General features: G+C 43.8%; 2 protein-coding genes and 2 long non-coding RNA genes across 4 annotated transcripts; all 4 read left to right on the forward strand.

The window, feature by feature from the left end:
* The first annotated feature begins 19,230 nt into the window (after positions 1-19,230).
* On the forward strand, positions 19,231-20,022 carry LOC124670517. The gene is made up of 3 exons (XR_006992544.1): positions 19,231-19,287; positions 19,383-19,478; positions 19,974-20,022. It is a non-coding gene; the product is annotated as an uncharacterized LOC124670517 (long non-coding RNA).
* A 5,899-nt stretch (positions 20,023-25,921) lies between these two features.
* LOC124673080 lies at positions 25,922-30,791 on the forward strand. The gene is made up of 11 exons (XM_047209209.1): positions 25,922-25,929; positions 26,411-26,485; positions 26,590-26,764; positions 27,221-27,289; positions 27,518-27,590; positions 27,681-27,738; positions 28,677-28,794; positions 29,225-29,491; positions 30,080-30,181; positions 30,299-30,644; positions 30,733-30,791. Exons 1-10 carry the CDS (start codon positions 25,922-25,924, stop codon positions 30,341-30,343), a joined length of 990 nt encoding a protein of 329 aa, XP_047065165.1. The 3' UTR covers positions 30,344-30,644; positions 30,733-30,791.
* Positions 30,792-31,351: 560 nt separating this feature from the next.
* Positions 31,352-37,551, forward strand: LOC124673081. The gene is made up of 3 exons (XM_047209211.1): positions 31,352-31,610; positions 31,708-31,901; positions 37,344-37,551. Exons 1-3 carry the CDS (start codon positions 31,362-31,364, stop codon positions 37,549-37,551), a joined length of 651 nt encoding a protein of 216 aa, XP_047065167.1. The 5' UTR covers positions 31,352-31,361.
* Positions 37,552-44,091: 6,540 nt separating this feature from the next.
* LOC124669131 lies at positions 44,092-45,191 on the forward strand. The gene is made up of 3 exons (XR_006992014.1): positions 44,092-44,446; positions 44,930-45,018; positions 45,129-45,191. It is a non-coding gene; the product is annotated as an uncharacterized LOC124669131 (long non-coding RNA).
* The last annotated feature ends 26,898 nt before the right edge of the window (positions 45,192-72,089 follow it).

A 72,089-nucleotide genomic window follows, 5' to 3' on the forward strand; every position in this document is an offset into this window, starting at 1 on the left:
CATTCTTAACACTTCTGGACATTGCCCAAAGCTACTGGAAGTTAATGGAACAAAGAAATCCATCCCACATAGCAAAAGAGGCAATGCGAAATAAAAGGCAGAATCTGTCAAAACAGAACAGTCCGTAAAGATGAATTTTAAAAGGGCACCAGACTTGCTCAAATGAAAATGCCCAAATTGAATGAAAGTTGTAAACATATCTGAGGATCACTCATGTAAATTAGCATAATTTTCTGTGTTACCTACAGAGAATTTTGTCCAGATTCGTGACGAACAAAGAAATGCGTTTTACTGCGAGTAATCCAAATCTAGTATGAACCTTACTATCAACGACTTTACTTGGCACAACAAAACACAAAACTAAGATAAGGAGAGGTTGCTACAGTAGTAAACAACTTCCAAGACTCAAATATAAAACAAAGTACTGTAGCAAAATAACACATGGGTTATCTCCCAAGAAGTTCTTTCTTTATAGCCATTAAGATGGGCTCGGCGGTTTTAATGATGCACTCGCAAGAAATAGTAGTTGAAGCAAAAGAGAGCATCAAGAAGCAAATTCAAAACAAATTTAAGTCTAACATGCTTCCTATGAAAAGGAATCTTGTAAATAAACAAGTTCATGAAGAGCAAAGTAACAAGCATAGGAAGATAGAACAAGTGTAGCTTCAAAAATTTCAGCACATAGAGAGGTGTTTTAGTAACATGAAAATTTCTACAACCATATTTTCCTCTCTCATAATAACTTTCAGTAGCAACATGAGCAAACTCAACAATATAACTATCACATAAAGCATTCTTATCATGAGTCTCATGCATAAAATTATTACTCTCCACATAGGCATAATCAATTTTATTAGTTGTAGTGGGAGCAAATTCAACAAAGTAGCTATCATTATTATTCTCATCATCAAATATAGGAGGCATATTGTAATCAAAATCAAATTTATCCTCCATAACAAGCGGTACTAAAAGACCAATATCATTATAATCATCATAAATAGGAGGCAAAGTATCATCAAAGAAAATTTTCTCCTCAATGCTTGGGGGACTAAAAATATCATGCTCATCAAAACCAGCTTCCCCAAGCTTAGAATTTTCTATATTATTATCAACAATGGTGTTCAAAGCGCTCATACTAGTATTACTACCAGCATGCAAATAAGGTTCCGTAGGTTTTTTAATTTTCGCATCAAACCATCCATGTCTTAAATCAGGAAATAGAATAAGAATCTCATTTTTGTCCATTATGCCAAACTAGTGTAAACAAGAAACAAAAAGATGCAATTGCAGGATCTAAAGGAAATAGCTTCGAGTACTTACAACGGCGAAAATAGCTTAGTAGCCGAGATCCGGAGTGTGAGTACCTTTTACCTTTCCTCCCCGGCAACGGCGCCGGAAAATAGCTTGATGTCTACGCCCCCTCCTTTTCCTCGTAGACGATGTGTTGGGCCTCCAAGAGCGAGAGGTTTGTAGAACGGCGGCAAGTTTTCCCTTAAGTGGATCACCCAAGGTTTATCGAACTCGGGGAGGAAGAGGTCAAAGATATCCCTCTCATGCAACCCTGCAACCACAAAGCAAGAAGTCTCTTGTGTCCCCAACACACCAAATAGGTGCACTAGTTCGGCGAAGAGATAGTGAAATACAGGTGGTATTGATGTCTACGCCCCTTCCTTTTCCTGTAGACAGTGTTGGGCCTCCAAGAGCAGAGGTTTGTAGAACAGCAGCAAGTTTTCCCTTAAGTGGATCACCCAAGGTTTATCGAACTCAGGGAGGAAGAGGTCAAAGATATCCCTCTCATGCAACCCCGCAACCACAAAGCAAGAAGTCTCTTGTGTCCCCAACACACCTAATAGGTGCACTAGTTCGGCAAAGAGATAGTGAAATACAGTGTGGTATGAATATATAGGAGCAAGTAGCAACGGTGCCGTAAAATAGCTTGCTCGGCGTGTAGTTGATGGTGGTAGTATTGCAGCGAGTAGTAACGCAAAGAAACGATAGAACAAGCAGCGATAGCGATATTTAGGAACAAGGCCTAGGGATTACACTTTCACTAGTGGACACTCTCAACATTGATCACATAACATAATAGATAAATGCATACTCTACACTCTTGTTGAATGATGAACACATTGCGTAGGATTACACGAACCCTCAATGCCGGAGTTAACAAGCTCCACAATTCAATGTTCATATTTAAATAACCTTAGAGTGCATGAAATATCAATTCGACTAAACCAAGTACTAACATAGTATGCACACTGTCACCTTCACACTATGTAGGAGGAATAGATCACATCAATACCATCATAGCATAAACCAAGTACTAACACGGATGCACACACTGTCACCATTACACCGTGCAGGAGGAATAAAACTACTTTAATAACATTGCTAGAGTAGCACATAGATAAATTGTGATACAAAACACATTGCAATCATAAAGAGATATAAATAAGCACTTCACTATGCTCTTCATAACAAGTGAATAAGTATTCTGTGAAATATAGCCTAAGAGACCCACACGGTGCACACACTTGTCACCTTTACACACGTGGGACAAGGAGTCTCCGGAGATCACATAAGTAAAACTCACTTGACTAGCATAATGACATCTAGATTACAAGCATCATCATATGAATCTCAATCATGTAAGGCAGCTCATGAGATTATTGTATTGAAGTACATGGGAGAGAGATGAACCACATAGCTACCGGTACAGCCCCGAGCCTTGATGGAGAACTACTCCCTCCTCATGGGAGCAAGCAGCGGTGATGAAGATGGCGGTGGAGATGGCAGCGGTGTCGATGGAGAAGCCTTCCGGGGGCACTTCCCCGTTCCGGCGGCGTGCCGGAACAGAGACTCCTGTCCCCCAGATCTTGGCTTCGCGATGGTGGCGGCTCTGGAAGGTTTCTGTGGGTTTCGTCGAACGTCATAGGGTTTTCGCGACGGAGGCTTTAAATAGGCGGAAGGGCAACCTCGGAAGGGGCCTGGGGCCACCACACCATAGGGCGGCGCGGCCCCCCCTCTGGCCGCGCCAGGGTGTAGTGTGGGGCCCTCAGGGCTTCCCTCTGGCGGCTCTCGGGTGTTCTGGATGCTTCCGGGCAAAATAGGAACCCGGGCGTTGATTTCGTCCGATTCCGAGAATATTTCGTTACTAGGATTTCCGAAACCAAAAACAGCAGAAAACGAGGAACCGGCACTTCGGCATCTTGTTAATAGGTTAGTTCCGGAAAATGGACGAATATGACATAAAGTGTGCATAAAACATGTAGATAACATCAATAATGTGGCATGGAACATAAGAAATTATCGATACGTCGGAGACGTATCGGCATCCCCAAGCTTAGTTCTGCTCGTCCCGAGTAGGTAAAACGATAACAAAGATAATTTCCGGAGTGACATGCCATCATAACCTTGATCATACTATTTGTAAAGCATATGTAGTGAATGCAGCGATCAAAACAATGTATATGACATGAGTAAACAAGTGAATCATATAGCAAAGACTTTTCATGAATAGTACTTCAAGACATGCATAAATAAGTCTTGCATAAGAGTTAACTCATAAAGCAATAATTCATAGTAAAGGTATTGAAGCAACACAAAGGAAGATTAAGTTTCAGCGGTTGCTTTCAACTTATAACATGTATATCTCATGGATATTGTCAATATAGAGTAATATAATAAGTGCAATATGCAAATATGTAGGAATCAATGCACAGTTCACACAGGTGTTTGCTTCTTGAGGTGGAGAGAAATAGGTGAACTGACTCAACAATGAAAGTAAAAGAATGGTCCTCCATAGAGGAAAAGCATCGATTGCTATATTTGTGCTAGAGCTTTGATTTTGAAAACATGAAACAATTTTGTCAATGGTAGTAATAAAGCATATGTATCATGTAAATTATATCTTACAAGTTGCAAGCCTCATGCATAGTATACTAATAGTGCTCGCACCTTGTCCTAATTAGCTTGGACTACCGGATCATCACAATGCACATGTTTTAACCAAGTGTCACAAAGGGGTACCTCTATGCCGCCTGTACAAAGGTCTAAGGAGAAAGCTCGCATTGGATTTCTCGCTATTGATTATTCTCAACTTAGACATCCATACCGGGACAACATAGACAACAGATAATGGACTCCTCTTTTATGCATAAGCATGTAACAACAATTAATAATTTTCTCATATGAGATTGAGGATATATGTCCAAAACTGAAACTTCCACCATGGATCATGGCTTTAGTTAGCGGCCCAATGTTCTTCTCTAACAATATGCATGCTTAACCATAAGGTGGTAGATCGCTCTTACTTCGAGACAAGACGAACATGCATAGCAACTCACATGAAATTCAACAAAGAGTAGTTGATGGCGTCCCCGGTGAACATGGTTATCGCACAACAAGCAACTTAATAAGAGATAAAGTGCATAAGTACATATTCAATACCACAATAGTTTTTAAGCTATTTGTCCCATGAGCTATATATTGCAAAGGTGAATGATGGAATTTTAAAGGTAGCACTCAAGCAATTTACTTTGGAATGGCGGAGAAATACCATGTAGTAGGTAGCTATGGTGGACACAAATGGCATAGTGGTTGGCTCAAGGATTTTGGATGCATGAGAAGTATTCCCTCTCGATACAAGGTTTAGGCTAGCAAGGTTATTTGAAACAAACACAAGGATGAAGCGGTGCAGCAAAACTCACATAAAAGACATATTGAAAACATTATAAGACTCTACACCGTCTTCCTTGTTGTTCAAACTCAATACTAGAAATTATCTAGACTTTAGAGAGACCAAATATGCAAACCAAATTTTAGCATGCTCTATGTATTTCTTCATTAATGGGTGCAAAGCATATGATGCAAGAGCTTAAACATGAGCACAACAATTGCCAAGTATCACATTACCCAAGACATTATAGCAATTTACTACATGTATCATTTTCCAATTCCAACCATATAACAATTTAACGAAGAAGAAACTTCGCCATGAATACTATGAGTAAAGCCTAAGGACATACTTGTCCATATGCTACAGGGGAGCGTGTCTCTCTCCCATAAAATGAATGCTAGGATCCATTTTATTCAAACAAAACAAAAACAAAAACAAACCGACGCTCCAAGAAAAGCACATAAGATGTGATGGAATAAAAATATAGTTTCGGGGAGGAACTCCGATAATGTTGTCGATGAAGAAGGGGATGCCTTGGGCATCCCCAAGCTTAGACGCTTGAGTCTTCTTAGAATATGCAGGGGTGAACCACCGGGCATCCCCAAGCTTAGAGCTTTCACTCTCCTTGATCATATTGCATCATACTCCTCTCTTGATCCTTGAAAACTTCCTCCACACCAAACTCGAAACAAACTCATTAGAGGGTTAGTGCATAATCAAAAACTCACATGTTCAGAGGTGACACAATCATTCTTAACACTTCTGGACATTGCCCAAAGCTACTGGAAGGTAATGGAACAAAGAAATCCATCCAACACAGCAAAAGAGGCAATGCAAAATAGAAGGCAGAATCTGTCAAAACAGAACAGTCCGTAAAGACGAATTTTAAGATGGCACCAGACTTGCTCAGATGAAAATGCTCAAATTGAATGAAAGTTGCGTACATATCTGAGGATCACTCACGTAAATTGGCATAATTTTCTGAGTTACCTGCAGAGAATTTTGCCCAGATTCGTGACAGCAAAGAAATCTGTTTCTGCGTAGTAATCCAAATCTAGTATGAACCTTACTATCAACGACTTTACTTGGCACAACAAAACACAAAACTAAGATAAGGAGAGGTTGCTACAGTAGTAAACAACTTCCACGACACAAATATAAAAAAAAAGTACTGTAGCAAAATAACACATGGGTTATCTCCCAAGAAGTTCTTTCTTTATAGCCATTAAGATGGGCTCAGCAGTTTTAATGGTGCACTTGCAAGAGATAGTATTTGAAGCAAAAGAGAGCTTCAAGAGGCAAATTCAAAACACATTTAAGTCTAACATGCTTCCTATGAAGAGGAATCTTGTACACAAACAAGTTCATGAAGAGCAAAGTAACAAGCATAGGAAGATAAAACAAGTGTAGCTTCAAAAATTTCAGCACATAGAGAGGTATATTAGTAACATGAAAATTTCTACAACCATATTTTCCTCTCTCATAATAACTTTCAGTAGTGTCATGAGCAAACTCAACAATATAACTATCACATAAAGCATTCTTATCATGAGTCTCATGCATAAAATTATTACTCTCCACATAAGCATAATCAATTTTATTAGTTGTAGTGGGAGCAAATTCAACAAAGTAGCTATCATTATTATTCTCATCATCAAATATAGGAGGCATATTGTAATCATAATCAAATTCATCCTCCATAACAGGTGGTAACAAAAGACTACTATCATTATAATCCTCATAAATAGGAGGCAAAGTATCATCAAAGTAAATTTTCTCCTCAATTCTTGGGGGACTAAAAAGATCAAGCTCATCAAAACCAGCTTCCCCAAGCTTAGAATTTTCCATAGCATTAGCAACAATAGTGTTCAAAGCATTCATATTAATAACATTCCCATTAGTATGCATATAAAGTTCCATGGGTTTTTTAATTCTCTCTTCAAACACATCATGTCCTAATTCAAGATAAAGTTCATAAAGATCTCTCATATTTTTGTTGTTTTCCATTATGCCTAACTAGTGTAAACAAGAAACAAAAAGTTGCAATTGCAGGATCTAAAGGAAATAGCTTCGAGTACTTACGGCGCCGGAAAATAGCTTAGTAGCCGAGATCCGGAGTGTGAGTACCTTTTACCTTTCCTCCCGGCAACGAGCGCCGAGAAAATAGCTTGATGTCTACGCCCCTCCTTTTCCTGTAGACAGTGTTGGGCCTCCAAGAGCAGAGGTTTGTAGAACAGCAGCAAGTTTTCCCTTAAGTGGATCACCCAAGGTTTATCGAACTCGGGGAGGAAGAGGTCAAAGATATCCCTCTCATGCAACCCTGCAACCACAAAGCAAGAAGTCTCTTGTGTCCCCAACACACCTAATAGGTGCACTAGTTCGGCAAAGAGATAGTGAAATACAGGTGGTATGAATATATAGGAGCAGTAGCAACGGTGCCAGAAAATAGCTTGCTGGCGTGTAGTTGATGGTGGTAGTATTGCAGCAGTAGTAACGCAGTAAAACAAGTAAACAAGCAAGCGATAGCGATATTTAGGAACAAGGCCTAGGGATTACACTTTCACTAGTGGACACTCTCAACATTGATCACATAACATAATAGATAAATGCATACTCTACACTCTTGTTGGATGATGAACACATTGCGTAGGATTACACGAACCCTCAATGCCGGAGTTAACAAGCTCCACAATTCAATGTTCATATTTAAATAACCTTAGAGTGCATGAAAGATCAATTCGACTAAACCAAGTATTAACATAGTATGCACACTCGTCACCTTCACACTATGTAGGAGGAATAGATCACATCAATACCATCATAGCAATAGTTAACTTCATAATCTACAAGAGATCATAATCATAGCATAAACCAAGTACTAACACGGATGCACACACTGTCACCATTACACCGTGCGGGAGGAATAAAACTACTTTAATAACATTGCTAGAGTAGCACATAGATAAATTGTGATACAAAACACATTGCAATCATAAAGAGATATAAATAAGCACTTCACTATGCTCTTCATAACAAGTGAATAAGTATTACGTGAAATATAGCCTAAGAGACCCACACGGTGCACACACTGTCACCTTTACACACGTGGGACAAGGAGTCTCCGGAGATCACATAAGTAAAACTCACTTAACTAGCATAATGACATCTAGATTACAAGCATCATCAAATGAATCTCAATCATGTAAGGCGATGAAGGAGATATGCCCTAGAGGCAATAATAAAGTGGTTATTATTTATATCTTTATGTTTATGATAAATGTTTATATATCATGCTATAATTGTATTAACCGAAACATTAGTACATGTGTGATATGTAGACAAACAAGAAGTCTCTAGTATGCCTCTTAAACTAGCTTGTTGATTAATGGATGATTAGTTTCATAATCATGAACATTGGATGTTATTAATAACAAGGTTATGTCATTGTATGAATGATGTAATGGACACACCCAATTAAGCGTAGCATAAGATCTCGTCATTAAGTTATTTGCTATAAGCTTTCGATACATAGTTACCTAGTCCTTATGACCATGAGATCATGTAAATCACTTATACCGGAAAGGTACTTTGATTACACCAAACACCACTCGCGTAAATGGGTGGTTATAAAGGTGGGATTAAGTATCCGGAAAGTATGAGTTGAGGCATATGGATCAACAGTGGGATTTGTCCATCCCGATGACGGATAGATATACTCGGGGCCCTCTCGGTGGAATGTCGTCTAAATGTCTTGCAAGCATATGAATGAGTTCATAAGAGACCACATACCACGGTACGAGTAAAGAGTACTTGTCAGGAGACGAGGTTGAACAAGGTATAGAGTGATACCGAAGATCAAACCTCGGACAAGTAAAATATCGTGAGACAAAGGGAATTGGTATTGTATGTGAATGGTTCATTCGATCACTAAAGTCATCGTTGAATATGTGGGAGCCATTATGGATCTCCGGATCCCGCTATTGGTTATTGGTCGGAGTGAGTACTCAACCATGTCCGCATAGTTCACGAACCGTAGGGTGACACACTTAAAGTTGGATGTTGAAATGGTAGTACTTGAATATGGAATGGAGTTCGAATATTTGTTCGGAGTCCCGGATGAGATCCCGGACATCACGAGGAGTTCCGGAATAGTCCGGAGAATAAGATTCATATATAGGATGTCATTTTATGTGAATTAAAATGTCGCGGAAGGTTCTATGGAAGGTTCTAGAAGGTTCTAGAAAAGTCCGGAAGAAACCACCAAGGAAGGTGGAGTCCACATGGGACTCCACCTCCATGGCCGAGCCAACCCTAGTGGGGGAGGAGTCCCAAGTGGACTCCCCCTTAGGGGCCGGCCACCCTCCATATGGGAGGTGGAACTCCCACCTTTGGTGGGAGTCCTAGCTTGGCTAGGTTTCCCCCTCTTATGGAAGGTTTTTGGTTCGGGTCTTATTTGAAGACTTGGACACCAACACTTGGGGATCCACCTATATAATGAGGGGCCAAGGGAGGGGGCCGGCCACCCCAAGACCACAAGCTGGCCGCCCCCCTTGAAGTGGCCGGCCACCCCCTCCCAAACCCTAGCCACGCCCTCTCCTCCATATCTCCCGCGTAGCTTAGCGAAGCTCCGCCGGACTTCTACACCGCCACCGACACCACGCCGTCATGCTGTCGGATTCAAGAGGAGCTACTACTTCCGCTGCCCGCTGGAACGGGAGGTGGACGTCGTCTTCATCAACAACCGAACGTGTGACCGAGTACGGAGGTGCTGCCCGTTCGTGGCGCCGAAACCGACACCAGAAAAGTGCTTTGCCCAGGACAGTAAACAAGCAGTAGTAACGCAGCAGTAGTAACACAGTAAACAGTAAACAAACAGCGATAGCAGTATTTAGGAACAAGGCCTAGGGATCGGACTTTCACTAGTGGACACTCTCAACATTGATCACATAACGGAATAGATAAATGCATACTCTACACTCTTGTTGGATGATGAACACCATTGCGTAGGATTACACGAACCCTCAATGCCGGAGTTAACAAGCTCCACAATTCAATGTTCATATTTAAATAACCTTAGAGTGCATGAAAGATCAATTCGACTAAACCAAGTACTAACATAGTATGCACATCTGTCACCTTCACACTATGTAGGAGGAATAGATCACATCAATACCATCATAGCAATAGTTAACTTCATAATCTACAAGAGATCATAATCATAGCATACGCCAAGTACTAACACGGATGCACACACACTGTCACCATTACACCGTGCAGGAGGAATAAAACTACTTTAATAACATTGCTAGAGTGGCACATAGATAAATTGTGATACAAAACACATTGCAATCATAAAGAGATATAAATAAGCACTTCACTATGCTCTTCATAACAGTGAATAAGTATTATGTGACATATAGCCTAAGAGACCCACACGGTGCACACACTATCACCTTTACACACGTGGGACAAGGAGTCTCCGGAGATCACATAAGTAAAATTCACTTGACTAGCATAATGACATCTAGATTACAAGCATCATCATATGAATCTCAATCATGTAAGGCAGCTCATGAGATTATTGTATTGAAGTACATAGGAGAGAGATGAACCACATAGCTACCAGGTACGACCCAGAGCCTCGATGGAGAACTACTCCTCCCCATGGGAGCAGCGGCGGTGATGAAGATGGCGGTGGAGATGGCAGCGGTGTCGATGGAGAAGCCTTCCGGGGGCACTTCCCCGTCCGGCGGCGTGCCGGAACAGAGACTCCTGTCCCCCAGATCTTGGCTTCGCGATGGCGGCGGCTCTGGAAGGTTTTCTCTGGTTTCGTCGAACGTCTCAGGGTTTTCGCGACGGAGGCTTTAAATAGGCGGAAGGGCAAGGTCGGTGGACTTCTGGGGGGCCCACACTATAGGGGGGCGCGGGCCCCCCCTTGGCCGCGCCGGCCTAGGGTTTGGTGGCCCTGTGCCCCCTCTCTGGCGGTTCTCGGGTGTTCCGGATGCTTCCGGGCAAAATAGGAACCTGGGCGTTGATTTCGTCCAATTCCGAGAATATTTCTTTACTAGGATTTCTGAAACCAAAAATAGCAGAAAACAGGAACTGGCACTTCGGCATCTTGTCAATAGGCTAGTTCCGGAAAACGCATAATAATGACATAAAGTGTGAACAAAACATGTCGGTATTGTCATAAAACAAGCATGGAACATCAGAAATTATAGATACGTTGGAGACGTATCATGCGTCGGGGCACATTCATAGGGTGGTGCCCCATATAGTCCCGGGCGGAGTCTCCCACCTTCAATATGCCAACGATACCCTGATCTTGGTAGAAAATTCGGATGAAGATTTAGATAACCTGAAGGTTCTGCTTGTGTGCTTTGAGGAGATGTTGGGCTTGTAGATTAATTATCACAAAAGTGAGGTCGTTGTTCACTAACAAATTCAACAACAAACTCGGTGCCTTCCCTTTCCTGTACCTCGGCCTCCCTATCTCGAATAGGAAATTGATGCTTGAACAATGGTTATGTCTAGTTCGCAAGCTTGCTGGCAAAATTGAGCCTTGGTTAAGTAGATTGTTGCTCACCTCGGGGGGGTCGGTTTATCCTCTCCAACGCTTTCCTGGACAATATTCCAATCTTCGCGATTGTAACACCCCAAGTTTGGCAACCTTATTTAGTTGTCCAAAGTGCAAAAATCAGGGGGAACAAAAACTTTTTTTTAAAATGGTTTAGTAAGATAAATTGCCTTGATCTGCTTATAGATGTATTTCCTTGATCTGCTGGCTAAGATGAATTGCCTTGTACCTTAGGCATCAACTTGGAACAACTCCAAATTTGACTAAGTCCTAAAACAGCTATCCGATTGAATTTTGGAGACTCTAGCTATATCTATCCTTTGCCATATGAGACAATGCACCTAGCCCTAGTCATACCCTATCTTGTGCACTTCCTAACCCTACCAATGCCCTTGACCAGATCACTCATCTACACACTTATCCTTGATGGTTTTGAAGCCAAGTCGATAACCTGTTTTTGGCACTGTTAGAATCTTCAAATTTTGGAAGTTGATCTCTAAGCATCCACCACTGTTATAGGTGAAATCAAGGCATGGATCTCATCTATGCACCACCCTTTTACAACTTTCGCGTCTTGCATGTCCCATGCAAGTCTTGCAACCACTCTCTCCAACTTGATCTTATACCCTATCCAATGTTTCAACTTAAGATCACTTCCTTCACTTTTACCTCTTGTTTTTCTTTAATCCAAGTTTAATATCCACCAAACCAAGTGTGTAAATGATTGTTACATTATGTAGTAATCATATACCCTTGAGATCTTATGTCCCAAATTTATTCTTACTCTCTTGTAATAAAATTTCCAAAACCCTATTTATTTTTCCTCTCTAGTTTTAACTACAAAACTACTTCTAGTTTTATTAAACCTTTTCAAATTATTTCTTCAAATAAAACATGGGAATGAGATTGGTATGTTCATCATCCCATCTCCACTAAAGAATGGTATGTTCAAATAAAACCGCAGCTACCGCTGCCTTCTAGAATCCCTCCCGCGCCGAGTCTCCCTGCATCCTCATCACTCCCGAGCGTGATTGAATCAGTGGGGCGGAGGTTGGACCCGCCGGCCGGCGGTTGGAGGAGATATTGCCGAGATTTGATTTGGGTTTGGGTTGGACCTATGTGAAGAGCTGCATGGGTGGCGCAGGCGTCGTCTTCCTCAAACTGCCGACTCGTGGTCGCGTGAATTCCACACCCTCTCGACCCGAGCCCAACAACTGCAGACATGACGACTAGCCTCTACGAGCCCAATATGTTAGATGTCTCCGTGCTTGCTGAGCGTCACCACGCAGCGGGTGGCGGGGAGCGCACATGCTGACACACGCCCTAATATTGGAGGAGGATGGCGGCGTCGTTGTGGCTGCCGAAGGCTCGCTGGGTGGGAGCTTCTCGTGGTCATCATGACCGTTGTTGGTGTTTTCTCGTGCCCGTTCAAGATCCAGCAGGGGATGTAGGGGGGAAATGCTCATGTGGGAATAATTGGCTGCTACTTCCATCTAGATTCTCACATGGGAAGTTGATGTTCGTCGTTGAAAGTTGTCTACAAATACTAATAAATTGCATATTATTACTGTAAAGTTGTTTGCTGAGACTGATAAATTGTCTAGCCTTGGCAATGTCGCTATAGTTCCACTACAGTGAAGATGCTTACACTTGTACAAACTTACCTCACTGCACTGCACTGAAGTGACCTCATGTTTTCGTGCCCGACGAATCAACATGGGTACCCAAAAAGGTAAGATTTATGCCCAACCAGGCAATTTTAGTGCGTGACAACTAAACTTTTACGATAGGATAACTTTGGTGTCAGAAAGAGTAACCTAGGTTCCCACCATAACAAAATTGTTTATTACGATGCAACTTCAGTGTTGGATGGCACAACTTTGATGCCTGTCGGCGCAAAATTGTTTGCTTCACTATACAACATTGGTGCCTAATAATTTTGGTGTCCGACTGAACAACTTTGATGTCTGTTAGAGCAACTTTAGAAAAAATGAAATTTGGTGCCCGATGGCGCAACTTTGATATCTACCGACGGCAGAAATTGGCGCCCAAAGACGCAACTTTAGTGCCCCAAAGAGCAAATTTCGTGTCTAACGACGCAACATTGGTGTCTAACGACATAAGTTTGGTCCGAAAGCATAACTTTGTTGCCCAACAGAGCAAATTTGATGCTATCATAGTAACTTTTGTGCCCGGTGCTACAAAGTTATTTATTGATGTTATAGAGTTGCTTACCCGGTCGATAAATTGGCTAACGATGTCACTCATAGTTAGTGAGGCAACAGATTGAGTTAATCGAGCAATTACTATGTGTTGAGATAATCAATGGTCTGAAATTTGCTTCATTGTAACCAAAGTTGCTTCGTCACCCATCAAAGATGCTTCCTTATTACCAAATTTGCTTCATCGGGACTAAGTTGCTTCGTTGGACACCAAAGTTGTTGTCGTAAGGTCCTAAGTTACTTTTAATTATTATAAAGTTGTCTACCATTATTCTAAAATTGCCTATAGGTGTTGTGAAGTTGCTTCCGTTGCTGTGAATCTAGTTTATTCGCCGCGCACCAAAGTTGCTTCGTCGTATATCAAAGTTGTTTCGTCGAACACCACAATTGTTTCATTGAGCACCAAGGTTGCTTGATTTCAAAATAAAAATGGATTGACACTCGGTTTAAAATAAAAGTTATTGCTTTTCTGAAGAAAAAACGAAATACATTTAATGCAGTACGAATTAGATAGATCCTCTTTTGCGCCCAACCCAGCAAACGAGCGCCTGTGCGCTCGCTATCCACGTCAAATCAAGTTTCAAAGGAGCCTTCTGTAACGGCCCAGGGTAGTACCCCTAATAGATATGTTTGTTCTTTTTCTTTTGTGCATCATCATGGCATCATGCATCATGTCATCCATGATTTTAATAAATAAAATTATTTTTATAAATCCTAGCTATTTTGTTTTCCTCTCGTATGGGTTAATAAAAATCCTCCTCTTCTCTATTCATTTAACAAAACCCCTCCTCTGGGCCTCTCTCTCTCTCCCCTGGCTTTCTCTCTTTTCTCCCTGGTATCCTTCCTTTCTCCCACCGCAGGCCCGAGCCCATCTTGCTTCCTTCCTTTCCTGGCCCGATAACTTTTCGAGCGAGGAGACGCTCCTCACGTTTCCTTTTCCTGTCGCTTTCTTCTTCACGTTCGGTGCGTGGCCACCACCACACGCCCCCACCTCCATCTCCACCTGCTCCCTCCTTTCCCCCTCCCTTAAAGCTACGCCCCAACGCCTAGAAACCCTAGTGCCTCCCCTTCATCCTCCCTCCTGCCGCCGCCACTCCTCCTTTCCTCACCCTTCCTTTTCTCTCTGTGAGCAACGAAGGAGAAAACGACCACCACAGTACCTCCTCCACCTCGCCATGGCGCCGTCGCTACAGGCCACCCCGCGTCTATCCGTGAGTACCAGAAGATGCGCCTCATCGTCCTCATCATCCCCAACCAAGGAATTGACCCGGGACTCTCTAAATCGTCGGCAAATTCGTGGATTCCGTGCTCCGGCGACCACCTTCCGGCCACGATTGCGGCCGCCTCCGACCTTGTCTGTCCTCCTCGTCGTGTCTACCAGCTTCCCGGTGAGCAAGCGCACCTCTCAGTCGTTTGCATCGTCATCCTCTCCCTCCCGTTTGTGCTGCCGACGTTGATGTCTTTTGTCCGCCGCAGGACCTCACCGGCGGCGTCTCTCCGGCAACCCCCTCGACTCCAAACCACCGCCATCAGACTCCTGGCATTCAGCCGCACCTCCGAAGCCATCCACCTCGTCCTGGTTCGCACTTCCCCGCTAGATCGATGCTACACAGTGATGTTTCCCGTCCGCCATGGTCACATCTTGCAAGTCCGGCCTGTGCTACCTCATGTTGTTGTGCGCCTAGTACTGTTCATCAATCATGTACTAGGCTGACTGGTTCGTTCCTTTGCTACAGATCATGAGGTCCTTGGTTCGATTCCCAACAGAGGGAATTATCCTCACTCCTTTTTCTCTCCATTTTTTTTAATCAGATCCGGGCGATGATGGGCCTCGGCCCAGATCCATCTAGCACAGCCCAGCAAGCCAGGCCATCAGCGTAGGCGAGGTTCCGGCCCAGATCCGCGCAGGTCTGGTCCAGTTCGACCTCTGCCAATCCTTTCCCTTTTGTTTTTGCGAGAAAATATGTATATCTTGCAAAAATCATATCTTCCAAACCGTGTATCGAAATGCAAAGTGTTATATATGAAAATTGATCATAAAAATACAAGGAACATGAATATGCCATCCATTCATCTGTTTGCATCTCGCATCATGTCGCGTCGTGATAGTTTATGCATTTCACCTCACATATATGCGGAGTATTTCAGATATCCAACTAGGATTTCCCCGCTCTGTTTAATATTGAAGTAGCGCACCCCTGCCATGTTATGCAATGCTAATCAACACTTAAACTTGTCGGTAGAAAATGCAACTCTAACCTAATTTGTTTGTCGGGATTCGATTCCGCTTAAATTGGATAAGTGCATCGCATCATCCTTGCCATGTCATGCATGCATATCATATCTGGAGCATGCCGATTCTTCTCCGTAGTTGTAAGAATTGCATCCGTTGTGTGTTCCAGCATTTGCTTCTTCCCGGATAGGATCACGAAGTGGTGTGGTGAGATACGACAAGTTCTCCGGATGTTCCTCGGCAAGCTTTAACGAGCAAGCATTTTCCCTATACTTACGCCCCTGCGAAGTCGCTCACCTATTTTATTTTGCCTTCTCCCTTATGCTATCCTTGAGTTGCGTTCTTGTCACGTGTCCCTTCCACTTGTTACCTCAAGCAGCCTATATTGCCTCCACCAACCACCTACAGCTATTATTTGGTTATCGGGTCTGCCTTGCGAGTTGTAGTGCATGCTAGTGCTGTTTATATCTCGTTACCGTTACCGCTATCTTATCGGGTTATCAGTTGGGAATCATGACATATGGTTTATGGATATATCTGTTGAGGGTATCATGGTTACTTGTTAATAGTTGTTAAGCGGAGGCATCGGTGGGTCGGTGATCGTTTTGTGACGGCTCACTTGTGTTTCCTAAATATCTTAGGACCCCGAGTTCTTGTTATCCGTTCGAGACCGAGCACTCTAACCACACGTGGGTATGTTTACGGGTCTCCCTCGACCACCTGCAGAATCTACAACTTTGTCCGAGTGGCCACAACTAGTTTCGTACTTGTTTTACCATTTGTTGTTTGCGTGCATGCCGACTGTTACTTATTTACTTTGGGAAGCCCCCGGGTGCCTTGTATCCCTTGTTTACGGTATGCACGTATAGGTTTGCGGCTCGAGCGTTTATCGCATCGTCGAAGCGGGTCATTCGCCCCTGTGTGTGTTTTGACCCTCGGAAGCCGTGCACGCAATAGCTAGGTCCGCTCGGAGATTCGCTGGGACTTCGATACGGGTTCAACTTAGTTAGGTGGCTTCCTGGACATTGTTGTCGTGAAGGAGAGTGCGAGTCGTGAAATCCACCTGTCGCAAGTGGGTTGATCGTGCGTGTGGGCACATTTGGGCACCCTCGCAGTGGTTACATCTTATCGATAAGCCGCGTACGCGGTTATGGACGACTTGGAGCCGTATGACTCGACCATAGACAACTTGCACTCGTTGTTTCATTACTAATAACTTGTGTAGTAAGATAGAACAACTTAAATAATAACTCGGTTAAAACTTGACAACCATGTGAGTGCCCTTGTAAGTACTTCCTTGCGAGGGGGAACGCATCGGGCTGTGTTATGTTTGCGAGTATAGAACTGCTAGCTTGTGCGCTCTCTCATCTTCTCTGATTAGACGACTGTTGTAGAGTGTCTCTATAGGTTTTTAGTGCTTGCGCGCTGCCGCTTAACCCCACCATATTGCCTATGACGTTCCTCTTGCGTCCTCTAAGTCCCCTGCGTGCCTCAAGTACAAAGGACGGTCGGTTGACGAATGCTTATACGTCTTGAAGTCTTGTTAAGTATGAACCCGTACTTATTGCTTGCTTCTACGGGATATAACCGGGCAGGTATGAAGATATGTTCGATGAAGACGACGCTAGCAAGGTTACCCTTCCGGCTTGGCACAGGCGGGGTTATGGACGCCATCGGTTATCTTCGGGACTCTTAGTCCAAATTTGTATCTTGTCCGTATTCGGATGTATTTGATCTTCTGTATGATTTGGATCTTTGTATGTATCTATTTGTATCTTGACTCGTTGGAGTCGTTGTTGTAATATATCTGTTTCTTGTGGGCTCTATTGTAATCCTGTTGTGATGTTACCGCTCGTGATTGATTCCACCCGCATCGCGTGCATGCTTCGGCGTGTACGAGGCGCTTGGTGGTGCGTCTCCTAAAATCGATATCGTGCGGATTTCGGCGGATTCGCTGGGATCCTCATGGTACCGGTTTCGGGGCGTCACAAGTTGGTATCAGAGCATCAGGTTGACGGTACCCCACTAGTCCAGCCTTTAGGATAACCTTGCCAACGGTCGTTGAGTTTATAGAGTCCAAACTATTTTCTAAAATTCGTTGGACAGGTTACGAGTAGCTCGAATTTTCTCCTTACCTATATTCTTTCTCCTCTTATCTTCACGAGTTTTGAGTCTTCTCCTTATCCGAGTTCTCTGAGTCTTAGGTTCCGACGTGGGTTGGACGATCTTTGCCCCTCACCTATTAGGTCCGATCTTCGGAGGTCCCGACGAAAGCGCATCATCGACAACGGAGCAACAACCCTTGTTAGTGGTGTCGCCGATCAACATGGAACAAGAACTCTTGTTAGTGGTGTCGAGGAGAGCGACACGTCACTCGAAGACCCGATAGTTCACCTCTTCCCCGTACCTAGACGTGGAATCTCGGGCGAGATTCCTTGTTAGTGGTGTCGATTGTAACGGCCCGAGGTAGTACCCCTAATAGATATGTTTGTTCTTTTTCTTTTGTGCATCATCATGGCATCATGCATCATGTCATCCATGATTTTAATAAATAAAATTATTTTTTATAAATCCTAGCTATTTTGTTTTCCTCTCGTATGGGTTAATAAAAATCCTCCTCTTCTCTATTCATTTAACAAAACCCCTCCTCTGGGCCTCTCTCTCTCTCCCCTGGCTTTCTCTCTTTTCTCCCTGGTATCCTTCCTTTCTCCCACCGCAGGCCCGAGCCCATCTTGCTTCCTTCCTTTCCTGGCCCGATAACTTTTCGAGCGAGGAGACGCTCCTCACGTTTCCTTTTCCTGTCGCTTTCTTCTTCACGTTCGGTGCGTGACCACCACCGCACGCCCCCACCTCCATCTCCACCTGCTCCCTCCTTTCCCCTCCCTTAAAGCTACGCCCCAACGCCTAGAAACCCTAGTGCCTCCCCTTCATCCTCCCTCCTCGCCGCCGCCACTCCTCCTTTCCTCACCCTTCCTTTTCTCTCTGTGAGCAACGAAGGAGAAAACGACCACCACAGTACCTCCTCCACCTCGCCATGGCGCCGCCGCTACGAGGCCACCCCGCGTCTATCCGTGAGTACCGGAAGATGCGCCTCATCGTCCTCATCATCCCCAACCAAGGAATTGACCCGGGACTCTCTAAATCGTCGGCAAATTCGTGGATTCCGTGCTCCGGCGACCACCTTCCGGCCACGATTGCGGCCGCCTCCGACCTTGTCTGTCCTCCTCGTCGTGTCTACCAGCTTCCCGGTGAGCAAGCGCACCTCTCAGTCGTTTGCATCTTCATCCTCTCCCTCCCGTTTGTGCTGCCGACGTTGATGTCTTTTGTCCGCCGCAGGACCTCACCGGTGGCGTCTCTCCGGCAACCCCCTCGACTCCAAACCACCGCCATCAGACTCCTGGCATTCAGCCGCACCTCCGAAGCCATCCACCTCGTCCTGGTTCGCACTTCCCCGCTAGATCGATGCTACACAGTGATGTTTCCCGTCCGCCATGGTCACATCTTGCAAGTCCGGCCTGTGCTACCTCATGTTGTTGTGCGCCTAGTACTGTTCATCAATCATGTACTAGGCTGACTGGTTCGTTCCTTTGCTACAGATCATGAGGTCCTTGGTTCGATTCCCAACAGAGGGAATTATCCTCACTCCTTTTTCTCTCCATTTTTTTTAATCAGATCCGGGCGATGATGGGCCTCGGCCCAGATCCATCTAGCACAGCCCAGCAAGCCAGGCCATCAGCATAGGCGAGGTTCCGGCCCAGATCCGCGCAGGTCTGGTCCAGTTCGACCTCTGCCAATCCTTTCCCTTTTGTTTTTGCAGAAAATATGTATATCTTGCAAAAATCATATCTTCCAAACCGTGTATCGAAATGCAAAGTGTTATATATGAAAATTGATCATAAAAATACAAGGAACATGAATATGCCATCCATTCATCTGTTTGCATCTCGCATCATGTCGCATCGTGATAGTTTATGCATTTCACCTCACATATATGCGGAGTATTTCAGATATCCAACTAGGATTTCCCCGCTCTGTTTAATATTGAAGTAGCGCACCCCTGCCATGTTATGCATTGCTAATCAACACTTAAACTTGTCGGTAGAAAATGCAACTCTAACCTAATTTGTTTGTCCGGGATTCCGATTCCGCTTAAATTGGATAAGTGCATCGCATCATCCTTGCCATGTCATGCATGCATATCATATATGGAGCATGCCGATTCTTCTCCGTAGTTGTAAGAATTGCATTCGTTGTGTGTTCCAGCATTTGCTTCTTCCCGGATAGGATCACGAAGTGGTGTGGTGAGATACGACAAGTTCTCCGGATGTTCCTCGGCAAGCTTTAACAGGCAAGCATTTTCCCCTATACTTCTGCCCCTGCAGAAGTCGCTCACCTATTTTATTTTGCCTTCTCCCTTATGCTATCCTTGAGTTGCGTTCTTGTCACGTGTCCCTTCCACTTGTTACCTCAAGCAGCCTATATTGCCTCCACCAACCACCTACAGCTATTATTTGGTTATCGGGTTTGCCTTGCGAGTTGTAGTGCATGCTAGTGCTGTTTATATCTCGTTACCGATTACCGCTATCTTATCGGGTTATCGGTTGGGAATCATGACATATGGTTTATGGATATATCTCGTTGAGGGTATCATGGTTACTTGTTAATAGTTGTTAAGCGGAGGCATCGGTGGGTCGGTCGATCGTTTTGTGACGGCTCACTTGTGTTTCCTAAATATCTTAGGACCCCGAGTTCTTGTTATCCGTTCCGAGACCGAGCGCTCTAACCACACGTGGGTATGTTTCGGGTCTCCCCTCGACCACCGCTCGGAATCTACAACTTTGTCCGGTGGCCACAACTAGTTTCGCATCTTGTTTTACCATTTGTTGTTTGCGTGCATGCCGACTGTTACTTATTTACTTTGGGAAGCCCCCGGGTGCCTTGTATCCCTTGTTTACGGTATGCACGTATAGGTTTGCGGCCTGAGCGTTTATCGCATGCTTGAAGCGGGTCATTCGCCCTCGTGTGTGTTTTGACCCTCGGAAGCCGTGCACGCAATAGCTAGGTCCGCTTCGAGATTCGTGCCGGACTTCGATACGGGTTCAACTTAGTCGGTGGCTTCCTGGACATTGTTGTCGTGAAGGAGAGTGCGAGTCGTGAAATCCACCTGTCGCAAGTGGGTTGATCGTGCGTGTGGGCACATTTGGGCATCCCTGCAGGGTTAAATCTTATCGATAAGCCGCGTCCGCGGTTATGGACGACTTGGAGCTGTATGACTCGACCATAGACAACTTGCACCTGTTGTTTCATTACTAATAACTTGTGTAGTAAGATAGAACAACTTAAATAATAACTGGTTAAAACTTGACAACCATGTGAGTGCCCTTGTAAGTACTTCCTTGCGAGGGGGGAACGCATCGGCTGTGTTATGTTTGCGAGTATAGAACTCGCTAGCTTGTGCGCTCTCTCATCTTCTCGATTAGATGACTCGTTGTAGAGTGTCTCTATAGGTTTTTAGTGCTTGCGCGCTGCCGCTTAACCCCACCATATTGCCTATGACGTTCCTCTTGCGTCCTCTAAGTCCCTGCGTGCCTCAAGTACAAAGGACGATCAGGTTGACGAATGCTTATACGTCTTGAAGTCTTGTTAAGTACGAACCCGTACTTATTGTCGCTTCTACGGGATATAACCGGGCAGGTATGAAGATATGTTCGATGAAGACGACGCTAGCAAGGTTACCCTTCCGGCTTGGCCTGGGCAGGGTTATGGACGCCACTGGTTATCTTTAGGACTCTTAGTCCAAATTTGTATCTTGTCCGTATTCGGATATATTTGATCTTCTGTATGATTTGGATCTTTGTATGTATCTATTTGTATCTTGACTCGTTGGAGTCGTTGTTGTAATATATCTGTTTCTTGTGGGCTCTATTGTAATCCTGTTGTGATGTTACCGCTCGTGATTGATTCCACCCGCATCGCGTGCATGCTTCGGCGTGTACGAGGCGCTTGGTGGTGCGTCTCCTAAAATCGATATCGTGCGGATTTCGGCGGATTCGCCGGGATCCTCATGGTACCGGTTTCGGGGCGTCACAAGTTGGTATCAGAGCATCAGGTTGACGGTACCCCACTAGTCCAGCCTTTAGGATAACCTTGCCAACGGTCGTTGAGTTTATAGAGTCCAAACTATTTTCTAAAATTCGTTGGACAGTTCTGAGTAGCTCTGAATTTTCTCCTTACCTATATTCTTTCTCCTCTTATCTTCACGAGTTTTGAGTCTTCTCCCTTATCTGAGTTTTCTGAGTCTTAGGTTCCGACGTGGGTTGGACGATCTTTGCCTCTCACCTATTAGGTCCGATCTTCGGAGGTCCCGACGAAAGCGCATCATCGACAACGGAGCAACAACCCTTGTTAGTGGTGTCGCCCGATCAACCTGGAGCAACAACTCTTGTTAGTGGTGTCGAGGAGAGCGACACGTCACCTGAAGACCCGATAGTTCACCTCTTCCCCCGTACCTAGACGTGGAATCTCGGGGCGAGATTCCTTGTTAGTGGTGTCGATTGTAACGGCCCAGGGTAGTACCCCTAATAGATATGTTTGTTCTTTTTCTTTTGTGCATCATCATGGCATCATGCATCATGTCATCCATGATTTTAATAAATAAAATTATTTTTTATAAATCCTAGCTATTTTGTTTTCCTCTCGTATGGGTTAATAAAAATCCTCCTCTTCTCTATTCATTTAACAAAACCCCTCCTCTCGGGCCTCTCTCTCTCTCCCTGGCTTTCTCTCTTTCTCCCTGGTATCCTTCCTTTCTCCCACCGCAGGCCCGAGCCCATCTTGCTTCCTTCCTTTCCTGGCCCGATAACTTTTCGAGCGAGGAGACGCTCCTCACGTTTCCTTTTCCTGTCGCTTTCTTCTTCACGTTCGGTGCGTGACCACCACCGCACGCCCCCACCTCCATCTCCACCTGCTCCCTCCTTTCCCCCTCCCTTAAAGCTACGCCCCAACGCCTAGAAACCCTAGTGCCTCCCCTTCATCCTCCCTCCTGCCGCCGCCACTCCTCCTTTCCTCACCCTTCCTTTTCTCTCTGTGAGCAACGAAGGAGAAAATGACCACCACAGTACCTCCTCCACCTCGCCATGGCGCCGCCACTACAGGCCACCCCGCGTCTATCCGTGAGTACCAGAAGATGCGCCTCATCGTCCTCATCATCCCCAACCAAGGAATTGACCCGGGACTCTATAAATCGTCGGCAAATTCGTGGATTCCGTGCTCGGCGACCACCTTCCGGCCACGATTGCGGCCGCCTCCGACCTTGTCTGTCCTCCTCGTCGTGTCTACCAGCTTCCCGGTGAGCAAGCGCACCTCTCGGTCGTTTGCATCGTCATCCTCTCCCTCCCGTTTGTGCTGCCGACGTTGATGTCTTTTGTCCGCCGCAGGACCTCACCGGCGGCGTCTCTCCCAAGCAACCCCTCGACTCCAAACCACCGCCATCAGACTCCTGGCATTCAGCCGCACCTCCGAAGCCATCCACCTCGTCCTGGTTCGCACTTCCCCGCTAGATCGATGCTACACAGTGATGTTTCCCGTCCGCCATGGTCACATCTTGCAAGTCCGGCCTGTGCTACCTCATGTTGTTGTGCACCTAGTACTGTTCATCAATCATGTACTAGGCTGACTGGTTCGTTCCTTTGCTACAGATCATGAGGTCCTTGGTTCGATTCCCAACAGAGGGAATTATCCTCACTCCTTTTTCTCTCCATTTTTTTTAATCAGATCCGGGCGATGATGGGCCTCGGCCCAGATCCATCTAGCACAGCCCAGCAAGCCAGGCCATCAGCGTAGGCGAGGTTCCGGCCCAGATCCGCGCAGGTCTGGTCCAGTTCGACCTCTGCCAATCCTTTCCCTTTTGTTTTTGCAGAAAATATGTATATCTTGCAAAAATCATATCTTCCAAACCGTGTATCGAAATGCAAGTGTTATATATGAAAATTGATCATAAAAATACAAGGAACATGAATATGCCATCCATTCATCTGTTTGCATCTCGCATCATGTTGCGTCGTGATAGTTTATGCATTTCACCTCACATATATGCGGAGTATTTCAGATATCCAACTAGGATTTCCCCGCTCTGTTTAATATTGAAGTAGCGCACCCCTGCCATGTTATGCAATGCTAATCAACACTTAAACTTGTCGGTAGAAAATGCAACTCTAACCTAATTTGTTTGTCCGGGATTCCGATTCCGCTTAAATTGGATAAGTGCATCGCATCATCCTTGCCATGTCATGCATGCATATCATATCTGGAGCATGCCGATTCTTCTCCGTAGTTGTAAGAATTGCATCCGTTGTGTGTTCCAGCATTTGCTTCTTCCCGGATAGGATCACGAAGTGGTGTGGTGAGATACGACAAGTTCTCCGGATGTTTCTCGGCAAGCTTTAACAGGCAAGCATTTTCCCCTATACTTCTGCCCCTGCGAAGTCGCTCACCTATTTTATTTTGCCTTCTCCCTTATTCTATCCTTGAGTTGCGTTCTTGTCACGTGTCCCTTCCACTTGTTACCTCAAGCGACCTATATTGCCTCCACCAACCACCTACAGCTATTATTTGGTTATCGAGTCCGCCTTGCGAGTTGTAGTGCATGCTAGTGCTGTTTATATCTCGTTACCGTTACCGCTATCTTATCGGGTTATCAGTTGGGAATCATGACATATGGTTTATGGATATATCTGTTGAGGGTATCATGGTTACTTGTTAATAGTTGTTAAGCGGAGGCATCGGTGGGTCAGCTGATCGTTTTGTGACGGCTCACTTGTGTTTCCTAAATATCTTAGGACCCCGAGTTCTTGTTATCTGTTCCGAGACTGAGCACTCTAACCACACGTGGGTATGTTTCTGGTCTCCCTCGACCACCGCCGGAATCTACAACTTTGTCCAAGTGGCCACAACTAGTTTCGTACTTGTTTTACCATTTGTTGTTTGCGTGCATGCCAGCTCGTTACTTATTTACTTTGGGAAGCCCCTGGGTGCCTTGTATCCCTTGTTTACGGTATGCACGTATAGGTTTGCGGCCTGAGCGTTTATCGCATGCTGAAACGGGTCATTCGCCCCTGTGTGTGTTTTGACCCTCGGAAGCCGTGCACGCAATAGCTAGGTCCGCTTCGGAGATTCGGCCGGACTTCGATACGGGTTCAACTTAGTCAGGTGGCTTCCTGGACATTGTTGTCGTGAAGGAGAGTGCGAGTCGTGAAATCCACCTGTCGCAAGTGGGTTGATCGTGCGTGTGGGCACATTTGGGCACCCCTGCAGGGTTACATCTTATCGATAAGCCGCGTCCGCGGTTATGGACGACTTGGAGCTGTATGACTCGACCATAGACAACTTGCACCTGTTGTTTCATTACTAATAACTTGTGTAGTAAGATAGAACAACTTAAATAATAACTGGTTAAAACTTGACAACCATGTGAGTGCCCTTGTAAGTACTTCCTTGCGAGGGGGGAACGCATCGGCTGTGTTATGTTTGCAGAGTATAGAACTGCTAGCTTGTGCGCTCTCTCATCTTCTCTGATTAGACGACTGTTGTAGAGTGTCTCTATAGGTTTTTAGTGCTTGCGCGCTGCCGCTTAACCCCACCATATTGCCTATGACGTTCCTCTTGCGTCCTCTAAGCCCCCTGCGTGCCTCAAGTACAAAGGACGATCGGTTGACGAATGCTTATACGTCTTGAAGTCTTGTTAAGTACGAACCCGTACTTATTGCCGCTTCTACGGGATATAACCAGGCAGGTATGAAGATATGTTCGATGAAGACGACGCTAGCAAGGTTACCCTTCCGGCTTGGCTCGGGCGGGGTTATGGACGCCATCGGTTATCTTCGGGACTCTTAGTCCAAATTTGTATCTTGTCCGTATTCGGATATATTTGATCTTCTGTATGATTTGGATCTTTGTATGTATCTATTTGTATCTTGACTCGTTGGAGTCGTTGTTGTAATATATCTGTTTCTTGTGGGCTCTATTGTAATCCTGTTGTGATGTTACCGCTCGTGATTGATTCCACCCGCATCGCGTGCATGCTTCGGCGTGTACGAGGCGCTTGGTGGTGCGTCTCCTAAAATCGATATCGTGCGGATTTCGGCGGATTCGCTGGGATCCTCATGGTACCGGTTTCGGGGCGTCACACCTTCTATCTAAAAAATAGAAGAAAAATGGCTCGGTAAGCGATCTAGAAACATGTTGAATACCTCGAAGATTTTCTCATTTCTCTTATACTTTATCCTTATTTTGTGCTAGATATAGCTAAATTATTTGCTAATATAAATATATGGTGGTTTTTGTTTGTAATTAGCGAGACAGAGGCAAATATAAATATATGGACACTTGCTCTGAGTCTCTGACAAGCATAGACTGGAACACCGAGTGAGAGATCCACGTGACGCCTGTCTGGCTGTCTCGGTCCCTCTCGTTCCCGTCAGTGGCGACCGAGTTCGTCAGGCGAATTGGTGACGCCGCGCTCCTCCCACCACCTAGCCGCCGCCGCCATCTCGGCGGCGGGTGTCAGGATCGCCTCCTGACCGCCAGGTGACGGACAGCCAATTCTCCAGTTATCTAACGGTCGTGGTTGCCAGGCGAAAGATCCAACGGCTGAGAGTGTAACTTTTTGAACCGTGTTAATTCCCGCGCTAATCGTGCTTTAGCTTTGTAATAGCTGAACTTGTCACTAAGCGTGGTCCTGCTCTAAGTTATAAAGGGCAGGAGTGGGAGGATGAGAGGCAAGCTATGAATACACCCTACCCGTGTGTCTATCGTCTTCCTCGTGGCAGCGCCGCCGGAGCGCTTGCTTGCTTCCTTCTTCCTCCAAAACTCTGGTCGATAGTTCGGATCCTGACAGCGGGTGTCTCCTACCCGCCGCCGTTACCCCCACGCCGCACGCCTCCGCCTTGGCCACCCACGACGCGGGCGCCGGCGGCGCCGCCAGGCAGATCGTCGACTCCCTCCTCGCCCGCTTCATCCCGCTCGCCCGCCGCCGCATCGAGACCGTCCAGGCCCAGGTGATTTCCCCCATTTCCGTGCGCGGTAAACCAGAGTCGCGGCGTTTCTGCTCTAGTATCCCCACCCAGGGCTCGCTTAATCCTGCCGCCTAGGATTCGCCTTAATAGCGTCGATTGGATTGCAACTCGTGTTTGTGTATGTTGATGTTGGTATTGGAAAACATTGATCATTCACATTCGGTTGTGTCCGCTGGCATGCCGCGGTTCCTTTTAATACCGTTCTCTTGTAACCTCATCACTAGAGTCTGTGGCCTGTCACATTTGGTTTACTCGTGCAGCCACATGCACTGAGTCGAGTGGCTGGAAAATGTTGGGTTTTTACTCCTGCTTGCACGCGCTGCTTAGTTAGTACTACTACCTGGTAGTCTTAGATTTCGGTCTGTTTTACGTTGAGCTTTCAGACCTGTTGCTTACTGTAACGTTAGAAACTCTGCTGTCTTGTACTTCTCACTGAAGTTTTGTACACCACTATTGCCCAGCGAATCACCAAAAGGTGCCCATGATGCCTCGACATACCAAAAGAAGGTCTGTTATCAAGTGACCATGCATTTTTCTTACAAAAAAACCACATTCTCTTCCACTGTATGCTCAATAAAGATCACCAGATATGCATTCCATAGGTTATATTATAGTTACAAATAGTCTGTAGCAAGCATTTTCATCCCTGATTTTTCAAACTTGTTCTTTCCCCAACTTTTCATCATGCATTTGTCCTGTCTAATATGTTAATGGATTTTCCTTTCCCATACCCAGCTTGCTGTTGAGTGCATATTCAGTTCAGCCTGCATTCGATTTGCTGAGTATTGCCCACAAGAGGGAATAACAGGTTATTTCTGTTGCTTGTTTTTTTCTGCGAGGACTTCACAGTTCATTACTTTTAAAAACAGTTGGCTAACTTATGCATTACTTTGTCCAGAGAAACTTTGGAATGGCTTGGAAAGCTTCGTATTTGATTGGCTAATTAATGCAGAAAGGTGAGAACTTACTGCCTTCTTAAATGCGGTTTGTTGTATGTTAATGACACAGTATACCAGGTTGTGCAATCTTGCCGCTACACATTGAACATCCAATTCTTAGCAAATGAGCAAATACTTGCCATATTAAACAACTTAACAAAAGTATTAGGTTCAGGGTTTACATGGTTATGTGAGATTCATTTGAATACTCAACCGTAGAGGGAAGGTGGGACTGTGGGAGGCGCGCGGCGCTGGCACTGGTACCCATGCTGCCGGGGCTGCGATCTGAGGAGGGTGGTATTGCGGTGGCGCAAGGAGTTAGGTTGCTTGAGATGGTGGGGTAGGCATCGGCTGCGGCACCAATGGTTTTTTGGCGCAGCAGCCACGGTGGCGGTAGGACATCTGTTAGTACGCAATGGATGGGCACATAGCTGGGGAATCGCTGGAGAACAGAAATAAAGAAGTATCTGGTAAAAGAAGAGATAATAATACACTGATTACAAATGGGGTTTGTTCAGCTTTTTTTAATGGATGGACTCTTGCTCGACATTTCGGCAGAACGACACATAAATAATTTGCATACAATGATGATATGCTGCCTTATTTTGTTTACATGTGCCAATTTCCTTGAAACGGAACCATGGCTTAAATTTGCTTCTCAGTTGCCATAAGAAGCTAAATTATGTACATGTGAAACTTAGTCCCTCCTCACTTCATTTGCCTTTTCCAGGGTTGTCAGCCAAGTAGATTACCCTTCGCTGGTTGATTTGCGAGGTCTCCTCTTAGATCTTGTTGCTCAGCTTTTAGGAGCTTTATCACATATCAGGTCTGTTTCTTAATTTATCCTACTTCCATGGATCAGCGGGCGGCGTTTGCAACTTCAGAGGCATTGCAAAAGCTGTTTCATATCCTGTGGTCTCTTTGTTTAAGTTACTGAAGACTGATGACTTGTGCAGGTTTAGTTCTGTGACTGAGAGGTTTTTTATGGAGCTTAATAATCGCCGAGTTGATACTCCTGTTGCTAGAAGTGAGACGCTCAACATTATTAATGGGATGCGCTACCTCAAATTAGGGGTTTGATTCTACAATGACTACATCATTAATATTTGTACCAATTATAAGGATTCTAAATGCATTCATTTGCCCATCTGATTTGTTCTGGCATAACGTATAGAAGCTTTATTCTATAAAAATTTCATTTGTTGACAAAAATGTAGGAACTTCATAAGATTTTTTTTTTTTGCTAGTATGCTACTGTGCTCCAACTCCTAGGATTCACTTACCAAATTGTAACATGATCAATCTGACACTGAATTTTATGAAGTCTCTTGGACTTGCACAATTTTGTTTCCAAATAAAATATATTCACTTACACAAGAAAGGTCTATACTCAGTTCAGTTCATCATCCATGAACTTGTTTGTTGCATAACAACTTAACAGCAATGCTCTTTCTGGCTATATAGTGCATGATGGCTTATATACCCCCATAATTCATTTGCCCAGGTGAAGACAGAGGGTGGGCTGAATGCTTCAGTCTCCTTCATTGCGAAAGCAAATCCTCTGAATCGACCTCCAAACAAAAGAAAGAGTGAAATGCAACATGCTTTGTGCAACATGCTCTTAAGTATACTGGCCCCACTTGCCGAGGGAGGTAGAAATTATTGGCCTCCACTGGGTGTGGAATCTGCATTGTCACTTTGGTATGATGCTGTTTCTCGAATAAGAGTCCAGCTCATGTATTGGATGGATAAGCAGAGCAAGCATATTGCTGTAAGTTGATGACGTGGGATTCATTTTATACTTACACAGTTCAACATTTGTATTTGCTCAAAAATTGTATGCCTTGAATTTTGTTTCTTAATCTTCTTGCTATTCATCACTTTGGGAGCTTGCAATCCTGCCTTCAAATTGTTTTTAATGCTTGACAACTTCTTTATTTTGAACATCATGGAGCTGTCTGTTCACCTTTTACTTTAAAAAACTTTCTTTTTTGCTTTTTGTCATCGATATTAGTCACTGTCTTATTAATATTTTTAATTCTACAAATGGTCAGTTTCCCAAAGATTTATCTTTCTTACCCTTTGTAAATCATGGTCAACACCTGCACTCCTTATAAATCAAATCACTCAGTTTTCGAACATGTTTATTCGCTAGCAAGTACGATGATTTAATGACACAGGACTGTTGTGGGTTTTAATTGTTGTGGGTGAATTAAGGTGTTTTAATGGTGGCCGTGGGTGAACAGAAACAATAGAATTCGTTCTCTCATTATTTTGGTGTCACTTCTAGTTTCTGACTTGCTGTTGCTCCACATATTTTCTATTTTATATAATATTTAATGCCAAATCTTCTTTGCAGGTTGGATTTCCACTGGTCACTCTTCTACTTTGTCTTGGTGATTCCCATACGTTCAACAAGAACTTTTCTCAGCATTTGGAGATCCTGTATAAGTATCTTAAGGTGATTTATGTCACATTTGATTTAATCACAAGGACAAGATTATCATGTCATAATATCTTACTACTTATTCTTTCTTTGTGCTGTATGAAGCATAATTCTGATTGATTGTATATGCAGGACAAGAGTCATCGATCAATGGCATTGTCTTCATCGGCTAGTTAAATTTTATGTAAATGTATATGCAGAGTATCAGCCCAGAAATCATGTGTGGGACTATTTGGATAGTGTTACATCTCAATTGCTGACTGTTTTGAAGAAAGGATTGCTGACTCAAGATGTCCAGCATGATAAACTTGTTGAGTTTTGTGTGACCTGAGCCGAGAGCAACTTGGATTTTGCAATGAATCATATGATACTGGAACTGTTGAAACAAGATAGTTTAAGCGAAGCAAAGGTTATTGGTCTTAGGGCTTGATTGTTGTCTCTCCATCAAATTGACAAATTGGCCTGGATGTTTTCCAAGGTAACATCGCTTTGGGAACAGTATCAGTTTTGAAACTTAATTATTTTGTGACAACATGGTAAACAGTATGTTTACCCCGTAATTTCAGTGTTTGGTATTGGCCACTACATTCCAAAAGTCAAGGCAGCTATCGAGTCAATATTAAGGTCTTGTAGCCCTTCTCACATCATCGAAGGCTACAATTGGTACGTTACTACATCATCATATGCAGCAAATGATCAAAGTACTATTGTTTCTATGGATTAATTTTGGACCATCTTTTGGGCACTAATGAAACTGAAATTGTGAAAGCAGCAAATGTTTTTAATCCACTCTTCCATTTTCTAATTACACATAATTTCTAATATTCTGTTTTCAGAGAATGTAACGAAGGACATACAGGGATCACTCTTTAGATCCGTTCTTAAATGTATACCATACTTGATAGAAGAGGTGGGCCGTAATGATAGAATGACTGAGATTATACCTCAACATGTGACAAGTATTGACCCTGTTGTCCGTGAAGAAGCAGTGCTAGTGTTGAACAGGATTGTACGATACATGCCTAATCGTCGGTTTGCTGTGTTGAAAGGAATGGCTAATTTTATCCTGAAACTCCCCGATGAGTTCCCTATTTTAATTCTCAATTCACTGGGACGTTTAGTAGAGCTTATGCGCTTGTGGAGAGGTTGCCTCTCTGAGGAACTTCTTAAACGTTCGAGCCTAGGAGACGATACAATGCAGAGATCTCCTCTTCCTAGGTCCCGAGATATATCTGAATTCCGTGCCTCAGAAATGGATGCAGTTGGGCTTGTCTTTCTCAGCTCCGCTGATGTTCAAATACGGCTTACAGCTCTGGAGTTATTGCGATGTGTTAGAGCTCTAAAAAACGATCTAAGAGATTGCTCGACAAATGAATGGGGTGACAGTAAATTAAAACTTGAACCAGAACCCATATTTATCATTGACATCATAGAAGAAAATGGGGTCAGTTTCTTATATCTTTAACAACCCAGAGTGGCTTGTAGTTTGTATTGAACCTTAATATGCTTGATCGTGTGATTAAATCATAATAAATTTGCAGGAAGACATTGTTCAGAGTTGTTATTGGGATCCAGGGCGACCTTATGATCTGAGACGTGAGATGGATCCCATCCCTTTGGATGTGACATTTCAATCCATCGTGGAGAGTGCTGATAAAAGCAGATGGGCCCGCTACCTTAGCGAAATTGTGAAATACGCAGCTGAACTTTGCCCGACCTCTGTGCATGATGCAAGGCAAGAACTCTGGTCTTTTCCTAGATTTTTGTTGTACCTATTTCTTGAGGGAAAGTTAGATTATATCAACAATTGTTAGAGTTATTATACAATCCTTCATTGCAAAGACAACTGATACAATTTGACACCAGATTCCACACCACACGGTTGCTGTCATGCCTAGCAATTTGAACTATCTCATGAGTGGCGGCCTTATACTCTTAATCTTGTGCCCTTGCACCTTACAAATGTTGTACATATGATTTAGTTTGCTAATATGTTAGGTGACTCCTGCCACCTAGTATGATCTTTTGTTTTGTATGTTGGATTAGTTGGTCTTTTTTTTAATGCCATGTTAGCAAGAAATTTTGAGAAGAAGTTGTAGATGAATACAATTTGGTTCTGTGGTGGATGTTAAAGACCTCCTTAGATGGAGAGTCGACTAGTTCAGAACCTGAGACACTGACACATGCTCTTTTTTCAATCTAGAATACACACTGGAAGGTGTATCATATAATATAGAAGAAGTGCCAAGAGGCAGAGTTTACAATGCCATCTTGCAATAAGAGTTGCTCTCCACTAAGCCTACTCTCTTACCAGCAACCAATGCGGTGTCGGTGGTTGAACCCCGAACACCTCTCCACGAAGAGACCCACTGTCTTCCACGACTCGTACTCTGTCCTACCCATCGCCGTCATCCATGACTCGTACTCCGTCCTAGCCATCTGGATGATCGTCTCGGCCGCTGGCCTCATTGCATTGAAGACGATGTTGTTGCGGTGCTTCCAAATGCACTAGAAGACGAGAGTGATCGCCGTCCAAAGGTCTCGTCTCTCTTCTCTTCCGGCTCTCTTGTCTTCCCACCACTCCATCAATGGTGATTCAACCTCTGGGACCCAATCAGGTTTGTCCCATAATATCACGGTGCGAGCCCAAACCTCGCGCGGCACCTCATGCAACCTAACAAGAGGTGTTGCAAGGTCTCCAGAAGCTGGCCGTGGCCTGCTGGGGGAGCCCTCGCCTCTGGAGTCTATCTGCCATCCAGCATCTATTCCGTGCCACAAGCCAAGCAAAGAAGCGACATCGCTGTGGCGCGTGTGATCTCCATACCGGATCCACGGCTGTCACCTCACCAAAGATAGGTGAAGGCCTCCATCACGTTGGCCTTGATGATTGGCCAACTGAGGTGTAGAAGCGGCCCGTAAAACCATCTAGCCCCAGAGCCTTATCCTGCTCCTGGCTTTTGATCACCTGCCAAACTTCCCCTTCTGTGAACTTAGCCTCCAGGAAGTAGAGGTCAATGAATTGTCCACGCTTGGGAGCTGAGCCTAGCGGATGATCAAAGAAGCAATCCACGACATGAGCCTTATCTGCTTGCTCTGAGAGGAGCACATCATCCACCTTGAGATGCGTCACGAAGTTCTTCCTCTGCCTACCAATCGCATAGATGTGGAAGAACCTTGTGCACGCATCCCCCTCCTTTAACCACAAGACCCGCGATCTCTGCTGCAATTGTTCTCTCCAGGGATGCCAGTCCAAGCCACTTGGGCTTGAGTAGGCGCCTCAGGCTCTTCTCACCCTCGGAGAGAGCCTAGTCTCCATAGCTACGTCAAGGCGCAAGATGACGTCCGTGCCAATTAAGATTTACAACTTGTTGTTACCAATGTTGACACATGCTATTGACCTTGATTTATTCACTGAATTAGTTTATTCAGAACTAAAATAGGAGCAGGATCCATTTGTTGTGTGGAAAATTTGATATATTCTTCAGCAATCATAATTCATAAATAAACAGTATGGCGTGAGAATCCAACATTTTTTTTAAATTGGATTTGATGGTCCAGTTAGAAATGAATACGAAAAATGACTTTGGTAAATATCAAAACTAGTGTTTGTATGTAATCACTAACACTTATAGCTTGAATTGTTTGGAATATCATCATGTTTTATTCATTTTTCCACTAAGATGGACGAGTGTTGCAGTATGTTATGTTATGGTGTGGGCATGCGGAAGAAGAATTCATGAAATGTCAGGGTTTTCTCCTTCATATACCAGTGTCAGTTTTCTGTGTCAGTTCATGTCCTAACCAAACATTAAGGATTTAGGTCTAAAGACAGTAATTATCAGTGGTCTTGTTTCTTTCCTTTTTGTCAGAGGTCTGGGAACCATTGGTTGCCATCCAATAATGGTTGATATTGGTTTCAGGATGGTGTACGAAGATTTGTAATATCTAAAAATACTAGTTGAGTGCCCGTGCGGTGCTACGGCTTCACGTCAAATTTCTTTTCTCCCCCACCCCACAAAGTTTTAAGATTTTGTTCATCCTTACGTATGATCTTCCACCTTTGTTTAGCTTACTTCACCTAATATCAAAACCATTCTCCCTGTTTTAAATTAGAATCCTCAACTGCATTTAATTTATTCACACCGAAATGTTCATAAGTAGCCAGTCATTTTTTGAGCCCAATACAATCGCAGGGAACCTCGTACTGGCCCCTTCACGCGGGGCGTCGAACGGAAGTCCCGACGCCTCACGCCACGTAGGATTAGACGTGTGGTCCCGTTCTAGCAGCGAGAGTAGACACGTCCCACGGATTAACTGCTCATGTGAAGAAGGCTGGTCGTCGTCTTCAATGGGTGCGATGGTTCCTGAGGCCACGATGCGACTGTCAATGGCCTCATGAATGCGCCCCAGCGCCATCTATAAACCGCCTGTACCTCCCCGTCTCTGTCCATTCCACCATCCCCCTCCTCCTTCAAACCCTAGCCGCCGCTGCATCAGCCTCCACAACCATGGCACACAATCATGACGTCGGCGGCACCAGCGCCAGTGAAGACAAGCCGCACAACCTCAACCTCAACAAGGCAGAGGTGTTTCATCGAGCCCACCTGCTCGCGCCTCCGGAGTACCGTGTCCCGCATGAGTGTCATTTGTCGAACGCCGGCTATGAGGTCCCGCCATTGCCGGTGGGGGCAGAGCTCCGTGCGATCATCAACGAGCCCCGGGCACGTATGACGCCGCCGCAACACGCATAGCCGAGGTGGTCGCCAACAATCCGTGACTGTGTGGACGTGTTCCAGTGGTTGCACGAGGCGGGGATCGCTAGATTTGCTAGCCCCAACATCGGCCAGTTCAACCGCGTCGGCCGATGAGCATAGTGGCACGGGCAAGGCGTCGATGCCACGCTCATCGCTTATGGCTACAGCCCGTCGTAGCTTGAGCATCCTCCTCGCCGGTCGGTCTGCTACCGGGTAGCTCTGTCCACCCCTCCCGCATCGCTTTTGGGTTCATCGCGCTCTGGCTCCAGCTTCGGTGGCCGGCAGCGATCGGTCCCCTACCATACGCCGAGACAGAGCGGAGCGATTGTTAGCCGAGACGGAGAAATGTCGTCTTCGTCGGCACCAGCACCCCTACACCCGAAGGATACGACGGTGAAGAAGGAGCAATTGTTGATCCTCGGGCGCTGCAGGGTGCCGATCCTCCCGTCGGTCCTCCCATGTCCCAACCGCCGTCGTTGCAGAAGAAGTGGTGGGAGGTGGAACTGGGGATGCAGGCGGCTTCCTGCGGAGCCGGCGATCCAAAGGATGCGTCGGGGCAACATCTGCTATTGCGGGGGGTCGTTGTACGAGGACGTTCCAGCGGCAAGCGGTAGGCAGGTGGAGTGGTGGTCGGCGATCGACAATAACACCGTCGTCGACCTCGATGCCCTTGGTACTGCTCCGAAACCAGCAGTGGCACCGGCGGTGAAGAAGGAGGATTTTTCGTCGGACTTCGACTCGGACGACACCGACATCACCCTCGATTTCAGCGCCTTCGAGCATCGCTAGATTTAGTCTACTTTTCGGGCTTGCCGATGCGTGCACCCTCTCCTCAAATTGGGGAGCAGGTGCCGGCGATCCCAATAGGACGTTGCCGGCGCCTATTTGGAACGTGCTGGTGGAGATGTTCTAAAATATCCATGTCAAGAAAACACTAATAGTTACGTGAGTGCAGAAGATGTCTAAATGGCATTGACAATTCAAGGGAAACAACATTTTACAATGAGCGGACATTTTTTACGATCCATTTACAGTTTAAGCAAAACGTACGTACAAGTTAAGTACAATATATGAATAAAAAAAAATCATACAACGCAGAGGAGACATAGATGACTTAACATACCGTGCTGGAGGGCGGCAACCCTGATGAAGTTAGAGGAAGCGCCCCGCGCGGCCAAGAAATCTGAAACAAATATGTGAAGCTCATTAATACATAACTCTTGATGTTTTGCATCTGAGACAGAGTGATGTTTTGCATCAGTGCAAGCAGAGGGGCACCGCCGGGATGATGAACATGCATGGACGCCAATCGATAATCTTGGGTTGCACGTCTCTTTCTTGTGTTTCCCAAGCCTGCTGGTACATGCAGTTGTTGACAAAGATAAGAGTACTGCTTGCACATACAAATAATTAGGATGTCCTAACTTTCTAATTAGTTCGAAACAAGTTCCTGAGAGAAAAGAAGTCCAAATAATAAGACTTACTTTCTAATTAGGATGTCCTAACTTTCTAATAAGCCTAATTGACCCGCGGAATGAATCAAAGAGGAGGCAGTTTCGTCAGACTCTGGACAATCAAGTAAGAATAGGATACATCGTCTTGGTCAATCAACGACCCCAGCTTGACGAACTGCACTGCACATACAGAACTTCGTGACAGAAGATCTCTCCCCGTGTTGGTCGCCCCAATCCCCTACAATCGAGCTTGCCCTCAACTCCCGTTCCTCCCTCTCCTGCTGGCGCTCGACGGAAACGTGCGAGGCCTAGGTCTGCTGAGTGTGGGACGAGCTCATCTTCCCTCCTCCATGGGCACGGCCACTGTGAGTCCCATCCCTTTTCCCACGTCACCTCCAAACCTTCACATCCGCAAGTTTGAGGCGCAGTACGGCGTGCAACATCGTATGAAGGTGCCCGAGAGAGGTGACGGGATCCTCTTCAACGCAGCACGGGCGGGGCGGAGTGGCGGCGGCAGTGGCGAGGTGGAGTCTCCACGGAGGGAACGACAAGATCTGAGCGGGCGGGGGATTATGACGATAATTGTGACATTTCTTTATTCGGAAATAGGAAAGGTATCTTTCCTAATTATTTTGTCCACAATTAGGGTGAGCGCTATGAGCGCATGCAGCTTGAAAATAGAAAAGGTATCTTCCCATACCATGTCTCGTGAGCCTAATTGATTGTCCGTGAGCGCTGACTTTCTCTGATATTTGATCCGACGAAGCTGAGATAGAGAGAATAGATTAGAGGGTCCGGATTGTTTTCATGACGACCATCAAAGTGCGTTGAGTGTCAAACGACCAACTCCCATTTAATAGTAAAGATTATGTACTGTTGTTAAGTTTCACTTCATAAACAATGCAATTTTCTTCATTCATTTGACAATCCGGCTGGACATCTTATCTACTCTATTGTATGACTCAACAGAAGAGAAGTTGTTAAGAGTCTTGAGCACATCACTCCTTCAGAACTAGGTGGAAAGTCTCAACAATCACAAGATTCTGACGCTAAGCTTGATCAGTGGTTTATTTATGCAATATTTGCATGCTCTTGCCCACCCAACAAAGAATCCGGCAGCAAAGCAGCGAAAGACATATTCCATGCATTTTTTCCATCACAGAAGGATATGCAGTAAGATGATTATACTTCAAATGCTTAAACCCACCTTACGTATTAATCTAGATTGTTATTATGGGGTTGAAGTGCTTTTTTTTTATAATTCCATTTTTCTGTCCACACAAGCAAAATTATTACGGATTTGTTGCAGGATAATGAGCCAACAGCCTATTAATACCTGTTTACTGTGCACTGAATTTCAATTGAACATTTCAACATAGTACATGATTTGTTGATCATGGCATCAAAGTATGAATTGATTTTTTCCTTTTGTTTTTTTAACTGTTTTTGCAGCTTGCTGCTACGGCTGCCCTTGGGCACTCACATCTAGAAGTATGCGAAATCATGTTTGGTGAACTTGCATCTTTTCTTGACGATGTTTCATCAGAAACAGAGGCAAAACCAAAATGGAGGGTACAGTGCCTTAAATTTGTTCCAGTATTGGTATAGTGGTTACATTGTTGGATGCATTTAACTCACACTGCCTCTTTATTTTTTAAGCATCTTCATTTATTAAGAGGTCAAATATTTAGTAGACATTTCCATATTACCGAAAACTTGACTGCTGCTGCTCATCTGACACATGTTATTTGATTCACTTGGCTTTGCATAGCTAAGGATTTAGCTATGTAGCTTGATGAGCAATGACCCATGTGTCAATAGGTTTTTCTTCTCAAGCTTATTTTGCTGTGGTCATGCTTTTTCTGGGAGAGCAAAATTGTAATTTTAGTGTGCGGCGAGCTTCTCTTCTTATCGAGCGTTCCTACTAGCACCCACAAATATCACTTTTATATTAATACATTAATAAAGTTGGGAGCCTATTGCTTGTTTGCCATATTCCATGTCTAATATTCTAACTTGTTATTTGATACTGCAAGAACAAGCACATTGTGGTTTGAAACCAATTCATACCTATGACTTCCCATATCATAATAATGAGGATTATAGGTACAATAATGTATACTCCCTCATTGTAGTTACTTTCTTATGTATTTGCATCTGCAGAATATTAGGTTCCGCTGTGATGATCTTCGCACTCATGTTGCAAACATACATCGAATGATAGCTGAAAAGGTTTGGCCTGGGATGCTTAGGAAGCCTGTTCTCCACTTACATTTTGTGAAGTTTATTGAAGAAACATACGACCAAATCAACATGTCTTCATCCGATAGCTTTCAGGATTTGCAGCCTCTCCGATAGTAGAACTAACTTACCCATACATGGTAAATAAGGTTATCCATTGTAGTTCATTACAATTACCAATGCCTGTAGCACCAATTTATCCACACATCCAAAATAAGGACATATCATGTTACATAAGGATATAATGTCTCATAAGATAAGTGTCTACTGGCATAAGATAAGTGTCTAGTGACATCATACTGATCAGGTTATATAAGACATATCAGGTCTCATAAGATAAGTGGTCTCCCAATGCAGCCACGACGAAAGCCACCTGAGAAACTCAGCCATCGGAGATACATTTGTATGTATCTGTCTAGCCTGCCTAAACAGACAATTCAAACAATATGTTTAACTCCTGTTGTCCAGAAAGTACCAGCAAATTGTGCCTTCTAGAGTTCCAGGACCAATATTATGCATAGGAACAAGTGTAGACTTCTCACTTTTCATGTCAAAGACCACTGACTCTTCCCCATCCTCCCCATCTTTGATCCAGTACACGGAGTCTTTTTTCAGTCTTGGAACACCACGAACATCCATTGATAAGGCATGTTTATCCCCGATAAACAGTGAATGGCCCTGTAACTCGGTGACCACGTCAAAGTTGCTTGCGCGATCGTGATAGTGCCTCATAACCAATATATCACCATTTTTTATAGGTTTGCGTGATACCCCAGGAAAGTCGCTCGTACTCCTCCACACTTGGTACAGGTTACCATCACAACACACCATCTTCTTCTCAAACATTGCCCACATGCTTTTGGAAAATGGAAGTTTCTTTTTGATCCCACACAACAGTTGGATAACGGGATATGTGCTTGTTGGCAGGTCGACCTTGTAGACAATTCCGAACTTAGTAAGGACGTAAAAGGTATTGTCTTTATCGTGCACCGCGTCGGTGAGACCATCTTCTTTGGGAAGGTTAATATGTTGATCGTCCTAGCCATTGCCTTTGGGAAAGCTGAATTGATGATAGTTCCCTTATCTGTGGTAAAATAGGCGAGCTTGTCGAAGTCGTAGATGGCCACGGCGGTGATACGTTCCTTGGGCTCGAAGACAAATATGCTAACCCAAGTGTTCATGTGCAGGAGGGATGTTGCATATTTTTCAGGGGCGGTCATGATGTTGTAGAGGATGAAACTGCTCATGTAATTGTCGGAGTTGTGAGAAGACGAGCAATTCTTTGTTTAATCCGGCCAAGCTTGTGCCGGGGAGCATGTCCTAATTTTCTCTACGGTAGTGTAAGTGCCACCTTGTAGTAGCGTCTTCGAAGGGCTTAAGCTTGAAGTGGCGCTTCAAGGGAGAGACACAATGGTGGGGCAGCCACTACCACGGTCGGGGAGGACAAGTAGCGACAGGGACAGTGCTGGAAGTCCGTCGCACCACGACGTGCAGACGCTCCGAGCTCTGGCATAGGACACGTGGTCGAATTTTTCACCGATGCTATTGAGCGGGTCCAATCCTGGGATTTCAATCTTATTACCAAAAATGATATTTATTTTCCATCCATGAATATGCAATCCTGGGATTTCAATCTTATTAGCAAAAATGATTGACATTTTCCTTCGTCTTCTTGACCAGCCAAATGCCATCTCTATGCATGTGGACCCTCCCAAGCATTAGTGAAAAACTCGACCACGTGTCCTATGCCATAGCGCGGAGCGTCTGCACGTCCTGACACCACGGACTTCCAGCACTGTCCCCGTCGCTACTTGTCCTCCCCGACCGTGGTAGTGGCTGCCCCACTATTGTGTCTCTCCCTTGAAGCGCCACTTCGAGCTTAAGCCCTTCGAAGACGCTTCTACAAGGTGGTGCTTACACTACCGCAGAGAAAATTGGGACATGCTCCCCGGCACAAGCTTGGCCGGATTAAACAAAGAATGGCTCGTCTTCTCCATTTGCTCCGTCGAACGTCACAACTCCGACAATTACATGAGCAGTTTCATCCTCTACAACATCATGACCGCCACTGAGAAATATGCGACATCCCTCCTGCACATGAACACTTGGGTTAGCATATTTGTCTTCGAGCCCAAGTAACGTATCACCAACGTGGTCATCTACGACTTCGACAAGCTCGCCTATTTTACCACGGAAAAGGGCCGAAACTATCATCAATTCAGCTTCCCCAAAGGCAATGGCTGGGACGATCAACATATCAGCCTTTCCAAAGAAGATGGTCTCACCGACGCGGTGCACGATAAAGACAGTACCTTTTACGTCCTTACTAAGTTCGGAATTGTCTACAAGGTCGACCTGCCAACAGGCACATATCCCGTTATCCACCAGTTGTGTACGACCAAAAAGAACCTTCCATTTCCCAAAGGTATGTGGGCAATGTTTGAGAAGAAGAAGCTGGTGTGCTGTGATGGTAACCCGTACCAAGTGTGAAAAAGTACGAGCGACTTTTCTGGGGTATCACGCAAACCTATAAAAAAGGGTGATATATTGGTTATGAGGCACTATCGCGATCGCGCAATCAACTTTGACGTGGTCACCGATATACAGGGCCATTCACTGTTTATCGGGGATAAACATGCCTTATCAATGGATATTCATGGTGTTCCAAGACTGAAAAAAGACTCTGTGTACTAGATCAAGGATGGGGAGGATGGGGAAGAGTTAGTGGTCTTTGACATGGAAAGTGAGAAGTCTACACTTGTTCCTATGCGTAATATTGGTCCTAGAACTCTGGAAGACACAATTTGCTGGTACTTTCTGGACAACAGGAGTTGAACATACTGGTTGAATTGTTTGTTTTGGCAGGCTAGATAGATACATACAAATGTATCTCCGGTGCCTGAGTTTCTCCGGTGGCTGTCGTCGTGGCTGCATTGGGAGACCACTTATCTTATGAGACTTGATATGTCTTATATAACCTGATCAGTCTTATGTCACTAGACACTTATCTTATGTCACTAGACACTTATCTTATCAGACATGATATTGTTATGTAATATGATATGTTCTTATTTTGGATGTGTTGATAAGCTAGTGTTAGGCACCTTGGTAAATTAGATTTAACTAGCCATTCGATCATGCCTTCAAGTCAATCTTGTCTACGGTCGTATAAAATGTCAACCCCACCGTGAAAACCTAGCTGCCTCCCCACACGCCCCAATCCCCTCGCCTTGCAGCCGCCACCCAATCCCCACTCCCCTCGTCTCCCCAATCCGTCCACGTCCACGTCTTGCCTCCCGCTCCGCACTGCCTCCTCCAATCCCGTTGCGCCGCCTCACCCTCCAACGTCCTCCTCCACGTGCTCTGCTTCCAGCGGCCGCCTCATGGGGCGAGAAGAAACGGGACTTCGTGGGGCGAGCGTTGACGTGCTGGAGAAGCCGAGAGAAGCTGCAGAGGCGGAGGCGGGCGTGGTCGTCGGCGTGGCTCCAACCGCAGGTTGATGTAAGTCTAGGTTGATGCGGCTCTGCCTTTTCATTCTCTTATTTCTCCCCTTTCTCCATTCCATATCTGAATCCTCGTTTCTCTTCTTTTGTGCAGCAACCAATAGTGGGAGGGGAACGACGAATCAACCATAGAAGTAGGTGACTCCCCAACTCATCTCATTCCATCTCCTAGAACGGCCTCTTATTTCCCTAAATTTCCTTTTGGATCTCGATCTGTTTGGTTCAGTTTTTCTGGTTCTGGTTTCTCCTCTCTAGGCTTCAGTGAAAAAAGATATTTTTATGTAGCTGGCGGTTGATGTTACAGTAATAAGACGATTGCTGTTCTCTCTGGCTTGCTGCTGATTCTTGCATTTTTGACAAGGGTCTGAGTGAGAAAAGTCACAAGAAGAAGATCTGTAGGAGCATGGCAACCATGACCAAAAGGATGATTTTGATGCACACGTATTTGATGAAATGCAGGTACGAGACTAATCTTATTTTATTTTTGCACTTATCTTCATGTTGATATCTAGGTGTCCAGATTCATGAGATATCCTTCAGGTTTGATCAGATATAAAAAGAAGGTCTATGTCTTGCCAGATTCAAAATTCTCAAAATGTTATATTCAGTTAAGAAGTTTCTGGTATTTCATACAATGTATACATTTTCTGCTCATATGCTTCATGCACCATGGTCTAGGAATATCCTGTATGTCTACTCTTGCTTTAATGTGAATGTTTGCATGTCTCTTATGTGTGAAAGATTAATTTCGAGAGAATAGTGTACTGAGTTCCCTCTAGCTTTGATCTTATTTTTCAATTTTTTGCTTGCTTCTGATAATTTGATCATTATAATGCTCGCTGTTTATCCTGAACTGCTCATCTCCTGGAATGAGCATATCGTGATGATTCAGAACTTGGAATGTCATGTTGACTCTCTCCTGATTAAACTATATAGTGGGAATGTTCTATTCTTAACTTGGTACGAAAGGAAAACCCATTCCAAAAAATAGCCTTGATAAATGTTCTGTTCCTAACTTGGTACGAAATGAATATCTCATTGAGAAACTAGCCACTAGATAAAGGATCGCATGAGCTCGTAACATGTACAGAAACAAATTGACCCTTAATTACCCCTTTTGAAACTATGCTGCAGATATGTTATTTTAGCTCTTGAGAAACCAGCCACATTGCCACAAGATAGATATAGGATCACATGAGCTTGTAACATATCCAGAAACAGATCGACTTTTCATTACCCTTTTGAAACGATGCTGATGTTGTGCTATTCCGTCGCTTGAATTCTCCAGATTGCTATCTAGGTGTCCAGATTCAGGAAGGAGAATGATTCAAGCTTGATCAGTTACCAGAAGGTCTAAGTCTTACCAGATTTAGAGTCCTCAAAATGTGATGTATTCATTCGGTAAGTTTATGTTCTTTCATACAGTGTATACATATAACTGGGTACAAGAAACAGGTCCATTTATAGTTGTGTTCTCAAGAGGCTATATGGGCTGATTACAGAAGTGAAAATTGCTGTTGGGTTCTTTAGTTTTACCTTAATATGCTATGAAAATACAAATCAAGAATGTAGCTTGTTTCTGGATTAACTGATTAGAGTAACTATTGTAAAAAGGGTCGTTCACTGCAATTGTCATCGCTCGCACTATATCAGCCGAGTGACCGGGCCAGATTTGAAAATATAATTATGTACTTAACTAGACAAGTTTAATATTTATATTCTCAGGTTTTTGGCAGTGCCTTATTTGGTTCTTTTCTGTTGAGCTGATTAACATGAGCTTTGTTAAGCGAATTTCATGCTGAGAGCTGGAGCGGGCCAGTTCTGGAGCAGAGCGTAGTATCATAACTATCCATGATTCGCCTCTTCCATAATCATTTTAGATTCCGTTTCATGGCTTCTTATTGATTTATATTTGTGTGTTTATTTGTGGGAAGGAGCTGCAGGTGACACGTGCATCGTTTTAGATTCTGTTTGCTGGTGATCAACGATAGACGATAGTCACTAATTAATAACTGCATTTTTGGCATATTCACCTTTGTAAATAGTTATGCCTTTATTTTATTAATGAATCATGTATTTTCATTTCAAGTTGTTTACTTCGTTTGAACATGCACTGCAGATGAAAGATAAAAGGATGAGGGATTACTGGTTGACTGGGATGTATTTCTTCTGGATACACAGGTCACCTGCACTCAAGCCAGAGTGTATTGGTAACATTTTCATGGTATTTCTACTTAAAGATTGTTCCAATTGGTTTTAGTTCTTAAGCGCTTGGACTGAGAGAAATGGCCAACGAGATGGGCAACAACAACGTTATTGGTCAGCAAGGTATGCATATTGCTGAATGTTACATGCTATCTAGGCATTAGTCTACAAATTTCCCTCACTATCTTATGCAACTATAGCATTAGAGGAGACCGACAGTGCTAAGGGTTGTGAAAAAACCATGCACCCTTCAGATTGCTCACCTGGGCTCAGCAACATAAATTATGAGAATATTGTTGATTATAGTTCACAATTTATTCGACTAGGAAGTTGCTAAATGTTCAGTGCTTTAGTGATACCGATGAGAAACACCAGTGTATTCGTTACATTTTCCTGATAATTGTTCTATCAAGAAGTTGGTAATAGTTTGATCCGGCACATCTTAATCTTTTGTGAAAAAATATCATTTATCATCTGCTTGTGCTTACCGGATGTGATATTGCACAAGATAAATATTGGAGATGGTGGATCAAAGTAGTACATAATACTTTTCTTTTACTCTGGAATATGGAATTCTTCTTCCATATGTATGTTAATATTGTGCAGAGGATGTCGTGAGCCACTGGTGATTTCCAATATACAGCAATTCTAAACCCCAGCTGAATATCTTATTCACTTGATTTATTAGTTTCCAGGTCAGTAAAGGTTCAGTTTCTTTCGCTTCTCTTCTTTCTTAGATTTCATGAATCCGTACTACTTATTGGACGGTTAGTGACTTGACTTCACTAATTTGTTTTCATCTTAGGATGACCGCTCATAGCTCACATTTGGTATCATATGGTGTGCACCTTCCGAGATGAATCATAGGGTATGCTCTTTCTTATCACTTATCAACACCATTTTATGATGAGTTTCTCTAGGATTGTTGCTTCCTATTTCTGACCTAGAGGGGAAATAAGCTTCAGTATTGCGCAACATAAAAAGCTCAGAGCCTTAGTTTTGGACGCTGCAAATTGTAGTAAAGTACTACTTGGCAATCTATTTTGTACAGAAAGGCAATGAAGTTATGAGTTCATGAGTATGCAAGGTACATACAAGTGATCATGAAGTGCGGTTTATCAATTGAATTTAACTATGGCTTTTGAAAAAATGGTAGAAAATTTTTCTGGTGTCTATCTGATCATGCGTTTACAAGCTGGCTCTGCCAGGTATAAAATGCTATATGTTTGGTACCCATCATCAGCCATTGCACCTATGTATACAAATTTATTGGGGAGAATCTTAATTGAGGGTGGCCTCACTATTATGACGCATGTGCTTCAATGTTTTTTTTTATTTGCTACTGTAATACTATTTTTCTGAAACCATGTTAATATTAGAGTTGATCTACTTTACTTTTCTTGCATTTAGTTTTTGCAGTGTGCTATCTAGCAAAATGCTTGATTAGCAATTACAACCAAAAAAAAAGTTCTTGCACTGTGCTTGCTTTTTAACAATTATTTCAAATCTTTATATCGAATGGCAAGTTTACTACTTGTGTACATACGCGATATCGATGAGCCAAGGAGGCGATGTCCATAAGTTAAAGGAAATCTTAATGAGCGACACTCAGATAAAATCTGAATATAGCATAAGTGAGAAAATCTGCATCTTGAAGAGTAAAATTGGAAGCTCACTCCTGTCTTTTTATTCACTTTTTGTTTAGAATTTTCTCCAATTTAACGATTCTTCTCTCTACAGATCCAAAATTCTTCAGATTTTAGGGATTGTAAATTCTCGACGTACCAAGAACAGTAGCAGGGAGTGACATAGGTTGCTAAATAAAATGTCGTGCTTTGCAATTCCTGAATATTAGAGGTTTACAAGAGAATCTATGTGGTACATGCGGCCATTCTTGCGGATACAGATTGAAGAACTTTATAATATATAGCTTGGATTGGAGGTATGTAGCACTGACATACTAGGAACTCTTGTGTTTCTCTCATCGATATTGGCACCACTGATGCATGCATGATTAGTACCTATGTCCTATGTTGCACTTTTGTTCCTTAGATTTTTAGATTAAACCATCCCAATGATGTGCTGTCTATAATTTCTGACTGCAGTATTTGTATGCACAGGAACATTGTATGTAAGAAGTACATGCGGCCTTTGATTCACCATTTTCCCTAAGCTAAACCAAATTGAGGGAGATCTGAGGGGAAGAAAAAAGATGCACCTGATTTTGATGCTGACCTGATACAACAGCACGCCGGCGAGGTCGAAAGCCCACAACCATTGTCGCCAACGACATAGTCTTGCTGCGGTCAAGGCGCTATGTGATGCAGGGAGGGCGGTTGAGCACTCAGCAACATCAATTTGTGAAGAGATGTGAAGAATCAGGAGATGTCTGACCATCGACGGATGGAAGCTAATAAGAGGGGAAGTAAGACATGAGCCAGACAGAGCCAAAATGGCTACAGAGGCAGTGAGATAAGTTCTACGTGTGTGCTGTGCGTGTGACCCTGTGTCACCTGTGTGTGCGTCGGTGGTCTGAGCAGGGCCCAATGGTGTATTTCATAAAACAGTTGTGAGGTCCTGATTGTGTCATGTTTATTTGTGCACATGATATTCTTTATTTGTTCATTCAGTGCACTTCTCTTTTACCGAGACATATTACCGTTTTTCTAACATGATTTTCTTCCGTTATTCAAAATGTAGGCAAGTGCGAAAGCCGGAGTCAGAGCAACTCTAACATGGACCCTATAAACAAGCAAACTGAAAAACATAGTAGAGGCGACTGAAAACAAAATTTAAGCATTCTACTTGATGAAATGGCTAAACATAAACACAAATGTTTAAGAACATGTTTTCAGGCACTCATCACAGGAGAACCTAGGTTAGTAGACACCGGATCATTAGAAAGATCGTGTGCAAAGAGTTGTTCTCACCAAGTATAGCCTCTTCAGCCAAAGCTTCACCAATGGAATTTAATCCACTATCAGCAAAGCTGGATGAAGCGGAGGCTTACAATGGGAAGCAGAGGATTGTCAACCAATCCTTTTTGTGTTGTAAATCAGACACCGCAACAATTTGCACCGACTCGATGTACGGGCTCTCTCTTTTTTCCCCTCTCCCCTCTCTCTCCGCCCGCCCACCTTGAGAGTCCCCCTCCGCCTCCCGGCTCCTCCCTCCCTCTTCTCCGGCGGCTCCGCCGGCCGGAGGCGGCGGGAGGGAGGAGGCCGGTCCGTACATAGTAGATCTAGGTTTAGTAGTTGTTGTGTATGGGCTTTGTCCCGGTTTGGCATGATGCTCGGTGGAGACTAGGTGGCCATGGCTTGTGGGCAGCTCATGGCGGCCGGAGGAGGTTCTACCACGGTTCGTCAAGCTCCGGAGGATGGAGTTCTCGGCGAGCGGCGGTCGCTGCTCTTCCCTCCACAAGAGTCAATAAAGCCCGTGGCCGTGCCAAGCTTCGGATCCGTGCACCGTCTCCCTCTTCTCCGGCCGGCCGTGGTGGCGAGGAGAGGGCGTGGAGGTGCTCGCGCCGCTTGCCGATGTTTGGTGGCAGCGGGGAGTTGCGAGGTTTCTGCAGCGGAAGCTTCCAAGCGTCGGCGAGCTGCGCCGCCGCTACTTTTGGCCAAGGGGGCCGCTCCGCGCCTCTGGTGCTCTAGCTCCGAGGTTTCTTCTTCCTCCTACAAGGGAGGATCTTGGGCGTCGTCGCGGCAGTTCAACGCCGGCTCCAGATCAAGTGGTCTCGTCCCCGAGCTGGAGCAGGTGGCCGCGGCCACGCCGCCGTCAATGGGATCGGTGGAGGAGGACTGGATCGCGTTTTACTTTCTTGTTCGAGGTCCTCTCAGTAATTTGCAAGGACTATGATGTAATTCTCTTTTTCTTTCAGACCCTTGCTGTAACTTTATCCCACCGCAATCAATGAAACTTCTAGGGCCTCTAGGCCCTTCCCCTGTTCAAAAAAAAAAAAAAAAAAAAAATTGCACCGACTCTTAAACACTACATACCGTCACCTGATTGTTTTCTGTGTGCCGTGGCTTCTAAAGACCATGATACTAACACGCTTGTGTAGATATTGTTTTATCTGTTCCTTATTTCTATTGCTTTTTTAAGAAAAGAGTGTTAGTTATTGTAATATATGTCTCTATTTTTCTGATTGTATATAAGTGTTTGCTGCTCTGTTCATGATTTGGTGTGTTTTATCATAATTTCATCAAATTGACTTTATTTGGCAAAAGCTGAAAAATGTATTAAAATCTAGTATGGATAAGACCCAAATAACAACCAAGAAAGATGATGCAAAGAATTTACCTCTCTCCAAATGATAAGACCGAGTTAGTTACTCAAAGCCCCTTGATAGTGCGGCAACTAACCTATAACCCAGTCTCCTAACTAAACTATGAGACCTGTAAGAAAGAAACCCTATCAAGACCAAACCTTAATCTTGCACATTTCACTTGAGATTGATGATGACGATCTTGACCGTAACAAGATGGAACGTCTTTCTTGATTGTGCTTGCTTGATGAAGTCTTGTGAATTGCTCCCCCCAAACTCCACTATGGGAGCTCTTCTTCGATGCATATTCACATATCCATGAACACCACATAAATGGCAAGCTTCAAGCATATGATCTCTTCGAGTTGGCTCATCTTGCACTTGCACCTCATTTCTTCTTATTGCAACCTTGAAGCCAACATATGGTTTAAGCATTGCCTATGGACAACTCTACACATATGACTCAATGCAAACATTAGCTCATAGGGATTGTCATTAATTACCAAAACCACACATGAGGACTCTATGCACTTTCAAGGTGTCAATCACGACCCATGCCATATTGGGAGCATCTCCTCGACAATGGCCAACTTACGTCTAGACCGTGCAAAGTTGTGTCTCGTTTGTAATTGTTTGGGCACATGTTTGTACTGATGGGAGGGGTGCTCACATGTTTACACCATTTGTTTCTTTTATGACACTTAAATTTAGAGTTGGCGGGTGACATGGGTATGCCATATCGGGTACTTATCATTACCATCACTGGTACGAAATTCAGGACGGAATATGCGAAGTCCCATGAAGAAAGCTACATGAAGTCGAAGCCTAGTTAGTATGTAAATATGAAAGCTAGGCCCATATCGGGTAAACCGACATACACAATATAATTAACTTCGAGGTGGACTTTGAGACCTAGCCTATTATATAAGGGCTAGGAGGAGCCACTGAGGGAGAGAGATTACACAACTCGCAACACCCCTACAACCCCAGTGAACTACAATGGATAACCTTATTTACCATGTATGGGCAAGTTAGTTCTACTTTATGGGTAATTAAACTAAATTCCTCTGTATAACTTTAACTAACATCTATGGGTGAGTTACTGCTGCTTGCATGGCTAACTGAACTGAATCGCCATGGATATCTTCAATTAGCATGTAAGTCGACCAACTCCACAGCCTTCCGCACACTGGCACACAACCTCATGGCAGCAGCCGGACAGCTTGACGACATGAAACTCCCTGAAAAATCGTCCCAATCGTGAGCAATATTGATCTGGTTTAAAGTTTATCCTAGTTATGCCATCTAGCAATCTCATCCCAAATTCCAACACTAACATGATCAACGCAAGATATTTAAACCAAATATGATAATGGATGGGATTTGGGATATCTTGCGTTGATCATATTTGGTTTAAATATGTGACGTGGGGGGTATTATTGTCCATCCTGAAAATGTGACACCAGGCATTCACCAGTTTGCTCTTAACGAAAAATTTGAACAAATTTTTTTACATGCACATCTCCATAATATACGCGTATTCATCAAGTTTCACGAAAAACCAATATTTTGTGTGGTCTATATAAAAAAGAGAAAGTTTATCTTGTGAAAAGCATTATTTTTAGCACTGAATTTTGTCTTTTTTATACATGTCACATGATAAGTCGATTTTTTATGAAACGAGTTTGTGAGCCCGTAGCACGTGAAGATATACGTGCGAACTTTTAGTTTCAATATTTTTTAAAATTTAAAATGTATGTAAGATGCATTTCGAAATATAGGGAGCATATGCACCCATGTTCCAAAACACCGCTCCCTACTATTATGGGTAATTAAACTAAATTCCTCTGTATAACTTTAACTAACATCTATGGGTGAGTTACTGCTGCTTGCATGGCTAACTGAACTGAATCGCCATGGATATCTTCAATTAGCATGTAAGTCGACCAACTCCACAGCCTTCCGCACACTGGCACACAACCTCATGGCAGCAGCCGGACAGCTTGACGACATGAAACTCCCTGAAAAATCGTCCCAATCGTGAGCAATATTGATCTGGTTTAAAGTTTATCCTAGTTATGCCATCTAGCAATCTCATCCCAAATTCCAACACTAACATGATCAACGCAAGATATTTAAACCAAATATGATAATGGAAATCCCAACATGAATTTGATCAACACATGGATAAGCTTGACGACATGAAACTCCTCGAAAATCATCCTGATCAGGAGCAATGTTGATCTGGTTTAAAGTTTATCATAGTTGCTGCCCCTAGTCCATGAATCTACTGATATAATAAACCACATTCCTCTTCCTCTTGCCTTCTCCAGCTTCTGAATTCTTCTTGCCGCATTCTCTAGTTGCTCCTCGAGCTCCTGGTTTTTTCCTCCCTTATTCTCTAGTTGCTCCTCCAGCTTCTGAATTCTTCCCGCTTTATTCTCTAGTTGTTTCTCTAGATTGTGAAGTGTTGCCAAATTCTTTAGTTTCTCATTATGCCTCAGGTGTCAGCGTGACGGAATTCCAGATCATTCAGCTGCATGTACTGTCCGCCTTCCACTGGTTCCAGCAGACGTGCACTACACGAGCTGCACTGGTCACAACAGACGCTATCCGACAGCCGGGGAGTAACTTCCTCCAGTGCGTCGAATATTGTTTCGCTGCCATCAAACAATGCTTCACTTTCGTCGTGAGTAGTCAAGTCAGACTGCATCCAAACCAAAAAAGAATAAAAATGAGAAAATGAGTTGCAGACACAAAAAAATGGATGGGGCCGAAGAGTGGATGTCAAACAAATTACTGGCGAACCATCTAGCTGCTGCAGATGTACGCTGCCACAAGATATACCACGACAAGTCCTGTTAGGTTCAACACAATTTTCAGCATGTTCTTCAGTGTTTTCTGTGAAAAGGCTCAAGCAAACCTTGCCAACATCACTAACAGCTTGACCATCAAAATTCAACACACCATGAGTTGTTATAGATAAATAATAGACAAAGAAGGGGCAGGAGACAGGGGAACAGGAAATGTCCACGTTCACATACCTCCATTCATCTTCATCCAATGGAGCATCCCAAGTCTTAAGATGTAGATCTTTCTTGAAGATTTTGCAGAGAACCTGTATCAGGGGTATGCAGGTATACATGAATCAACATATTTCCGACAAGGGCACCAATTAACAACACTGTTCAAAAAATCGGCCAAGATACCGATTTATCGTGAATCGGGTGGTAACCGATAAGATTTTAGCATATCGGCTAATTTATCCCGCCACCGATATTTCAGCCGATTTTCTGCCTAAGAGCCGATATTTTGCCCGATTTTCACTCTCATGACCGATATATATTTTGGTTGATTGTCATTGAAATTTCGATGAAATGTGGTATTGCAGTCGATATTATCATCCTATGGTTTTGAAGATCTATGCATTAGCTCAAAATTTTCACTATTATTGAATCATATGCAAGGAATCAAGGTAATACTTCTGTTCGATGTTCCAATATTATTTTTGTATAGCAAATTATAGAAAATTTAGTGTAAAAAATTAGGATTTACAAAAAATAAGCCGATAAATGGCGAATCGATAAAATCGATTAATCGACCAATACGCAATTAATCTCCATTTTATTGGTTACATTAATTACATTCCTGAAATTAAAAAGCCTTGTGAGTTTATAGGAAGCACGAACATGTCAGTTGAGAAATAACCCATTCCAAAGAATAGATACAAAATCTACTACAATCACGCCAAAGAATCGTACCATTTCAGAAACAGGTAAATTGTCACTTTGCACAAGTCTATATTCATGCATGACCCAGTCAGATTTAAAATGGTATGAAGGCTTTTTAAGCTTAATATAGTCTGAAGGCTTGCTAGTAAGAAAATTCTTCATCCCTACAACCTGAGAATTAGACATCACCCGCTTGGCCCTTCCAGTAATTTTCCTGTACCCAGATTCAGTTGCGCGTTTAGTCCTTTTTTTTGCGGGAAAAGAGAGCTTTCATATATTTTGGCTAAATAGTTTTACAGCTTCATTCTCCACAATCTCTGCCACAGCTGGAGGGACATGCCCCATCCAGTAGCAGCCTTGACTAGAAAATCTAGCTACATCAGCAAGCATATGAGCTGCTTTGTTACCCTCTCTTCCTATTTTCACAACTTCAAACCGAAAACAACTATCCTGGATCATATTAATCTCCTCATACAACTTCCAGATACGAGATCGACCCTGGTTTCTTCTCTTGATTGCTTCAACTACCAACGAGCTATCAGATTCCAGGATTATAGAAACATTACTCACTTCGTGAACACCTACAGCCTGGAGTCCAAAAAGGCATGCCATTGCTTCAGCTTCAGTCACGTCTTGACACTTCAGTTGAGCACCATTGCCTGCCCACACGACCTTCCCTGTATGGTCCCTGCATAGACAAGCAATTGAGCATGTACCATTCATCATATCAACAGAAGCATCCACATTGATTTTTATCCAACCATTGGCTGGAGCAGTCCATGCCATATTGTTTTTAGGGTTTGGCTGACACACATCTGATATTCCTTTAGCAAAAGAAGGAGCGCCCATACTGATTATGGGCTCCTTGCCTTTCCTGTTGCTTTTTGACTTACAATTCAGTTTTAGCTCCTGTAAATACCGGTTAAGATAATTAGCAGAGCCCACCACGCTGCACTCACCTTTCTCATGGACAATATCATTTCTCATGTGCCAGCTTCGCCATAGCGTCATCAGCACAACCCCCCTTCTGTCATTGCTGATACCAGCTAGAAGGATTAGAAGCCAATCAGGTCCGGAGCATTTGAATAAAGATTCAGTCTAGGAGATCCCATTTTTTCCTCATCTCTTCTCTTAAAGCTCTAGATTTTGTGCATGCCACTGCGGCGTGGAAGCTGGTTTCATCTTCCCGGCCGCAGATAGAACTAGTGCTGTCAGTTTCTAAATTTCTTCGAAACTTATTCTTTTTTGTTGCCAGGTTGTCACAAGCAGTTCGCCACCCGAAAATTCTCACTTTATTTGGAACAGGCGCATTCCAAATCAGCTTCCATAAGGTTCTGTTACTATCACTGGAAGAGCTGGTTCCCGGTCTGTTTTGGTTGTTGTGCTTCAGACTATAAGCCAGCTTATAAGCACTCTTAACAGAGAAAACCCCATTGCTTTCGTAATGCCAAGCTAGGAAATCGTTCCTCGATGTCTCTGGGACATTTAACTGCAGGATAGCCTCAGCGTCATGGGGGTAGAACATTTTGTGGATGATCTGAGTATTCCACATTCCAGTACCCTCATTGACAAGTTGATTCACCCTTTTGTGCATGTCCTTTGATTTTCCCGGTTGCGGTTTCAACGCAAACTTTCTCGGTAACCAGTTGTCCCTCCAGATTCTAATATTCTTCCCATCACCGACCCTCCAAACAATTCCTTGTTTTAAGAGATCTAGACCATGCTCTATTCCGTGCCATACTGGGGAAGCTTCTGATCTGAAAACTGTATCAATGAGGTTCCCCCTTGGGTAATATATGGCCTTCATCAGTCTAGCTGGTAGACTTTGGGGATTTTGGAGCAACCTCCAAGCTTGACGCGCTAAGAGAGCTTGACTGAATAAAACGGAGTCTCTAAAACCCATCCCACCTTGTTGCTTGGGTTTTGTCAAGGTATCCCAAGATGCCCAATGGACTTTCCGTTTATCTTCGTCTTCTCCCCACCAAAACTGTCTAATGATCTGCATATAATCCTCATGGAAAGCAGCCGGTAGCTTGAAAACTCCCATCACATAGATGGTTAGGGCCTGAGCGACTGATTTTATAAGCTCTTCTTTGGCTCCCATAGACATGTATTTTTTGTCCCATACATTTAATCTCTTGCGGAATCTATCTTTGATGGGTTGAAAGCGTTGAGCTTTCATTCTTCCTTCAGGTGTTGGTAGGCCGAGCTATTTTTCCTCAAAGGAGCATTGGGTAACAGCCAACGTACTCTTGATCTCATTTTGATTTGCTACAGAACATGCTAGGCTAAATAGGATAGAGCATTTAGACGGGCTAATGAGTTGTCCGGTACCTTTTTCAAAACTCATTATAGCCTGCCTAACAATGTTTGCTTGTTAACCTGTAGCTTTGAAGAATAATAGACTATCGTCTGCAAAAAGCAGATGAGAGATGTCGGGTGCTCCTCTGCAACACTTTAGATCTTGGAGTTCCTGGTTATAGACAGCTTTCTGTAAGATTTTTGTTAAGCCTTCAGCTACAAACAAGAACAAATAGGGGGGAAGGGGGTCTCCTTCTCTTAGCCCTCTAGTTGGTTTGAAACTGTCTGTCAGCTCCCCATTCACACGCACTGAGAAACTCACAGAAGTGACACAAGCCATGACTTGATTAACCCATTTCTGGTGGAAGCCAAATTTCAGCAAAATGCCTTTGAGATAGCCCCAATCTACTCTGTCGTAGGCTTTAGTTAGATCCAGCTTATAAGCACAGTAATTGTCTTCCATCTTTTTGTTTTTCTGGATATGATAGAAACATTCAAAAGCAATTAGTGCATTATCAGATATTAGGCGGCCTGGAAGGAAAGCACTTTGTGTCTCTGAGATCAAAAACTGAAGAAGAGGTCTTAGACAATTTACTATGCACTTTGAGACCACTTTATATATCACATTGCACAAAGAGATAGGTCTGAAATCCTTTATGTCATCCGCCTCATTTGTTTTTGGAATTAGAACAATCACAGTATCATTGATGCCTTCAGGGATATTGCCAGTCTTGAAAAAGTGTTTCACAGCTCTGATAACATCTTCCTTTATTAAACCCTAATTTCTCTGAAAGAATCTGGCTGGAAAACCGTATGGGCCTGGGGCTTTCATCGGTCCAATCTGGAACAGTGCATCACCAATTTCATCATTATTGTACTCCCTCAACAGGTCATTATTCATCTCCTCTGATACCGAGCTCTGAGCTCTGTACAAGATCAATAATGATATTTGGGCTAACTTCTATGTCTTTCTTATACAATTTCTTAAAAAAGTCAGTCACCACTTCTTTCATCTCTTCATTGTTTTCAGCAAAGGAATCATCGTCTAGCTTGAGTTTCTTTATTTTGTTCTTTCTAGATCTGTTAGAAGCTTTTCTGTGGAAAAAGCTTGTGTTCTTATCACCCTCTCTTAGCCAGGTCACTCTTGACCTTTGCAACCACATAAGTTCTTCTCTAATTAGAAGTTCATCCATTCTTTTTGAACCTCATCTATTTCGTTCAGATCATCAGGGTTGTAAGCTTGCTGCAGTTTTTCAAGTTTCCTCCTTAACTCCTTTAGTTCCTTCTCCACAGACCCGAATTTCTCATTGCTCCAAACCTGTAGAGTAGCCATAGTTTCATTCAGCTTGTCTTTAACTCCCTCCAGGTCCTGTTTGCTGTGAATTTTTGTCCAAGCAAGCTGAATTTCCTCCATCAAAGACTCCTCTCTTTCCCACATAATCTCATATCTCTTGTTCAGTCTATTTGATTTCACATTTTCTTTTTTACCCAGCCGAACCAGTAGTGGGCAGTGGTCTGATCTTGAAGAAACTACATGCTCAACACTAGCTCCAGGGAATAAATTTGACCAACGAGGTTGAGCAACAGCCCTATCCAGCCTCACTCTAACATTATTCTCACCTTTTTGCTTATTGTTGTATGTCCAAGGCAGACATTTGTATCCTAGGTCCACCATATCACAGTGGCTGAGCACATCTCTAAAAAGTTGCATCTGGTGTTCACTTCTTCTTTTAGCTGAGAGATGTTCCTTTTGCCACAACACCTCGTTAAAGTCGCCAACCATGAACCAAGGTTCAGAGGTGCTTGGCTTAATTCTTCTAAGCATCTCCCACATAAGGTGCCTATCCTGAACTCTGGGCTCTCCATACACGAAAGTTGCTCTCCATTTTATTCCATTTGGTTCACTGATTTTTACATCAATATGGTGCACACTAAAATTAATCAGCTCAACCGACACACTCTTACTCCACATTAGGACTAAACCACCTCCTTTACCCTTAACACACACAGGGAAACAATGCTCAAAACCTAGTCTTCTGCAAATAGCTTCGACTACTCTCTTATTTTGCCTAATTTCAGAAAGAAACACAATTTTGGGACTGAACATCCGCACGAGGCGGACGAGCTCCTGAACTGTTCGTGGTTGTCCCAGGCCACGAAAGTTCCATGCGATGAAATTCATGGCTCCTGCCGGGCGCACACCTTAGCGCCCGACAGTTTGCCGGTAGCCCCAGGACCAGCCGCTGCCTTTTCTTTCTGTCCTCCCTCCTTCTTCTTCCCTCCCTCCTCTGCCATGTTGCCTTTCTCTGTATCCTCTTTGGTGTGCCTACTCAGTTCTGCTTCCTTCAACTTGCGCAGCCCCTCCTTGCCCAGACAGAGTTCCAGCGGAGGGACCTCGAAGTGCCCCTTTTTCCCGCCTGGCTCCCTGTTGTCCTCTTCTGCATCTTGACGGGGCGAGTTCTGCTCGCCTGGACCTTCACCTTGTCTCCATGGTGCTCCAGCGGTACAAGTATAGTGTTGGTGTCGCTCTGTACCTCTGCTTCACCATGTTCCTTCCTCTTCCAGCGCTTGGTCTCCTTCACAAATGAAGAAGCATCAGAAGGAGGTGCCGAGCTGGTCGGGTTTCCTCCAGGACCATGCACTTCCTCCTTGTCCGCCGCCTCTGTGTTGTCGACGAATGGTACGACGTCCTTCACAATGCCCTCCACACCAGCTCCAGCTTTGTCCGCCTCGGCTTCTGCCATCTTCTCCGGCCCCAGCAACACAGGGTCATCACCCTTGTCATTGAGGACTTCAGTAGGTGGGGTGTTGTGGTCGCTGACGTTGAGCTTCGCCACGCCCTTAGCAACCTGCTCGACGACGGCTTGATGGACGATCGTGGCCTTCGGCTTTGTTGCTCGCCACGGCGCTGTGGGCGCTGGTTGAGCCTGTGCCTGCCCCATGACATCAGGGAGGAACCAGGCTCGAGGATCGTCAAAGTGCACCGCCTGGACGCACATGTCCATGCTGAACTTGATCTTATGGTCAGCAGCCGGGAGGTCACACCTAGCTTCCATATGACCAATGTATCCACAAAAGAGACATAAATTAGGCAATATTTCATAGCAAATTTGAACTTTCACCTTCTCTCCCGTGATTTCATCCTCCAAGATGAAGTGCTTCCGCAGGGCTGCGTACAAGGGGAGTTGTACTCTTGCCCTGAGGAACTTGTCGGTGATCTTGCCGCGGGAGTTGTTGTCGATCATGATCGTTGTACCCATCTGCCACCCAAGTTCCCACGCCAGGGCCTTGGTAAGCAAGTAGAGGGGGATGTTGCGAAATTGAACCCACATCGGCACGTAGTTCAAAGGCACCGACGTGGGGTCAACTTCGGGCTCCATGGCGACGACGAGGAAGGCATCCATCTTGTACTGCCACGGTCCTCCGCAAACAGCATGGCGCCGATCTCCTTCTTCAGAAAATTCGATGATGAACATGTGTCCTTCGTCGGCCTCGATCTGGCTCGCTTCAGTGTGTCCACGAACTCTCCAAACCTTCTTCATACGCTCCATCAGCACATCAGAGCTCACCAGCAGGGTGGAGAGGAAGAGGCCAACGGTGAGGAAGCGAGGACGTGCAGCTTCCCGGGCACTAGTCATGTTGATGACAAGCGTCCCCTCCTTCTCAGCAGCCGTGTCCCCCATGACCGCCTTGTCCTTCCGCATGCGTGGCGGGGCGATCTGATTCGCTGCACCAGCACCCACTCCTCCACTTGAGGTCGCCTCCCTCGAGGCCATGGCGTTGAAGGTGGGATTCCTTGACTGAATTTTGGACTGTATCTTGATCGTTTAGTCCTTGTTGACCTGGCAGGAAACTTCCTATTAAGCTTACAAAAGAAATAGCACTTGAGATCCTCGCCCTGCAACGAAGCCTTCCATGAACAAGACAAAAACAGACATTTAGAACATTTCATAAGCGAGTCTACCGCACACGCGGTTATCCCATAACCCCGCACTATGCAACATGCATATATATATATACATAAATAGAAGAAGAACATTTTATAGGTCAGTCTTCACACACGGTTAACCCATAACCCTGGATTATGCAAGGTCGTAAAATCTGTGAGGATGTCGAACCGACAAGGCTCAGGGAGTGAAAATGTACCTGGAAGATCCCACGGGTCAAATTTGTAGAGATCGATCTCCGTGACAACATTGCAATCCATTTTTTTTCCTAGCACCTTCCTCTTTAGATACTAGAGAGTTAGCTCAACATCAGTTGGTCGGCACCGGAATCCAGGAGGATGCAATGGCATGGCCATAAGGGGAAATGTTGGCTTGTCTATACACCACACGTGATTGATCCTTCCTGGCACCAAAAGGCATTTGAGTTGCATGTTGTATATCAGATACTTATATAACTTTCCTTGTCCTAGTTTCTTAGCTGAAGCCTACCCCAGCTACACTGATGATGCTTCCCTCGTCTTACTTCTAAAAAGTATTCGCAGCGATACAGACCGTGAAACTACTACAATTCAAAAGCCTGTCAACCATCAGGCATCCACTTAAACTAGCTAACACTAACCATACACACCATGCCGCCACGCCTAAGCTTCGTTTCTATTTTCCATAAAGATTCAGCGGAAATGAACCGGGGGGACGAATCAGAGAAAATTTTACCTGTGCAGCTTGCAGGGATACAAAGAAAATCGGAGAAGGAGCTGCGTCGGTGACTGATTTATGCCGGTGGCGGCGTGCTCTAAGTGCCCACCCGTGTCGACGGAGCGGTGGGAGACGGTTTTGGCGAGAAACTGCCTCCCGGAGTTCCTAATATGTCGTGTTGGCTTGGACGAGGGAGCGAGGAATCAATGCCCTGAAGGCACAAAACCCTAGGCTTGAATTTTTTGCTATGTTCACACGAGGTAGACTACAGGCACGAAACTGCCTGACAGTTGAAGGAATCAGCATAGAAAGCCATAATATTATTATGCCCACCAATGATCACAGTTTCACTTTTCAGGTAGTTTATTTTCGACCCCGACATCAGTTCAAACATATAAGTTGGGCTGAAAATTTTAGTTATTATTTGCCTAGGGAATGCAAGTAAGATGGAGGACGGCAAGTATCTGCTGGAATTTATGTCCAGTATGGAGGAAAACCATTTCTGCGATGTCATCTATAACCGTATACTTCTCCTACTCAACTACGACAACTTCTGATACCGTATTTCTCTCTCTCCCGCCACCCCCTCCTTCGAAATCCTCGTGTTCGAAGGGAATTATATACATTCCTAGGATCCTAAGTATAACATTATTTAGCAAGTTAAATTGACTTGCTTGTGTTATATTTAGGAAATGCAGGAAGTAAAAAAATGTACAATATATGTTGTACCTTTGTATATAGGAAGTACAAATGTACAATCCATATGTTATACGTATGTAAGTAAGACATTTCATCTTACAGCTGAGCCCTGCTACAATTCATATGATGTAGGTTATGTATATAGGAAGTACAAATGTACATTTCATATCTACAATTCATATATTGTACGTTATCTATATAGGAAGTACACACGTACATTTCATATCTACAATTCATATGATGTATGTTATGTATATAGGAAGTACAATCGTAAATTTCATATGTACAATTCATAGGTTGCCATTTCAATCTGTTGCAGGCCATATGTATGTATACGTGACGCAATAGCCCAGATAAAGCCTATCTTTCAGTCCATGATTCCAGTTGTTCATATGTCGCCATTTCAATCTGCTGCAGGGCATATGTATGTACACCCGACACATTAGCCCAGATAGAGTGTATCTTTGGCCCCAAGATTTCAGTTGTAGAAGATTTGTATTTCCATTTTCCTTATTTATTTTCCATCCATGCATATGCAATCCTGGGATTTCAATCTTATTACCAAAAAATGATATTTATTTTCCATCCATGAATATGCAATCCTTGGATTTCAATCTTACTAGGACATTTGCCCGTGCGTTGCAACGGGAGCGAAATAATTTGCCTTTCTAAAGCATGAAGAATGTGGAAAACAAAGTTGTATCCAGATAGCACTGAATTAACATCATGAAATCTACAACTATAGTAGCAACCTCTAAGTGTTACTCACTCCGTTCAGATATAATCGAAGCGGTGTGGTGCCTAACTAATATAGCATCTACATGGTGTCCCGTGTCGATTAAACCACATGAGAATCCACTCTGAACGACACATGAGGATCCACTGTGAACTGGATGCCAGAACCATCCATATTTCTAAATGAACTCAAGTCTCGATCTTGAATAGTTTACCAGATAACAATAATGTTGTAGTACTTATACAACTTACAATGTTGAGTAGGGAATCATACTCAACTTTCTTCATCTTGCTATGTAGTGTAATGTTATTCATAATCTCAATCCTAAGTAAGCATCGGATTAACATCTTACAAGCGAAAAATGTCATAAAGAATACAATTTAATCATGGAAAGCTGCGCAGGGTATGCATTCAAGAACAAGACGTTTGTGTCTTTTTTGTTTATCAACAAGGTTCAAATATATCGTACAACGTGATTCATGGTTTTGTGAAGTAAAAGGTTGCAATTGTAAGAGCAACACGATGAGGCTGAAAGAGCAAGAAGCAAAAGTGCAACACTGATATCTGAACATTATAGCAAGTATCAGCAATGTGCACCAACATATTCTATTCACCGCATCAGGCATTTATCCTTCAGCCTATCAGCAGGAACCATATATATATTGAAAAACTGAACATATTATATGCAAGCCTTGTGTATTATTGTAAATATTATCAGGCACGAAAGTTACTAATAATTAGCCATCCTGCAGCAATGTAACCGACTATCAAACCTGAACTTAAGTACCGAACATTTTCCAAAATATTGAAAGTTATTAATAGATGCTGCATTCCTAAGCGCACACATGAATTGACATTGTTCCTTTCTGCCTTAAGTAAACCAATCTGAATATCTAATAAAAAAAAGCCTGGCGCTAAGGCAAGGCAGCTAGTTGCAGAGAGGTGAGGTAGTTTGGAAAAGGAGTAAATACATTGTGTGGAAGTAAAACGAATATATCTAGCTTAAAAGAAGAAATAGGTCTAATATTCATCAACGATGATGGCTCCACCTACCTACATCTCCTTACTCTGCTAGAACAAAACTATGAGTCACTTTGCCTCCTCTCTAGGATACATCCTACTACACAGACCATCATCTTTAATATCAGAAAAATAATTCTGAGTATAAGCATCATATACATATCCAAAATTTATGCACCATATCAGATGAGATCATTTAGTTACATATCTACTAATATTTTACCAAGGAACACATGAATGCATAATGAAAAATAATCAAGGGACAATTGTATTTGCGAAGACACAGACCTCAAAAGTTGACTTCCTCACGTCGACATTGGCCTGGTCCATCAACGACCGCTTCATGAATGACACCTTTTCCATGGTACTGAAAACCTCCCTATGGTGTTGATGTTGTTCTGCCTAAACTTCCGAAGGGTGTCTTAGCCAGGCGCTAACACCGGCATGACTGAGTGTTCTTCCCTCCAGTCTTACCATGCCAACCAAGACGTGAACATGTAAGCTGGATTGAACAATATGCTAGTTTAAAAAACATGTCACAAACATAATTATCAAAAATAAACACTTTCGGAGCAACCACAGACTGTATCTTGCATACACTTTTATCCTTTGCGAGTTCATCTTGCTCTTCCTAACAGATGTGAAACTATGCTCCCAAGAGTAAAAGTTGTAGAAGTCGTAAGCCACGCCATGAGAATCAAATGGCGTGCACAATGATGATTCAGTGACATGATCACCCCTGGTCTCGGTGTACCCTCTGGTCGATCTTTCAAGTGCACCTACCCTGCTTGTGCATAAAGTTTGTCCAGAAGATTGGCATCGACCTTGACCCTGCAATTAAGTTGTAACCACGATGAGACCACTTGTACAACAATTTAGATGCAGAATTATAACCAAAATAAAACAGTAATTAGCCATATGTCAACAAAAAATTGGAGTACCCACAGCAGCAGACACACAATGCAAGTGTTTCTTGTTCCTTACCAATTCCTCTTCTATCTGACCTCAAATAAGTAAACAAATCTAGGGCTACACCTAAATTTGGCCTAACCTTTATTATCTAAGTACAAGAACGTAGTAATTCCCTTGCACTCCCATGCATAATTTAACATCACTTCAGCCATACAGTACATGGAAAATTATTTAATGAGCTGACACAAAACCGTGCATGCGGATCCTTTGCGGTAACATCTTTGACCTCCCGAGGCTTACGGGTTAGGGTGAAAATTGTGGTAATTACTAAAAAGAATAAATACGGTTAGTGTGATAATTGCATGACCTATCATGAATCATTCCTGGACACTATGTGGCATTACGGTCACCATTCAATATATGCACTACACCTACAGTTATCATCCCAACAATTTTCCAAATGAAAACAATCTGCATAGTTTGAAGATAAGTGGAAGTCAACCAACGTAACTTGCTACAACAACATGAATGTTCTTGCATGTACAGAGGTGGTATAGACCTGCAACCTAGCAATCCATATGGATTTCTATTCAGAAATGAGGTTCAATTTAGCCTCGGCTCTCTTGTATTTTGCTTGACGAGAGAATTCAGTCTGGCCCTGTAACATTTTGCTTGATAGTTGATACACAATTCAGCCTGGCTCCCTAGTATTTTGCTTGATGCCCAACTAATAGTTTTACTGTAATATGTAACAACAAAATACTACACACACCGGCAGTATCTCCTTTGTAGTCGGTACTACGGATAGTGTTATCTCTCGTTATTATGTCCAAATCATGTTCAAGAAATTGGGAACGAGAATTTAAGTGATCCACTCACTGAAGCACTGAATATGGCACAATTACCTTCAGACGTAAGACTAAAAAAATGTAAGATATAGTACTTCTCTATTCACCAAAAGATTAAGGAGTAAAGGAGAATCAGCAACTAACCCACAGTCCCAGATTAAACCAAAAATATAATCATCGGTCCAAAACAATCAAATGAAAGTTGGAATTAATATGCCATAGTTGCCAAATATGGACTGAACTCTTTGTAAAACCAGATAACCAAAGCTTGGGTATCACGATTACCTAGAGAAGACGTGATGCAGGCCTGGCTTCGCAAAATGTGTGACCATGGAGTGGACTACATAGGAGAAACTAATCATTAATATTATTTAAACTGCTACTGAAATAAAAGCAAAGCGCTGAATTTGCTTGAAACATATATCCTTACATATGAGCATATATTATTTACATCTATATTTCTAACAAAAACTATGAGGCACAGAGCACAACTTGGTTCATGACAATAAATATACCATGTGCAAGTACTTATTTAAGTAGATGTTTTTCAACCGAAGCACAGTTGGAGCACATTGTGCATGCTCCTGGGAGGCTACTCGAATGAACCTATACATACAGATTTCTCTTTCATGTATCATCGAAAAAGCAATTTTCAGTTTCTCTAGCAATCAAAATAGAAACCACTTTCGATGATTCTAAGAGATACAGAATATGCAGATTTTACCGGTGTAGCTCATCAATTTGGTTTCAAATTGATTTTTTTTTGATAACTCTGTCCGAAACCACAGGCATCTCTCTTCTATTCATCTTCTCTTCTATCTTTCTTCTTCTCTACTTATTATTTCCTTGGAGTCCTCAAGCAGCAGCAGTAGCAACGCCGTCACGCCTTCCCCCTCCTTCATCGTCTCGGATCGGCGGGATCCGGGGCGGCGAAGAGAGGCGCACGAATGGCGAGTCGGGCGCGCTCGGACGATGTGGAGCTGTGCCGATACTGCGTGGCGGTCGTGGAACACACGGAGGACGAATCGGCGGGAGGAGACACCGCATCGTCCATGGATCCGGTCGAGGACGATGCGCCCACGTCCGGGCGTCGGCGGCCGACGTGGAGGCCTACGCCGGGATGGTGCGGCGGCGCCCATCCTTGTGAGGGGCGGAGGCGCCGGAAGTGAGGGCGTCGGCGACAGCCCAAGCGGGACGGCGGGCGGGGCCGAGGTGGGTCGGAGGTGCTCGAGGTGAGGGCGTCAGCGACGGCCCTACTCGGACGGCGGGCGGGGCGGAGGCAGGGCCGAGGTGCTGGTGGTGAGGCGCGTTGGCGACGGCCCAGCTCAAACGGAGGGCGGCGTCGGCTGGTTTGGAGGAGGAAACAAGGAGGCGGTGGTTGTGCAAATCGGGTGGAGCATCTGATGGCTCAATTTGTTGCTTCATTTACGGGCGGGGATAGCAACTGCCAAGAAAAGGAGGGGCGGGACGATGGACGACTACCGACGACGAAACGTATTGCGGACCCTCGGCAGAATAAGGAACCACTTTAGTCTTTTTAAGTAGTAGAGATTAGCAAAAATGAAATGTCATCTCTTCTCAGGTTAAAGATGGAAGCCGTCCATGCGCTGGGAGGATATGCATGTGGACCCTCTCAAGCATCTGTGAAAACTTGACCACGTGTCCGATGCCAGAGCGCGGAGCGTCTGCACGTCATGGCACCATGGACTTTCAGCACTGTCCCCATTGCTACTTGTCCTCCCCGACCGTGGTAGTGGCTGCCCCACCATTGCGTCTCTCCCCTTGAAGCACCACTTCGAGCTTAAGACCTTCGACGACGCTTCTACAAGGTGGCGCTTGCACTACCGCAGAGAAAATTGGGGCATGCTCCCTGGCACAAGCTTGGTCGGATTAAACAAAGAATGACTCGTCTTCTCCATTTGCTCCGTCGAACGTCACAACTCCGACAATTACATGAGCAGTTTCATCCTCTACAACATCATGACCACCACTGAGAAATATGTGTCATCCCTCCTGCACATTAACACATGAGTTAGCATATTGTTCTTCGAGCCCAAGGAACGTATCACCACCGTGACCATCTACGACTTCGACATGCTCGCCTATTTTACCACGGACAAGAGCTGGAACTATCATCAATTCAGCTTTCCCAAAGGCAATGGCTGGGACGATCAACATATCAGCCTTTCCAAAGAAGATGATCTCACCGACGCGGCGCACGATAAAGACAGTACCTTTTACGTCCCTACTAAGTTCGGAATTGTCTACAAGGTCGACCTGCCAACAGCCACATGTCCTGTTATCCGCCAGTTGTGTAGGACCAAAAAGAACCTTCCATTTCTCAAAAGCATGTGGGCAATGTTTGAGAACAAGAAGAAACTGGTGTGTTGTGATGGTAAACTGTACCAAGTGTGGAGGAGTACGAGCGACTTTCCTGGGGTATCACACAAACCTATAAAAATGGTGATATATTCGTTATGAGGCACTATCGCGATCACGCAAGCAACTTTGACGTGGTCACCAAGTTACAGGGCCATTCACTGTTTATCGGGGATAAACATGCCTTATCAATGGATGTTCATGGTGTTCCAAGACTGAAAAAGACTCCATGTGCTGGATCAAGGATGGGGAGGATGGCGAAGAGTCAGTGGTCTTTGACATGGAAAGTGAGAAGTCTACACTTGTTCCCGTGCGTGATATTGGTCTTGGAACTCTAGAAGGCACAATTTGTTGGTACTTTCTGGACAACAGGAGTTGAACATACTAGTTGAATTGTATGTTTACGAAGGCTAGACAGATGCATACAAATGTATCTCTGGTGGCTGAGTTTCTCCGATGGCTGTCGTCGTGGCTGCATTGGGAGACCACTTATCCTATGAGACCTGATATGTCTTATATAACCTGATCAGTCTTATGTCACTTGACACTTATCTTATGTCATTAGACACTTATCTTATGAGACCTGATATCCTTATGTAACATGATATGTCCTTATTTTGGATGTGTGGATAAGTTAGTGCTACATGCACGGGTAATTGTAATGAACTACAATGGAAATTTTGATTCTGGCAGCATGGGGCATTTGGATTGTCAAGAACAACAAGATATTCAAAGATCGAAATGTTGCGTTCAATAGTTGGAAGGCCCTTTATTCTCAAGAGCTAAGAATGCTGGTGCATAGAATGAAGAAAAAACATGCACATATATTCAAAGAATGGCTTCAAAGACAAGTCTAGTTCATAACTATGAATTTTTTTTAGAGTTACTCACTCTCTTTTGTAACCTTTGTAACTTTATCTTATAATATATAATAAAAATTGCAGTGGGTTTACCCCACTGTTTTACCTCACAAAAACTACAATGGATAACGTTATTTATCATGTATGGGTAAGTTAGTTCTACTATTATGGGTAATTAAACATAATTCCTCTGTATAACTTTAACTAGCATCTATGGGTGAGTTATTGCTGCTTGCATGGCTAACTGAACTGAATCACCATGGAAAACTTCAATTAGCATGTAAGCCGAACAACTCCACAGCCTTCCACACACCGGCACACAACCTCATGGCACCAGCCAGACAGCTTGACGACATGAAACTCCCCGAAAATCATCCTGATCATGAGCAATGTTGATCTGGTTTAAAGTTTATCCTAGTTATGCAATCTAGCAATGTCATCCAAAATTCCAACACTAAGATGACCAACACAAGATTTTTAAACCAAATATGATAATGGAAATCCCAAAACGAATTTGATCAACACATGGATAAGCTTGACGACATGAAACTCCTCGAAAATCATCCTGATCAGGAGCAATGTTGATCTGGTTTAAAGTTTATCCTAGTCGATGCCCCCAGTTTCCATGAATCTACTGATATAATAAACCACCTTCCTCTTCCTCTTGCCTTCTCCAGCTTTTGAATTCTTCTTGACTCATTCTCTAGTTTCTCCTCCAACTTCTGAATTCTTCCTCCCTTATACTCTAGTTGCTCCTCCAGCTTCTGAATTCTTCCTGCTTTATTCTCTAGTTGTTTCTCCAGATTATGAAGTGCTTCCCAATTCTATAGTTGCTCATTATGCCTCAGGTGTCAGCGAGACAGAATTCCAGATCATTCAGCTGCAGGTACTATCCGTCTTCCACCGGTTCCAGCAGACGTGCACTTCACGAGCTGCACTGGTTACAACAGACGGTATCCGACAACCGGGGAGTGACTTCCTCTAGTGCATCGAATATTGTTTCGCTGCCATCAAACAATGCTTCACTGTCGTCATGAGTAGTCAAATCAGACTGCATCCAAACCAAAAAAGAATAAAATGAGAAAATGAGTTGTAGACACAAAGAAATGGATGGGGCCGAAGAGAGTGGATGTCAAACAAATTACTGGTGAACCATCTAGTTGCTGCAGGTGTACGCTGCCACAAGATATACCACAACAAGTCCTGTTAGGTTCAACACAATTGTCAGCATGTTCTCTAGTGTTTTCTAGGAAAAGGCTCAAGCAAACCTTGCCAACGTCACTAACAGCTTAACCATCAGAATTCAACACACCATGAGTTTTTCTAGATAAATAATGGGACAAAGAAGGGGCAGGAGACGGGGGGGGAACAAGAAATGTCCACGTTCACATAACTCCATTCATCTACATCTAATGGAGCACCCCCAGTCTTACGATGTAGATCTTTCTTGTAGATTTTGCAGAGAACCTGTATCAGGGGTATGCAGGTATACATGAATCAACATATTTCCGACAAGGGCACCAATTAATAGCACTATTCAAAAAATCGGCCGAGATACCGATTTATCGTGAATCAGGTGGTAACCGATAAGATTCTGTCAGTGAAATAATTTCTTGAACATTGATTAACAGTTAGTAATAATTTCAAGAAAGATAAAGTGAACACTTTCTATTGGGTTTCATATCCATAGGAATGGTTGGTTTTATGTTGGCTTGCCTGGCTTATCACAACCCTCCTCCTTTATCCTTGCTTGGGACTGGTTATTCCTAGAACACCTATCACAACATATATCTATGATACATTGCAAACGTATCTATAATTTTTTATGCTGCATTCTTGTTCTACACCAATTTCTATATGTTTTGTTTACACTTGGTTGCACTATTACACATTTTCCGGAACTAACCTATTGACAAGATGCCACACTGTCAGTTCCCTGTTTTCTGTTGTTTTGTATTTCAGAAAATTTATACAGGAAATATTCTCGGAATTGGACGAAACAAAAGCCGAAGTTCCTATTTTACTGTAACGAAGAGGGAGTCCGGAGGAGAGACGAAGTGGTTCCACGAGGCGGCCACACCGCGCCTAGGGGTGGTGTGGGCCCCTCGAGCACCCACCGAAATCGCCCTTCCGCCTATTTATTCACCTGTTCGGGAAAAACCTAAATACCCGAGCCTCCATCCACGAAAAGTTCCGTCGCGGCCGCCATCACCGACCCTAGCTCGGGAGGGTTCTGAATCTCTTCCCGGCACCCTGCCAGAGAGGAAGATCATCACCGGAGGCCTCTACATCGCCATGCCCGCCTCCGAAGTGATGCGTGAGTAGTTCATTTCTGGACTATGGTCCATAGCAGTAGCTAGATGGTTGTATTCTCCAATTTATGCTTCATGTTTAGATCTTGTGAGCTACCTATCATGATCAAGATCATCTTTATGTAATGCTACATGTTGTGTTTGCTGGGATCCGATGAATATTCAATACTATGGTTGAGATTGATTATATACTTATCAAATGTTATTTGTGATCTTGCATGCTCTCCGTTGCTAGTAGATGCTCTGGCCAAGTATGTGCTTGTGACTCCAAGAGAGAGTATTTATGCTCGATAGTGGGTTCATGCCTCTAGTAATCTGGGAGAGTGACAATAACTTCTAAGGTTGTAGATGTGATGTTGCTACTAGGGAGAAAACAAGAATTCTTTGTCTAAGGATAATTCTATTGTTTACTTTACACACTTTGCTTAATGTGATAATCTGTTGCTTGAAACTTAATACTGAAAAGGGGTGCGGACGCTAACCGTAAAGGTGGATTGATACGTCTCAAACGTATCTATAATTTCTTATGTTCCATGCTACTTTTATGATGAAACTCACATGTTTTATACACACTTTATGTCATTATTATGCATTTTCCGGCACTAACCTATTGACGAGATGCCGAAGAGACAGTTGTTGTTTTCTGCTGTTTTTGGTTTCAGAAATCCTACAAAGGAAATATTCTTGGAATTGGACGAAATCAACGCCCAAGGTCTTATTTTTCCACGAAGCTTCCAGAAGACCGAAAGGATTACGAAGTGGGGCGACAAGGCGCCGCCACGCCAGGGCCGCGGGGCTAGGCTAGGGCCCGCGCCGCCCTGTTGTGTGGGGCCCTCGTGTCGCCCCTAAACCTACCCTTCCGCCTACTTAAAGCCTTCGTCGCGAAACCCCCAGTACCGAGAGCCACGATACGGAAAACCTTACTGTGACGTCGCCGCCGCCAATCCCATCTCGGGGGATTCAGGAGATTGCCTCCGGCACCCTGCCGGAGAGGGGAATCATCTCCCGGAGGGCTCTTCATCACCATGATCGCCTCCGGATCGATGTGTGAGTAGTTCACCCCTGGACTATGGGTCCATAGCAGTAGCTAGATGGTTGTCTTCTCCTCATTGTGCCATCATGTTAGATCTTGTGAGCTGGCTATCATGATCAAGATTGTCTATTTGTAATGCTACATGTTGTGTTTGTTGGGATCCGATGAATATTGAATACTATGTCAAGTTGATTATCAATCTATCATATATGTGTTGTTTATGTTCTTGCATGCTCTCCGTTGCTAGCTAGTAGAGGCTCTGGCCAAGTTGATACTTGTAACTCCAAGAGGGAGTATTTATGCTCGATAGTGGGTTCATGCCTCCATTGAATGCGGGACGAGTGACGAAAGTTCTAAGGTTGTGGATGTGCTTGTTGCCACTAGGGATAAAACATCGATGCTTTGTCTAAGGATATTTCTGTTGATTACATTACGCACCATACTTAATGCAATTGTCCGTTGTTTGCAACTTAATGCCGGAAGAGGTTCGGATGATAACTCGAAGGTGGACTATTTAGGCATAGATGCATGCTGGATAGCGGTCTATGTACTTTGTCGTAATGCCCTGATTAAATCTCATAGTAGTCATCATGATATATGTATGTGAATCTCTATTTGTCAATTGCCCAACTGTAATTTGTTCACCCAACATGCTAGTTATCTTATCGGAGAGACACCACTAGTGAACTGTGGACCCCGGTCCATTCTTTACATCTGAAATACAATCTACTGCAATACTTGTTCTTTACTGTTCTTCGCAAACAAACATCATCTTCCACACTATACGGTTAATCCTTTGTTTACGACAAGCCGGTGAGATTGACAACCTCACCGTTACGTTGGGGCAAAGTACTTTGATTGTGTTGTGCAGGTTCCACGTTGGCGCCGGAATCCCTGGTGTTGCGCCGCACTACACTCCTTCACCAACAACCTTCACGTGCTCCTTGACTCCTACTGGTTCGATAACCTTGGTTTCTTACTGAGGGAAAACTTGCTATTGTACGCATCACACCTTCCTCTTGGGGTTCCCAACGGACGTGTGTTAACTGCACGCATCAAGCTAAATTTCTGGCGCCGTTGCCGGGGAGATCAAGACACGCTGCAAGGGGAGTCTCCCACATCCAATCTCTTTACTTTGTTTTTGTCTTGCTTTACTTTACTTTATTTACTGCTTTGTTTGCTTCGTACATCAAAAATACAAAAAAAATTAGTTGCTAGTTTTACTTTATTTACTGCTTTGTTTGCTATCTCTATATTAAAAACACAAAAAAAATTAGTTACTTGTTTTACTTTAGTTTATTTAGTTTTCTTTATTTACTACTGTTAAACTGAATACTCCTGAAAACACTAAGTTGTGTGACTTCACTAGCACCAATAATAATGATTTCCTATGCACACCTATTGCTCCACCTGCTACTACAGCAGAATTTTTTGAAATTAAACCTGCTTTACTAAATCTTGTTATGAGAGAGCAATTTTCACGGTATTAGTTCCGATGATGCTTGCTGCCCATCTTAATAATTTGGTTGAACTTTGTGAAATGCAAAAGTATAAGGATGTATATGGTGACATTATAAAATTAAAATTGTTTCCTTTCTCCTTAAGAGGAAGAGCTAAAGATTGGTTGCTATCTTTGCCTAAGAATAGTATTGATTCATGGACTAAATGTAAAGATGCTTTCATTGGTAGATATTATCCTCCTGCTAAAATTATATCTTTGAGAAGTAGCATAATGAATTTTAAGCAATTGGATAATGAACATGTTGCTCAAGCATGGGAAAGAATGAAATCTTTGGTGAAGAATTGCCCTACCCATGGACTAACTACTTGGATGATCATCCAAACCTTCTATGCAGGACTGAATTTTTTTCGTGGAACCTATTGGATTCAGCTGCTGGAGGTACTTTTATGTCCATTACTTTGGGGGCGGCAACCAAGCTTCTTGATGATATGATGATAAATTACTCTGAATGGCACACGGAAAGGACTCCACAAGGTAAGAAGGTAAATTCTGTTGAAGAAACCTCC

This window comes from Lolium rigidum, chromosome 7 (assembly GCF_022539505.1).
Source record: "Lolium rigidum isolate FL_2022 chromosome 7, APGP_CSIRO_Lrig_0.1, whole genome shotgun sequence".
NCBI classification, from domain to species: Eukaryota; Viridiplantae; Streptophyta; class Magnoliopsida; order Poales; family Poaceae; genus Lolium; species Lolium rigidum.

Bases quoted from the DNA above. Each gene is read 5' to 3' on its own strand.
- LOC124673081 (XM_047209211.1), top strand. From the start codon at position 31,362: ATGCAGAGATCTCCTCTTCCTAGGTCCCGAGATATATCTGAATTCCGT. The intron at 31,611-31,707 runs GTCAGTTTCTTA...ATAAATTTGCAG, and splicing joins ACATCATAGAAGAAAATGGG to GAAGACATTGTTCAGAGTTG. The intron at 31,902-37,343 runs GCAAGAACTCTG...ATGACTCAACAG, and splicing joins ACCTCTGTGCATGATGCAAG to AAGAGAAGTTGTTAAGAGTC.
- LOC124673080 (XM_047209209.1), top strand. The intron at 28,795-29,224 runs GTTTGATTCTAC...TCATTTGCCCAG, and splicing joins TGCGCTACCTCAAATTAGGG to GTGAAGACAGAGGGTGGGCT. The intron at 29,492-30,079 runs GTAAGTTGATGA...TCTTCTTTGCAG, and splicing joins AGCAGAGCAAGCATATTGCT to GTTGGATTTCCACTGGTCAC.